Source organism: Haemaphysalis longicornis, unplaced genomic scaffold (assembly GCF_048455015.1).
Source record: "Haemaphysalis longicornis isolate Haplotype H1 unplaced genomic scaffold, Haemaphysalis longicornis Haplotype H1 scaffold_8, whole genome shotgun sequence".
Taxonomy (NCBI): domain Eukaryota; kingdom Metazoa; phylum Arthropoda; class Arachnida; order Ixodida; family Ixodidae; genus Haemaphysalis; species Haemaphysalis longicornis.
In genome coordinates this window covers 188632115-188704203 of record NW_027526445.1, presented here as the reverse complement: position 1 = coordinate 188704203, position 72089 = coordinate 188632115, and the positions used below count along the sequence as shown (strand labels likewise).

Below are 72089 nucleotides of genomic sequence, written 5' to 3'. Positions count from 1 at the left end.
ACTTTCGGATTGGTGCTACTCTGGACTTCGAAAACAAGAACGTAGTCTCTGCTGATGTGGTGTTGCTAAAAAAATGAAGGAACGCCACGGCGCCATAGGCTTCAAGACTCGCATCAGAAAATACCTGTACCTCCAAGTTTCCAGGTGGTTTCTCATGCCCATAAAACAGGTAGCGGGGAATTCTGATGTCTTCTGTTTGCAGACATTGTTCGACCAATTCGACCATTCTTCCTGCATGGGCGGAGGAAGAGGCAAATCCCAACTGATCTTTTCTGTCCAGAGTCGCTGAAACAGCATTTTGCCCTTGACGACGGGTGGGCATATCACTCTGAGTGGGTCGAAAATTCCTGCGATTGCTTGTAGCACAATCCGCTTTGTTGCTGGGGTTTTGTTCAACAGAGGTATTGTTGACTTCATGCTGACATGAAGTGCATCGTCGTCATCCCAAGCAATGCCGAAAACCTTTCTATCCTTCGATGGTAGGACTGGTTCCTCTTTTCTCAGTGCGGCCATTTGTTTCTTGTTGCTGTCAAATAAAATTTGTATTGGACAGGAATTAGTTGACCACTTCTTAAGTAGCATCCCTCTATCTGCCATGATCTCGTTACTCTGTTTATAGATGCGTACAACCTCCTCTTCGCTTTCGGCTGCGGTCAACAAATCATCAACACAGAACGATTATTTTAAGAGTTCCGCTGTTTCTTTCTTGTCGTTTGAAACTTGGCTAAGGTTCCGAGGTGTCGAATCGTTGCGGACAGCATAAAGAGCCTCGATGTTGCTCCAAACGAAACACGAGTCATGCGCAACTGTTCTAGGCGATTTAAATTAGTTCCAGTCGGTACGCTCGAATACCAAAAGAATCGAAAAGCATCCCGGTACTTTTCTTGTATTCTGATTTGCAGGAAGGCTTTCTGAACATCGGCGCTAAGTCCGAATCTGTGTCGTCTGAACCTCAGTAAAAGTTCCACAATGACCGGATTCAAATTCGCGCCCTTGTCTAAGCAGTCATTCAGGGAAAGGCTGGGTGGTCAGGACGAAGAGGCATCAAAGACCACTAGAAGTTTTGTGGTGACGCGGTCTTCTTTGAGAACCTCACAATGGAACATGTAGTATTGCGGCCTGTCTTCGCACGTGTCACGCTTTGGCACTACTTCAGCATGCCCGTCGACGAGATACGTCCGTATAGCCTAGTCATATCTTGCTAGCAAATCTTTTTCCTTCAAGAGTCGCCTAACTAGAAAATTCAAGCGTCGCAGGGCTTCGGATCTGTTGTCTTCAAGGGATTCCTTCGGATCAAACTTCCACGGTAAGGCCACTTCATATCGCCTATCGACTTTGGACATAGTAAGCTGAAAATCCTCCAATAGTGTGCTTGCGTGGCGTTCTTGGTCGTCTCCAAGTATTCCCATGGCGTCAAGTTTGCAGAACTTACGTCCAAGCTTGTCTTCAGGGACTTCATGGTCTGCCGTTGTCGCATAGCTGTGCAAAATGCTAACCAAGCATGCGGGCGTGTAAGGCATGTGGTGTTGCGTCGGACCTTGAAATGTCCATCCAAACATTGTGTTGATGGCAACAAGGCTGGAGTTGGCATCTCTGGTCACCTCTGGAGTAATCATTAGCCACATCTGATCAGCGCCAATAAGCAGTCCGATACTGTTGTCTCCAACACTCCACCCAAATTTTTCCCTGTCCGCAATGTCTTTGCCTGTATTTTCAAATTTCTTGACTAATGGGATATCAGCTACATGCGAGTAGATGTCTTGGCATATTTCTGAATTTTCTAAGGCGTCCAAAGACACATTTGCCGCTGTCGAATAGGCTTTGTAGCTTGAGTCGAACTATCCGATATTTTCGACTTTTGGTTCTCCGAGTGTTGCCCAACGTGTTGATGGCCAAGTTTACCTCTTCGACAAGCGGAAGTTTCAGCTTCTTGGATATATCTTCCCAAGAAAGCTTCTCTGACTGCCCCGTCAACGACAGCACGCAAAAAGATTCTGATTTGGTCGGAAACAGCCCATACACGTATTGTCTGAAGAAGTACAGTGGGACCCTCTTTCATGTTTTGGCTTGTCTCCGCAGATATGTGTAATACGCATTTTCGGCGTTAGTCTTCGGCTGTCCAGAGTTATTACCTTGCTGCATGCAGAAAGACGTCGCGTGTCTTCGTTTTCAGTGTGAGCACTCGATACGTCTCGGGCACTCGCTTGAGCGATGCCCTTTGGCTGTGCAGCGAAAACAGCGTGCGTCCATGCGGAGAATCTCTTTTTTGTCAGTACTCGTCAGCTTGGCCGTACATTCCTCGCTCGCATGTCTGTTCTTGCAGAAAACGCAAAGGCTTTCTATCGGTGGTGACTTTCCTGCGTTATGAAAGACAGCAAATGTCGGAGGACGTGGCTTGTGACGGTCCTGGTTGCGCCATCCATACGTCTTGTCGAATTTTATTGACGGTTTGTCAAGTACTGGTTGTGATTTCTCACGGCTTTCAACCTCGATGCGAATGAATTCCATGAGATCTTGCAGTCTCGTATCAGCTGTTTGAGCACGCTCCCCAGAAGTCGATGTTGAAGTTTCAGCACAACGTCGATGGTACTGAACAACAATGCCGGGAGGAAGACTCCGAAGCGATATGTCCATAAGCATTGAGACATATGATGAAGTGGGCACTTTCAATGCCGTCAAACCTCGAACGTGGCTCTGGAGGGTATCGTAGAGGCGGCGTTATTACCCAGGCACGTCGGAGGAAAACCGAACAGCAGTTAGAGATCGTAGACGGTAGAGATGTTCCTGTTCTATACGGAACTGATCTCCAAACCTAGAGCGAAGCATCTAGATGGCATCCTTATAACATGCTTCGGTTGTCTCTAAATTGGCAAGTGCTGATGCGGCCTCTCCGCAAAGGTAATTCCTGAGGTAGGGAAATTTCTCCGTTACGCTCAATATCGTGTTCTTGTCCATAGTTGCGTCAAACTGCTCCCAAAACGGCAGCCACTTGCTGATGTCACCGCGAAATGGCGTTATTTCCAATTGCGGAAGCCGGGGTCCTGTTGAACGGCAAAATGAGTGAAGCGTCTCCCGTAACAAGCCGTCAATCAGTCGCAGATGCTGCAGCTGACGCAGTCGGGCTCTTTAGAGATTCTGTGATTGTACGAGGCTTGATATCGCGTTAAGCGCCTCATATTCGTACTGTAGCAAAGCCTCTAGCTCAGCTTCCAGTAATTAAGTAAGTATCAAAGGTTCCATCTCGGTATTGATCACGCGGAGTTCCGCCTCGCAAGTTGTCAAGCGCTGGAGCACAGACTGCAACCTCACCAAGTCTGGAGACGTAGATTGGAGCGCAGCCTTGGCTTCGTTCACCAGTTTCGTCAGATGGGCCCGCCGTGCCGTTCGCTTGGGCTTCAAACGGTCCATCGTCGTCTTTCAGGCGCAATGGCTCGTCCGGACAATGCCGGGTGGTTGAAGACGGGTGATTTCGGCACCAAAGTTGTTGTGAACCGCAATAAACCAGGACGCCATGGTAGGGCAGAGCTGCAAACGCACTTCCACCTCCTTTTAATTACTAATGCTGATAGTGTGCACGCCCCCTTCTTCATCCTCTACTTCCACAAAAGATGTGTTCGGTGAGTGCACCGTTCTTTTTCCCAGTCACCTCGCGTGCTCGTAGCGGGATTGGTAAGACAACGGGCTCTCGCTCCAGTTCTCTATTCGTTCCAGGTTCGATTCCTGGCGGCGCTAGTAGCGTGGTTAATTTGTTCGTGTGAGTTTTCTGTTGACACCAATGGTCGCGACAGAACGCTTGTGTGGTAGAAGTAAAAAACCTCGCTTTGAAATGTGAAACTCCCCTGCTGATTGCATTCAGTGAAGTTTAAACGAGCCCTGAGATCAACGTAAATTCGCAATAGCCGTAAAGTGCAAACCACAAAGCCCACGTTCAGCTTCAGCGGACTGAGAATCGTGTGTGAAAATAAGAATTATTATTGCGTGAGCAATGAACGAGAAATGTATGCAAAATGTTCGGCGTCGATGCTACGGAGAGGAAACGACAGAGTGCATGGATTCGGTGGCGCTCCGTTCGCTCTGGTTCCGGTGTTGCTACGGGCACCGCCGCCTGGATGGCTTGTATTGGCTGGCGAAGTACGCATGCAGGCAACCATATGAGTGCGCCATTTCTGGTTACGTCGGGCTACGCGGGATGGCGGTACTTGTCCGTGCTAATCCCGAGAGTTGTGTTTGACGTTTAAACTCTAGCCCACCCAACGCAAAGTAAGGCCACTAACACCTCAAGTACAATGTGAGTCGATTATAAACATCTCTGTTAACTCTACCGTTGATAATCGGGATGAACGATGCAGACGACGCACGCCAATGTTTGTTTTTTCTTCGGCGTGCGGGCGCAATGGCACGGTACGCCATGGCCGTCACGCATCGGCCATGCCCGTGGCCGTTTCTAGTGTTGCCAAGCCAGGAAATCGGCAGCTAAACTTCTCAATGAATAGCACCTATAACATTGGATATCGCGTCTACTGATAATAGCGACACAGACTCTTTCCTGTTGCTCTCTCCTGCCCTTGATAGCTGCGCACTGGTGCTCTCTCCTACCGTCTTGATAGCCTAACGACATGATGAAACCTGAGTACCGTCCGCGGGCCGGTGCCGCTTGACCAAAACCATACGAAACAAGTCACAGGCTCTGCACACCTATCGCAAGGTGGCCATCATGCGTATCTAGGGTGTTGGCACCTAGCATGCTTAGTTTCATACGTGGTTCGTTGTGTGGCGCGCTCCAGCGTCCAGCAGACATGCCTAAAGCGTCTCCCTTCTGCTCTCATTGGAAAAGGGCTGACGCGGCTGACGACCCGAAGTCTAAGTGTGGCTACCACCTACCTTTACCGATTCGCCCTTCGCACTGAGCCTCGACAGGTCCCGTAACTTTTGTCTCCGATTGTACGCGTTGTAAATGTGAGAGGGAAGCTAGAGGAGGGCGGCGAAAACAAAGGAGTCTGTATGGCGGCAATCATATGTCGGCACTGGTGGACATGGTTGCTATGGTGTACTACGTGTGGCAGATATAAAGCAGGAGACAGCGTGCGCACCACATCCATCTGAAGTTCGGGAGGTGTAGATAAATATCCGAATAATTCCAATGTCCTGCATTCTCCCGCAAAACTCATTGCAAAATAGGATGCCTTTAACTTCGATCTGGACGAGCCTTTACATTTGATAGCAAACTCCATTTAGAACCAACTGAACGTCACCAGAAAAAGCTTTCCTCCCCGATAAAAACAGGGATAGAAAACCAGCCGCGTGGTTGAGGGAGCAGACTAAGATGCAAGTCATCATCATCATCACCAGCCTATCTACGCCCACTGCAGGGCAAAGGCCTCTCCCATTATTCTCCAATAACCTCGGTCCTGTGCCAACTGTGACCAATTTATCCCCGCAAACTTCTTGATCTCATCTGCCCATCTAACTTTCTGCCGCCCCCTGCAACGCTTGCATTCTCTAGGGATCCACTCCGTTACCCTTAATGACCAGCGGTTATCTTGCCTTCGCCTTACATGCCCTGCCCACGTCCATTTCTTCTTCTTAATTTCTACTAATATGTCTTTAACACCAGTTTGCTCCCTGACCCACTCCGCTCTCTTCTTGTCCCTTAATGTTACATCTATCATTTTCCGCTCCATTGCCCGCTGAGTCGTTCTCAATTTAAGTTGAACCCTCTTAGTGAGCCTCCAAGTTTCTGCCCCGTAGGTGAGTACCGGTAAGATGCAGCTGTCATACACTTTCTTCTTCAGCGACAATGGTAGGCTGCTATTCATTATCTGAGAATGTCTGCCATATGCACCCCACCCCATTCTGATCCTTCTAATTATCTCTGCCTCATGGTTGGGATCTGGGGTCACAACTTGGCCTAAGTAGATATATTCGCTTACCACTTCCACTGCCTCGCCACCTATCTCAAACTGCTGTGTTGTCCCAAGGTTATTCATCATTACTTTAGTTTTCTGCATATTAATTTTCAGGCCCACAGTTCTACTCTGTTCGCCCAGTGCGGAAAGCATGCTTTGCAATTCGTCCCCCGCGTTACTTAGCAAGGCAACGTCATCAGCAAATCTCAGGTTACTGAGGTATTCTCCATTAACCCTTACTCCCACTTGTTCCTAATCCAAAGTTCTGAATACTTCTTGTAAGCATGCTGTGAATAACATTGGAGAGATTGTGTCTCCTTGTCTGACACCCTTCCTTATAGGTATTTTACTGCTCTCCCTATGGAGGATGATAGTACCTGTAGACCCATCGTAGACATCCTCTAGTATTCTTACATAATGCTCATCTACCCCCTGGTTCCGTAATGCCTGAATGACTGCTAGGGCTTCGACCGAGTCAAAAGCTTTCTCATAATCTATGAAGGCTATATAAAAGGGTTCAGTATACTCAGCGCACTTCTCTATCACCTGATTGATAGTGCGAATATGGTCCATTGTTGAATAACCTTTACGGAACCGTGCTTGTTCTTTAGGTTGACTGAAATTTAAGGTTGCAGAGATTCGGTTAACGATTACCTTGGTAAATACCTTGTATACGACTGACAGTAAGCTGATCGGCCTGTAATTTTTCAAGTCCTTCATGTCGCCTTTCTTATGGATTAGGATGATGTTCGCGTTCTTCCAAGATTCCGGTACCATTGCGGTCATTAGGCATTGCGTATACAGGTTTGCCAGTTTTTCAAGTACAATTTCTCCGCCATCCTTCAAGAGGTCTGCTGTTATCTGATCCTCACCAGGTGCTTTGCCCCCTTTCATTTCTTTCAAAGCCTTCCTTACTTCTTCGGTCGTTACTGGTGGGATGTCTATCTCCTCTGAACTACTGTCTCGTTCGGCATTATCCTGTATGTCCCGGCTACTGTACAGATCCCTATAGAACTCCTCGGCCACTGTGACTATTTCATCCCTATTTGTGATGACATTGCCTCGCTTATCCTTAAGTGCATGCATATGATTTTTCCCCACGCCAAGACGTCTCTTCTCTGCTTTCAGGCTACCTCCGTTCTTTACAGCGTATTCGATCCTGTCCATATTATACTTCGGTATGTCAGCTGTCTTACGCTTATTGATTAACTTCGAGAGCTCGGCTAGTTCTATTCTGTCAGCTGCGGTAGAAATTCTCATGGTTTGCCGCTTCCTGATTAGATCTTTCGTCTCCTGTGAAAGTTTACCAGTATCCTGTCTAGCCATAGTGCCCCCGACTTCTACTGCACACTCCGTGATAATGCGTGTAAGGTTGTCGCTGGCTTCCTGTGTCGTAAGCTCGGCTTCCTCGTTAAGGGCGGAATATCGGTTCTGCAGCGCGATCCTGAATTCTTCTACTTTACGTCTTACTGTTAGCTCATTTATCGGCTTCTTTCGTACTAGCTTGTTTGGGTCCCTCCTCAAATCTAGCCTAATTCGAGATCTTACCATACGGTGGTCACTACACCTTACCCTTCCGAGCACTTCCACATCCTGCACGACGCCAGGGTTATCGCATAATATGAAGTCTATTTCATTTTTGTGCTCCCCATTCGGGCTCCTCCAGGTCCACTTCCGACTCTCCCGTTTACAGAAGAAGGTATTCATTATGCGTAGGTTATTCCGTTCTGCAAACTCAACTAGTAGGTCTCCCCTGCTATTTTTTCAGCCCAGACCATAGTTCCCAACTGCCTTGTCTCCAGCCTGATTCTTGTCTACTTTAGCATTGAGGTCCCCCATAACTACGGTATACTGTGTTTTTACTTTAGCCATTGCCGATTCCACGTCTTCATAGAAGCGTTCCACTACTTGGTCGTCGTGGCTGGATGTGGGCGCGTAGCCCTGCACCACTTTGAGCTTGTACCTCTTATTGAGCCTAATTACAAGACCTGCTGTCCTGTCGTCAATGCTATAGTATTCTTCTATGTTGCCAGCTATGCTTCTATTGACTAGAAATCCCACTCCCAGTTCTCTTCTGTCCTCTAGACCACGGTAACATAGGACGTGTCCATTTTTCAGCACCGTAAAGGTTTCGCCTGCCCTCCTAACCTCGCTAAGCCCTATTACATCCCATTTAATGCTCTCTAATTCCTCGAACAACACCTCGAGACTTGCTTCGCTAGATAAGGTTCGCGCGTTAAACGTTGCCAGGTTCAGATTCCATTGGCGGCCTGTCCGGATCCAGGGATTCTTAGCACCCTCTGCTGCGTCACAGGTCTGACCGCCGCCGTGGTCAGTTGCTTCGCAGCCGCTGGGGACTGAGGGCTGAGGGTTAATTGGCGTATTCATGGGAGGTTGTGGCCGTTACTACACCAGGGTGGCCAATCCTGCTCTGGTGAGGGAGTGCATTACCGGCAATGGTCGCCGGGGTGAGGCCGCACCCCAAGCCCCTTTGTTCAATTCCATCAATACGCGGATTTTCTTTTTCTTTTTTTTTTGAATTTGTAATTCCCACCGGATTAAAAAAAAAGATGCAAGTTATTTTGTTTGAAATTTAACGAAGGAAATGGCCATGGGCGGGTCACTTAACGCATATGAGGTACAACGGACGGACCATCAGTTATACAGGGTGGCTCCCGATAGACGTGAAACGCAATAGGGGATCGGCCAAGGACTCGATGGAGGGATGAGTTGCGGAATGTCGGAGGAAAGCATGGACTCAGCTAGCACACGATGGACGTGGCTGGAGATGTTTGGGAGAGGCTTTCGTCCTTCAGTACACGCAACCAGATGATGATGATGGGGACAATGATGATGAAAACTATCTTTCCACCACTGAGACCAATAATGCGCCCGGCCGCCCCAGTGGTCAAACATTGGGTAATTCCTCATACATCATTATTGTGGCTTACCAATTTAAAATCGCTAAAAATCACGCCACCCCTTTATTTGAACAGAAGGTTGTTCTATGGTTATCGGGAAAACCAGTAGTCTTTATCAAGACGGTATGTCCACCATCCTGGACATTATATCACTAGAAGAGACTCCTTTTGGTGTACACCTCATGTCCTTCTCCTCACACCCAGGAAGGAAACACAGTAACACAATCTTGAAGAAACTGAAGCGCTATTCACTCGAAAGAAAGGACCTTAACTGCCTCATCATAGAGCTATATATTCGTTTAAAAGGGGCCTGCCTACCTTATTCTTTTGTTCACGTCGACTGCCCCTCTGTACGAGCCAGTCACGAACTGATTCAGTAGTATACGCCTCTCAATAGAGCTTATTTTCTAATACTCTCATAAAGTTTTTACTATTTTAGCGTTTTGTTCGGATGGAACGCACCACGGCTATCAACGCCCTACTCAATAACACTCCTTGCTTTTGAAGTGAGCCTGCTGACTCCTTGAGCACCGAGTCACATGGAAGTGTGAATGCTTGGCTCTAATGGTTGGCATAGTCAACGACACAAGTGGCCATAAAAGAGGGTTGTTGCTTTATATGGGGTTCACATGCCGAGTTCTTGCGGCACTGGGGAGCAATAGTGGTTGGAGCAGTATCATCTTTAGTTTTTCACTCGGTACAAACAAGATTTCTCTTTGTTGGAGGGTGGCCGGCTTTGCGGGATCTCGTCGTGAGTATATGCATTGCTTTTGCTTCGAATAATTACTTTCTCTCATAACAGGAGGTATATTTCTGGAACGGAGATAGGCAATATTGATAATGTTACATGTATAATTGTAGCCGTTTTTTCTCCGAGCACATATCTGGCAAAAGTGAGAAGCACCTTTTTTTGAACAGCGCAAGTAGACGAGGACGAGAAGTGGACAGGACACAGCGCAGGACAACTGCGCTGTGTCCTGTCCACTTCTCGTCCTCGTCTACTTGCGCTGTTCAAAAGAATGTCGTACCAACACGCCCAAGCTTATACCTTAGTGAGAAGCACCGTAGAAAAGTTGGCCCCAGCTATGACGCCACGAATATAGTACTCCACAACTGAATTTTCCGACATGGATAACTGGTGCGGTAGACTAAGATCTATGGTTTTAAGGGTCAGGGAGAAGAATGCTTATTTCAGCCAGGGGTAGATTGCTCTACTCAAGATGCAAGTGAAAAAATACGCGTCAGTCCACCCTATGAAGGTGGTTGAAAAGCGAAGCTGTATACGACACCTACAACGATTACCCATGCGATATGTCTCCAATTAACGCAAGCGTGAAACCAGACAAGTGGAATGCACTTAACCACACCCACCCATTATTACTTCAAAGACCTGTTCTTTGCTCAAGTTAAATCAATGCATGATTCATGGACTGTAGTTGGTTGAGTTGTATTGGTGAAGCAAATGAGTGGAAACTCATATTTTATACAAATAAAGGAAGGCGCAACCCGGCGTTAGACGACCACACTTCTCCGTTTTTGTCGCCGCTGACGGAGGCGACGACATCGTAGGCAGAGACGGAGAAGTGGGATGACAAGCGTAGTTAGCCTCCTTTGTTTTTTACAACTCCTTGCGCATGCACAAGGCGCAGACACAGCCGGTACACGAGCCGTTGGCGGAGCGCACAGCAATGGGATAGGTCGCGTGGTGCTATCACGTGGAATCGGCGAGAACTCAGGGGGTAAACTCCCAAATGTGTTCGGTAAGTGCACCGTTTCTCTTCCCCGTCACCTGGTGTGCTCGCAGCTCAATCGGTAAGACAATGGGCTCTCGCTCCAATTCTCTATTCGTCCCAGGCTCGATTACTGGCGGCGCGAGTGGCTTCGTTTATTTGTTCGCGTGAGTCTTCTGTCGACACTAATCGTCGCGACAGAATCCTTAGCGGGTTGAGGTAAAAAACTTTGCTTTGAAATTGGAAACTCCCCTGGTGATTGGATTCAGTGAAGTTTAAACGAGCCCTGAAATCAACGTAAATTCGCAATAGCCGAAGAGTGCAAATCGCAAAGCCCACGTCCATCTTCGGTGAACTGAGAATCGTGTGTGAACCTCAGAATCATTATTGCTTGAGCAATGAACGAGGAATGCATGCAAAAATGTTCGGCGTCGATGATATGGAGAACAAACGAAAGAGCGCATGGATTCGGTGGCGCTCCGTTCGCTCCGGTGCCGGTGTTGCTGCGGGCAACGTCGCCTGTATGGTACGCATGCAGGCAACCATATGAGTGCGCCGTAACTAATTACGTCGGGCTGCGCGGGATGGCGGTACTTGTCCAGCTTTCTCCCGCAAAACTCATTGCAAAATGGGTTGCCTTAAACTTCGATATGAACGAGTCCCGACATTTGATAGCAGACTCCCTTTAAAACCAACTGAACGTCGTCACAAAAAGCTTTCGTCCCCGATAAAAATACGACCTAAAGAAGTACCAAGCAGCTGCAAAAGCATCCGGTTTATCATCATCACTATCAACCTATTGTAAATCCACACAAAACCCTCACATATTTACCTCAACCAGCTCTGGTTCTGCGCTACTATGGTCCCGAGATAGATTTGCTAGTCTGCCGTCCGGCGGCCGCGAAGGGGGCTCCTCCGTGATGCATGCAGCGGCGGCGCTGCAGGCATTCGGAGCGCGGCCGGTCACGCGGGGAGCAGTGCGGCGGCCGGCGCTCCGCCATGCTGCCTTCCTAGGTCTGGGCGGCTTCAGCCGATTATAACTGGGCGTTTTCGTCCTCTCTACACAACAGATTAGCCAAATGAATTGGTGCCTACGAATACGAAGAGTTTTTTTTACCGAAGCATGAATTGATGGGAGTATACGTTTTCGCGTATTATGAACAATCGAACCAAACCACAAAATCGTGTCGCTGCGCTGTATCCTCCATATCCTCTTCCGGGCAAAAGGTTTCCACACATACTCAGGGACATCGGAAACACTGTCGGCACTGCACCTTTCACTAAATGGGGCACATCCCGCGGAATTTCGACTACGTTAGCTAACAAAGAAGCGTTTTTGTGAATACCCCCGCCGCAAACTCCCATGGAGAGAGAGAGAGAGAGAATTGCTTTATTGAGGTAAGCAGGCCAGACGCCCTGGGGAGAGAGAGGTAAAAAGGTAGGGGAAAAAAGCAGTTCAGCGGTGCTCCCTGTTCACACAGTTCTCTTTCTCTGCATATTAATGCAAATTCTCGCTGTTCATAGGCGGTTCACAGTTCACTAGCTTTTCTTCTAACTTTTCTTCTAACATAAACCGGGCAGATGGAGCGTGCTTGGAGCACTCTAGGGGAGTCGGACAAGCTGCTACACCATTTTAAAGAGACCATTCTCAAGAGCGCATTCAGTAATCATTTCAAGGGTTGGTGGATCTTCCCGCACCCGGCGTATGGGTTCGGATTCGGATGTAGGTACCGGGCCAATGGCTAAAAGCTGCGCGTGAAACACACCACACACGCGTGTGTGGTGTGTGGGTGCTCCGCAAATTCTTCTGTGGCCCTTTGGAACCATCCTGATATTTTCTGTTTGCGAGTCAAATATATGCTTGAACGGGATCTGACCAATTCACATTCTTCCTTAATTAGCCGCATCGCACGTCTTCCTCCTCAGTTGGGAACATCTTTTAAATATAAATGCCGAATTAAAATATTACGTGTGTACGCATGCATACCATGTTATTTGGCCATTTCATTCAACAGGCAGAAACTGGGGTACTATGAAACTTTTTTTTTTGTGCGCCTGTAATTTTTGTGAATTCTAGGATTTCGGAAATTCGCTAACTTGAGGGGCACGCAAAACTTATGTTTAATATAATCAGGATGCCAAACAGTAACGGCGCTTGCATTCTTCATTGCAGAGGGGCTTTTTTATTATTTGATCACCCGCATATTCGGAGTGAATCGCGAGACGCACGCGGGGAAATCAACAAGGGAGAATACGCGTTATGGCCAATCAATTTCTTTTGCGGATGTTTGAAATAACGAAGAAAAGTTCTTGAGCGTTACTTAGCCCGATGACCATATGCCTAGCTTTACGCCCCCCCCCCCCCCACACCCTTCCCGGAGTATTTAGGAAGTCTTTTTTTTTTTTTTTTGGTAAAGCATTTCACTACAGCTTTTCCCCCCTTTTTTCTCGAGCTTACCTGGGTGGATACCGTAATTACCCGATTCTAACGCGCCCCCGGTTTTAACGCGCACCCGATTTTCCTGGCAAAAAAAACGAAAAACTTTCACTTCCGATTGTAACGCGCACGGAACTTTGTGAGCAAGAAAAACGAATGCGAGGTAAACGGGCGATTTATTTCTCGAAGTAATCTCACCAATCTCCCTCCTCGTCGCTCTCCGCTGACCACAACATCTCGTCCTTGGTGCCGTCAAGCGCGTTCGCGATGCCACACTTCATAACGGACGTTCAACCATGGTCGATGGGATCGTGGCCCACGCCTCGCACGCCCATCCTGGGAGCTTCTCCAGAGGCGCACGCTTCAGCCGGCCGCTCGTTTTGAACGCGTGAGAGCCGCTGCTGCCATTGCTGTTATCAAGTGCGCAAGTGGAACGATTTGACGATGTGTGTGAACACCGATAGAAAAGCCTGGGCGTCTATGCTTCCTGCGTCCGAAAAATTGTTGCTAAAAGCTTTGGCGCCATCTTGAGATGGTGATGGGCGAGACGAAATTTCCGTTGTTTCGGCAGTTTCGGTTTCGTATCCGATTCTAACGCGCATGCGATTTTTCGACCTATTTTTCCGGAAAAAAAGTGCGCGTTAGAATCGGGTAATTGCGGTACATGCCGACTTCCATCAATGCATAACGTTAGGGGATCACTCAGTAGTTTTCATATTAATTGGAACAAATACTCAGTCTGGCGGCGCTGGGCTCTCTTTGAACGTGATCTCACGGTCTCAACATTGCGCGAAATAATGGATCCAGCGGCCGTGGCGAAACGTCTACTCTCGTTGCAGCAGCTTCATTCTTCGGTCTCACTCGCGAAGGTCAGCGGCCGGAAATAGGCTCTGCAGCCAGATTCGCGAAAAATTTGGGCAACGAAGTTAAAGGGACACTGAAGTGCTTTGTAAACATTGCGGCATTACTAGCGCAAATTGTAGTCCGGAGTCCATAGGCCATGTTTCGACCACTCTGAGCGCGTTTACGCGAATTTATTTAGTAGAAAAAGAAATTCGAAAATGCTGTCCTCCTCTCTGCACCCTCGCCCATTTTTTGTGGCGTTTTCGTGTGACGTCACGAGGAGACGAGCTGGCAATTGGCTGCGCTACTGCACGGTTCGCCGACCTTCCGATCGAGTCAGTCGGCACAGCGTTTAGACCGCCGGCCCCCGACGGGTCGTCGCAATTGGTTCGCTCAATTGAAACTAAGCCACCACACGTTTGTGAATAAAAGAATGTGCCTTTCTTAACTTTGTTAGTTTGTACACTGTATCTAGCTCCAAGTCGAGTCAAGGTCGCCTCACACAAGCGCTGCACAAGGGCACATGCGACTCTTCGCTGACTTTACGCTAGTAGGAAAATCTAATGCCACTTGAAGGCGGGAGAAAAGTCAACAAAGTCGATATTGGTACTAAGAAAATAAAATCAACTGAAACTTTTACTGTACAGCACAAAATTAGGGAGCAGGAAGCACTTTTTTGCGCTGGGTGAACAAGCACAGCGGTCAGCAGCGCGACCGCACATCTGCGAACGCTTTTCCGTCCAAGAAATGCAATTGCTAGACGTGAGATATTCTGGAAGTTTTGGGGACGCTTACACTGCACGGGCTCTATACGACAAATAGTCACCAAAAGTACTTCAAAAGATAAGGCTAAGTAAAACTGTAAACTGGTTATACATTATATACCTTATTTATCCAGCCTCGGCAGAGCTGTAAATTTGAATAAATGCATAGGGACGTGGCACGGCGAATGGCAAAATACGCCCAGCGTGTTCGAAGAGGTCGAGTGGACAATCACGCCCACTAAGTATCTGGGAGTACCGCTCGATAGGTACCGCGAGAACACGCTTTATTGACAAGGGAGAGCGCGTGAAATGAAGGCGCAAGTGGAAGTGTGGACCGGCCGGCATGCATCGATCTTCGCCCGAGCGACAATTTGCAACACGTTTCTGATAGGAAAGTTATGGTATGTAATGCAAGCGCTGTATTGTACACGGGCTAACATCCAAAAGTTTCATAGGTTGCTTGCCATGTTCGCCTGGCAATCATGCTTCGAGCGAACGAAACGCAGTAACTTGTTTCGCAGGTTAAAAGGGGGCGGGCTGGGGTTGTCGAACCTGTTTGTTAGACAATTGGTGGCGAGATTTTTATATTTGCGCGATGAGCCAAACCCATTTCTTCGAACGTACATGCAGATCAGATTGTGTTCTGCGATGCCAAATTTTATAGTAACTACGACAGATATGAAGAGATACGCAGTGAGTGGTTTTTTGCGTGAGGTGGTAATGTCCTTCAGGTTTTTAAGCGAGCGATTTTCAATTGAGTACTTGTCAAACGGTACGCGTAAACGGTTATCCTGTGATGTGGTAGAACTCCTGTGTCCCGAACCAGTGTATAGAATGAAATACCTCTGAGGACATAAGCATGACGTACTCAGACGCGTCAAGAAAATGATCATACCCGCAGTAGTAAAAACATTCTTTTTTAAATTGTACACTGAGACCTTACCAGTTTTAACGTGGCTTGACGAAAGGGGGTTGTTTTTGCCTTGGGGCAAAGATTGTCGACTGTGTAAAAAGCCAGAAAACGTGGAACATGTTTTTGTCGATTGCTGGGACGCCGTCTTCTTCTGGGACGTCCTCCAGAGGACTCTAAAAAGGACCTCCCGCTTACACCGAAAGGCATACGTTTTCTTGGAGTTGAATGTGATGAGGCTCCTTAGGATGTATTCTACCTCCTCGGCCTACATGCTACATGGCGTAGCAGAATGGCTGTCAGAAACAGTGATGAGAATGCCAGGCCAGTGGATTCTTACTTTGCAGAAAATGTTAGCAAACTGAAGGAAGTGTACGCCAAACAAGAATATGGTGACGAGTTTTTGTTGCTTATGAGTGCATTAAGCGTAATTAAAGGGACACTGAAGTGATTTGTAAACAATGCGGGATTACGAGCCCAAACTGTAGTCCGGAGTCCCTGGGCCCTGTTTCGACCACTCTGTGCGCGTTTACGCGAATTTATTTAGTAGAAAAATCAATTCGAAAATGCTGTCCTCCTCTCTTTACGCTCGCCCATTTTCTGTGGCGTTTTCGTGTGACGTCAGCAGGAGAGGAGCTGACAATTGGCTGCGCTACTGCACGGCTCGCCGACCTTCCGCGACCGAGTCAGTCGGCCCACCGTTTAGTCCGCCGGCCGCCAACGGGTCGTCGCAATTCGCTCGATCAGTTGAAACTAAAGCCACAACACGTTTGGGAATGGAAGAATGCGCCTTTATTTACTTCGTTAGTTTGTACACTGTATCTAGCTCCAAGTCAAGGTCGCTTCACACAAGCGCTGCACAAAGCGCACATGCGACGCTTCGCTGACTGGTACGCCAGTAGGAAAATATAAGGCCTCTTGAAGGGGGAGAAGAGTGATCGAAGCCAATATAGGTACTAAGGAAATAAAATCAACTGATATTTTTACCGTACAGCGTAAAACTAGGGTGCGGGAAGCACATTTTTGCGCTGGGCGAACACGCAGAGCGGTCAGCAGCACGACTACGCATCTGCGAACGCTTTCCCGTCTACGAAATGCAATTGCTAGACGTGAGCTATTGTGGAAACTCGGTGGACGTTTACTGCACGAGCGCAATACAACAAATAGTCACCTAAGCTGCTTGAAATACTAAAAACTATATAAAAGTGTAAACTGGTTATACATTATATACCTTATCTTTTCCATCATCGCCAGCGGCCATCATAGGTACCCTGAACGTGCGCGGGCTAGGTGCCAGGCGGAAACAATGCCAATTGAAGCGCCTTATGATTGAGAAGGAACTTGACGTTCTGTGCATACAAGAAACTAAAATAGAGGCAGAGGACAAGACTAACAGCATGGTCAATACATTCGGTAACAGCTTTTACGCGTGCGTAAGTCACGCTATTGGAAAATCGGGAGGGTGTTGTATACTTATAAGATCAGCAAGCGGTGTGTTGGTTAAAAATGTTCGTTCCGGCGAGTCTGGTAGATTAGTTGTATGTGACTTTCTGTTTGACGGAGATAAATTTCGGGTGCTCTGTATTTATGCTCCAAACAAAATACAAGAACGAGAAGAGTTTTTTCAGGACATTGAAACCTATCTAAATTGCGAAAAACATGTAATGCTTTTGGGAGACTTCAACTGCGTATGTGCGAGAGAAGACCGAATAGGCGGGTTTGGACAGAAGGATCGAAGCGCCGAATTCCTTTATGAAATGTTAGAAGGCCATGAAATGGAAGACGTTGCTCACATTGCGTCAAAAGAAAACTGTTTAAGATTTGCGCATTTCCAAGGCGCTAGCCACACTCGCCTAGACAGAGCTTACGTGAGCCTGAACCTGGTGTCAATGTGTTCGAACTACAGCGTAAAGGATGTATCTTTCAGTGATCATTGTCTCGTGTCCTTCGTGGTAGGCGGCAGAAAAGAGGATAACAAGTTTTTTTGGGAACTGTGGAAATTAAACTGTAGATTATTGAAAGATACAGGGTTAAAAGAAAAAGTAGAGAAAATTTTCGTCGAACACGAGAGCGCAGTGGGTCCTTCCTGGGCAGAAAAATGGGAATTAATAAAGCAGGACGTAAAGTTGTGTGCAATATCCAGGTCAACCGCATTAAGACGGATAGAAAGAGCAGCGGAAAAAAAATTGCCCAACAATCTACACCAGTTACTTGTACTAGAGAGCGAAATGCCTGGTTTATTTGGCGAAGATATAGCAGCTATAAAAGGCAAACTAGAGGCAATAGATAAAGTTCTCTATCAGGTTCTCTATCAGTTCTCTATCAGTTCTCTATCTCTCTATTATTAGCTGGGGAAACACCCACTAAAAGGGCGTTAGGCGATGAAAGAAAATATGCACAAAAATGAAATTAAGGAAATAGTTTTTCACGGAACACTTACAAGGTAAGGAAAAAACATAGAAAAGGCATTTGTGGAGCATTATGAGAAACTGTTTGGTCATAGTGCTCCGCCAATGGAAGATTTCAAAAGAGAATTTCTTCCGTTGATACCACAGTTAGAAGATGACGTGAAGGAAGGCTTAGAACAGCCGCTTACACTCGGCGAAGTGAAAACAGCAATTGACGAATTGCAGGGGGCTAAAACGCCAGGACCGGATGGCATAAATGCGGAGTTTTACAAGGCGTTCAACGATAGAGTTTCAGTTATTTTGCTGAACGTTTTTAAAGAAGCATATGTGAATAATAGTTTCCCGGTGTCATTTTCCCGGACATATACGGTTCTATTGCCCAAATGTGATGATCCGGTTAAACTGCAGTCGGTTAATGGCTACCGCCCGATCACGTTAGCGAACGTTGATTATAAAATACTGATGAAAATTTTAGCGAAAAGGTTGCAAACAGTCATAACGTCCTTAGTTGGGCCACATCTGACGTGCGGCATTAGGGGACGAAGTATCGTCACCAATATCCATGTTGCTCGGAGTGTGTTGGAATGCTGTGATTTGATGTGCCGCCACGTTGCGATGATGCAGATTGACCTTGAAAAAGCCTTCGACAGAGTGTGTCACGAAGTGTTATTCTGTATTATGAAACAAGCAAATGTGGCGGAAGTGCTATACAATGGAGTGCCTATGGCTTACCAGGGGTGTACCACGCAGTTAGTTATAAACAAAAAGGTCAGCAAATGCGTACCTGTGTTATCGTCAGTTAGGCAAGGTTGTCCCATGTCGCCACTCCTTTTTAGCATGTTTTTAGAGCCTTTTTGTTTAAAAATAATCCAAATTAATGATGTTAGGGGATTTAGTTTGAACTCAAGTGAAGTGCGGTTGTTGACTTATGCCGACGACGTGGCAGTGTTTGTTACAGATAAAGAGAGCGTGCAAAAAGTGACAAAGATTACAAAAGATTTCTGCGCACAAACCTGTAGTGCTGTAAACTGGGAAAAATGTTCGGGTCTGTGGCACGGAGTATGGCCCACCAAACCAGAGTTTTTTGAAAACATCCAGTGGTTTTAGGTACCGAAAAGATATCTTGGCGCTCCGCTGGAGTGCTACCAAGATAGTAGCAAGCATTGGCAGGAAGAAGCAGTAAGATTCCGTGAAAAAGCAACGAGGTGGGGAGGCCGGAACCTATCGATGTTCGCTCGTGCCACTGTCTGCAACATGTTCTTCCTGGCAAAGCTACGGTATGTGATGCAAGTAATACACTGTTCGCGAGTAAATGTGCAGAAAATGCACCGTATTTTTGCTGTATTCATCTGGGGTTCCCAATGGGAAAGAACCAGCCGTACGAATCTCTTTCGTAAAGTTCGAACGGGAGGGGTGGGCTTATCACACCTGTTTTTGCGACAACTTGTTAGCAGATTTATGTTTCTTCGCAATGCGAGTGATGCCTTTCTGCGCACATTTCTACAAAGTGTCTTGGTGGGTTCACTCCCGCAGTTTGTTGTTTCCAGTGTTGATGAACGTTACACATTGAAAGGTTACCTGAAGGAAACCGTTGAATTCCTCTGTGTAAGGTTTTCCCTTGAATACCTTTCAAGTGTTTCAAGAAAACGTCTGTCAGAGGATCTTAGGGATGTTCTTTTTCCAGTACCGCTGTACAGAACTATGTACCGCATTGGACCAGGGCAAGATGTACTGTGTCGCGTCAAAAAGATGGCAGTACCAGCATGTATGAAAACATTCTTTTTTAAGCTTCATTCGGGAACTCTTCTAGTCAAAACATGGATGGCTGAAAAAGGGTTGTTTGTGCCATGGACAATAGTTTGTCTTTTGTGTAAAAAACCCAAAACAATAGACCACGTTTTCCTAGACTGCTGGGATGCCGTCTTTTTTTGGGACGTTCTTCAGCGTACCCTGAAAAAAGACTTGCCTGTGGCAACACATGGAATCCGTTTCATCCCCGTAGACAAACATGACAGTTTGCCGTATGACCTGATAATGCTTTTGGGCCTACACGCCATCTGGCTGAGTCGTATGGCGGTGCGCCACTCTGATGCTGACACGAAGACTGTCAGCAAGTACTTTGCTCAGAATATCAGTATGCTGAAGGAAGTAATTAATATGCAGTGCCCGGGCCCCGGAGCTTACGTGGCTACCCATTTTGGAGGAATTGTCTTCCTTCGATGTTTATAATAGTTTTCGCCAACCGACGTTCGGTGAGTTGGTTTTAAACCGACACTGATGCGTTTTAGAACAGCATGGTAGATATTGTAGGGACTGTTTGTTCAATGTGCAATAAAGAAAAAAAAAAGCCCCCTGTGGCCTAGTCGTCTGGGGTGCTAGGTATGTCATCGCAAGTGTTTTGACAGTCACAAGTTCGAATCGGCGCGGGTACATGCTTTTTTTTATGAGTTAACTCTTTTGTTTTTCGCCGATGTTTTCTATACTGAGTTCACCTTTTTTTGGGCCGCAACGTTAATTGCTCCACGAACTAGTCCACAGAACTCGCGCAGGCTGGCACTGCCGCGCTAGCGAGTTCTCGTTGGCGTGCTGTTGCCATAAGCACCGACTGCTTGCGGGCAGTGGGCACAGGCCAGAATCAACAGACCCTTGGCCTGGTGCGAAGACGCTTTTTACGATACAGGCATGAGCGAGGCAAGCTCCAAATATGGGGGAAAAGCGCATGCATTTGAGCGTCTGCGGGGACGCGGAGGGCGTTCATGCACTGCGTAGGCCTCAGATAGTGAATGCTACGATTCCAAGCCGTCCTGGGAGGCTTATCTTATGCATTTTAGAGCCGACAACATGGCAGAAGCGCGGTACTACGATAACTGGGATATTGAGAATGCCCATCCAACGACGCCATCGAATGTCAAACATGTTGTTTTACAGACCGAAACCGAAACCGAAACTTGTTTGATTGCTAACCTTGGGCATCGTCCAATCACGGCGCCCCCTCCTCCCAACGTCACAGCTTAGTTTGTGCGGCCGCCTCAAACCGCGCATGGTAGTTTTTCTTCTTTCGCGCTTTGTAAAATAATTACCGATTTGTCAACCGGATAAACGATGAAAAGTGTGGTAATTTGAGCCAGTCTACACAGTGCAAGCAAAAACGGGAGCTTGACAAATCCACTTCAGTGTCCCTTTAAAGGGTCTTATACTAGTTCTATCGCAGCTTCAATTGTGTGCTGGCGTACCTCGAGCCGTTGGATTTCACCGCCCTAACTGGTCGACAAACCCCGACGCGCGCCCGCTCTCCGCGGCAGTAGGGCGCGGCACAGGCCGGTTGATAAGTGGATAAATATTTTATAAAGCCCGAAAGAAGAAGAACTTGCCTCACACATGCCTGTATCGTAAAAAGCGTGTTCGCACCAGGCCAAGGGTCTGCTGATTCTGGCCTGTGCCCTCCGCCCAAAAACAGTCGGTGCTTATGGAAACAGCACGCCAACGAGAACTTGCTAGCGCGTCAGTGTCAGTCGGCGCGCATTCGGCGAACTCGCTCTTGGAGCAGCGAACGTTACGCCACAAAAATGGTGAACACAGTGTAGAAAACATCGGCTGAAAATGACAAATAAACTTACAAAAGAAAATAATTTACCACCGGGGACTCGAACTTGTAACTTGCAAAATATCACGCCTAGCGGTCCAGACCGCTCGGCCACGAGCAAGAGCTGTCGGTGGGTGAAATATGATGTATATAGTGTATAAAACCAGTTTACACTTCTTTTTAGTTTTAGCATTTAAAGCAGCTTAGGTGACTATTTTTTGTACAGAGCCCGTGCAGTAAGCGTAAAAAATTTCCACAATATCTGACGTCTAGCAATTACATTTCTTAGACGGAGAAGCGTTCGCAGATGTGTAGTAGTGCTACTGAGAGCTGTGCTTGTTCACCCAGCGGGAAAAAAAAATGTGCTTCCTGCTCGCTAGTTTTACGCCGTACGGTAAAAGTTTCAGTTCATTGTATTTCCTTAGTACCTATATTGACTTCGCTCACTTTTCTCCCGCCTTCAAGTGGTCTTAGATTTTTCTACTAGCGTACCAGTCAGCGAAGCGTCGCATGTGCGCTTGTGCAGCGCTTGTGTGGAGCGACGTTGACATGGAGCTTGATACAGTGTACAAACTAACAAAGTAAAGAAAGGCCCATTCTTCCATTCACAAAAGTGTCGTGGCTCAGTTTCAACTGAGCGAACCAACTGCGACAACCCGTCGGCAGCCGGCGGACTAAACGCTGGGCCGACTGACCCTGTCGGAAGGCCGGCGAGCCGAGCAGTAGTGCAGTCAAGCCAAGTCATTTCCTCCTGACGTCACACGAAAACGCCAAAGAAAATGGGCGAGAATACAGATAGGGGGATAGCATTTTCTAATAGATTTTCATACTAAATAAACTCGCGTAGACGCACTCAGAGTGGTCGAAACATGGTCTATGGACTCCGGACTACAATTTGCGCTAGTAATACCGCAATGTTTACAAAACACTTCATTGTCCTTTTAAAAGTAGAAATCTCGCAGCTCAGTTCGAATGGCCAGCCGTCCTCACTGGTCGAGTGGTTGGGGTTTTGGTTGGTGTGTTACACAGGCAGTCAGATGCCTACGACGGAGGGGGGGAGGACAGCCACGTGTTTTCCCACCAGAACAAAGCTCGAGTCTTTCCAGGTTTCGAGTCTTTCCAAGTTTTAACTCCTCATGAACAGATGCATGTCGTTCGCTCGGACAAGGAGCAGCGGAAACCGAAGGAGGTTCGGCCGGTACAGAAGCGCGAATGTTGGCGAAAACAACAGAAATGCGCTGCCGCTGCCGTTTACGCGGAACGTTGAAGCTCGCGTAGTTGCTGGAAATCTTTCCCGCATTAACGGGAGCGTCGATGTGAGCCATATATACATAAGGAACTTTATTTGCCCCAGTCGAAAGCACAGAGTAACCTCCTTGCCCCCCCCCCCTCCTCCCCCCATCAGTCGGCCGGGATCCCTTGAGACACGGCGGCTTCTAAGGTGGGACCGATGTCTTTGCGCTGCGTGCTTGAGGTCAGGCTGAGTAGCAGGACGTCCCAGGATGCAGTATTTCTAAGAGGTTTGCTGTGAGAGGGACACGTCCACGCCATGTGGACGAGGTCAGCGACGCTGTTACAGTTCTTGCATCTAGAGTCGTATACTTTGGGGTGCCATTTGCTGTATAATAAAGGGTTTGCGAAGACCCCGGTTTGTAATCTCCTCCACTAGACCTCTTCTTTCCTGCTAAGCTGTGGACTAGCCGGGGGAAGCACCTTACGCGCTAGTCTGTAATGTTGGGTAATTTCGCGAAAATTTTTAAGTTCCTCCACCCTCGGGGATAGTTGTAGAAACGGGTCTTACTTTCCGGACGATCCTCGGTGATCGTCCGGAAAGTAAGACCTCGGGCGGCCGCATGCGCCTTTTCGTTCCCGATGAGACCCCGATGAGCTGGAGTCCAAATAAGCGTTACCTGTTCGGCTGTCACTTCCGCATTCGCGAGAATTTTCCAGGCAGCGTTGGAAATCCTGCCTCGGTCGTAACTTCTAATGGCTGACTTAGAGTCGCTAACTATCACCCTCGTCCCTGGTTTAGTAAACGCCAGGGCGATGGCAGCCTCCTCAGCTTCTTGCATGTCGCAACTAAGTATTGTGCAGCACGACTGCGGGACGCCGTCTTCCGTTACTGCCATTGCCGTGTAAGCTTTCTTTCGTATGTGTTCTGCGGCGTCAGTGTATAGGACGTTCGGTCTGCCTCCGTATCTGATTTTCATGGGGGCGATGGACCTGCTCCTACGCCTGCCCTCGTGATATGCCGGATTCATGTTCCTGGGCAGGGGCAATATTGTTAGCTTTTCTCTAACATTCCTAGGAAGGTCCTTGATGTCCTTAGCAATCTCTCTGGATTTGTAGCCCAGTCGTTCTAGTATCCTCCGACCTGTTCTACTGCCTAGCAGTCGTTGTTGCTGTGACGCCTTGGTCGCCTCGATGAGCTCGTCTAGGGTGTTCGAGACGCCTAGGCTGTCGAGGTGTTCGTCGAGGCCGTCCAGGTGTTCGGGGGAAGACCCGATGCACTTTTGCTTCCTTTTATTATAATACTGTCTAACTTACTTTTCTCTGCCTTGGTGAGTTTCAGGAACGGGGCAACAAACAGAATCCGGCTAACGCCAAAGGTCTGAAATAGCCTGGGGAGGTTTGCTTCCTTCATCCCACCGTGTTTGTTAGATATGCGTTTTAACATTCTACAGGTTTTCTCTATACTGTTTTCTAGTTTCCTGGTTGTCTCTGTGTTCTTGCCATTTGCCTGGACGTGAAGTCCGAGTACCCTGATGCGTTCTACCGCGGGTATCGGGCTTCCGGCGGCTCTCAGCATTATGTCATAATCATTTCGAGATGCCTTCCTAAAATTGTTTGGAACAATGAACAGTGCCTCCAATTTTTCTGCAGAGCATTTTAGCACTATTGGCTCTAGATATTTTTCGACCTCGCATATGGCCTTTTGGAGTACTTACTCAATGTGCTCATCGCTGCCACGGTTGATCCATAAAGTGAGGTCGTCTGCGCATATGGTGTAATGTAGGTCCTCTATCTTATTTAGTGACTCGGGGAGCCCTATCATGGCGATGTTGAAAAGGGTAGGGGATAAGACCGACCCCTGCGGCGTTCCCCGATTTCCTAGTTGTATGTTTTCGAGGGATGCTCCCCCTAGCTTTATGGTCGCTGTCCGGTTAGAGAGAAAATCCCTCACGTAGTTGTATGGTTTTACACCTACGTTTAGTGAGCTCAGTTTGTTCAGGACTGCTTTTGATTATCAAAAGCCTTAGCGACGTCTAGGCCAACAAAAACGCTGGTGTCTTGGGTAACGTTTTCTATGATTTCCTCTTTAATCTGGAGCATCACGCCGCAGACGGACAGTTTGGCCCTGAAGCCGATCATGGTGTCCGGATACAGCTCGTTGTCATCAAGGTACCTGCTGAGTCTATTTGGGATGACGTGTTCCATCAGTTTTCCTACACATGACGTGATGGAGATTGGCCTGAGGTTTTCGAGTCCGAGCTTCTTTGCTGGTTTTGGAATGAGGGCTAAATTAGCCTCTTTCCATTGCGGATGTATCTCTCCTCTATCCCAGCACCTCTGCATATAATTAGTTAAGTTGCGGATGGACACGTCGTTTAGGTTTCTTAGCATTTTGTTACTGACTCGGTCCGGGGGTGCAGCCGTTTTGGTCCTGAGACGGTTAATTTCGGCTCTAACCTCCACTACCGTTAGGGGGGCATCCAGGGCCTCATTCGCGGAACCTGTGTAGCCGGGCAGAGTTTTGCGAGTGGGTGGACTTAGGTAGCGATTGCGGACCTGGTCTAGTAGCTCTTTCTAGGAGCCGTCCAATTTGTAAACGAGTCTCTGAAGTTGCTGTTGCGCTTCTGATCTAGTCTTATCCGGGTCAAGCAGGTGCCGGAGTAATTTCCACGTTTTCGCGCTGCTGAGTTCTCTGTTCATTTGGTCGCATATGTTCCCCCAATTTTGTTTGGTCAGCTCCAGCGAGTATTCCTCGATCTGTTTGTTAAGGATGGCGATCCTCTTACGGCGGTTCCTATCCCACCTCTTGTTTTGAATTTTCTCCTCTATGTCTCTCTTTTTCCTCCAGAGGCCGATGAGGTGGCTGTCGACTACCCCAAGCACCTCGTCCACCTCCAGCTCGTCTGTGGCCGTTTGGGTGGCATCGATTATCTTCTTACTCCATGACCCAATATCTTCCATCGGTTCGTTATCTGTACCTATATTCCTGAAGGCCTCCCAGTTAGTTACTCCGTGCTTGCGCTTCTTCGGAACTGGGGGTCCGTTGCTAACCACAATCTCTATGATCTTGTGATCACTGCCTAGGTATTCCCCGGTATTACACCACGTGGCATCGATACCGCCGTGCGTGAGGCTCAGATCTGGCGTCGTGTCTGCTGACACGCTGTTTCCGTGCCTCGTCGATCGCACGGGGTCTGTGACCAGCACCAGGTTGTGACACTGAACTTTCTCCCATAGGGCCCTAGCTTTAGCTAGAATGTGTTTGTAACGCCAGGCTGGGTGTGGAGCATGGAAGTCCCCCACTACCAGCAGAGTGTCGCCATGGGCTAGGCTTTTTACTTTGAGAAACAGGTACCCGAAATCACATTTGCTTTGCTTGGGTGAACTAGATATTTAGTACGTATAGATTCATTTCCGCACGTTTGCGCGGTATGAGCTCCACCAGCGAGTTGTCAATTTCGGTGTTCCCCGTCTCATGCTGCATTGCCGTTACATTTATCTTGACAAAAGTGACTACCTGGGTATCGTTTCCGATGCCCGGGTAGGATTTATATCCTGCCAATTTTGAATTTTTCCCGCATTCCTGGACCGCAATGACCTCCGGGCGATCGCTTCCATCGAGAAATGCCTGTAAAACCGCACGTTAAACAGGCACGTTTGTTGATGAAGCCCCTACAATTCCATTGCCAGATCGTGTTATTGCTGCATTTTGGTGTCATCCTGAGGTTGTTTCGTTTGCTTTGACTGAGCTTCCCCATATAGCTATTGAATTTGTTTGTCCCTGAATTGGATTTCACCTTTCATCTGTTCCATAGAGCTGCCCAGCGATTTTACTTGCTCAAGTATCGACTATAGCATGCCCTTTACCGAGTTGCATTCCGCTTCAGGGTTCGTTATCCTAGTCTCGTATGTGACGTCTTCTTCATTCTCCCTGGATTTAACTTTCTTGAAGGGTGAAGGACTGACTGCCAGAGCCGGTGTAACCTCCTGCTCTGTTTTTTTAGTCAAAGCTGACTTACGTTTGTCTAACTGCTTTTTAGTTCTGCATTTTGTTCCATCAGGATTTTGTTCCATCTTTAGTTCTGCTCCTTAAGGGCATTTAAGATTTCCGCATTACCATCCTGGGCGGCCCTACCCACCCAACCTACCTTTGGGGCGATTGTTGTCGGGTATCCCGAGGTTGCACGAACACTGCCACTGTCACGTGAGTCCTTGGTGGTTGATGTTTCAGTTCTCAACGCCGGCGGGCGAGGGAAGGATTCCGATCGGTTCCTCGACCTACTGCATTGCCTGGACTTGCTCCTCGAGCGGTCCTGGTTTTGGTCCTTTCTGGTTGGGCGTGGCGTGCCGCGTGTACAGAGTTTCTTCTTTTTCTCCTCTTCTTCTTGCTTCCGCGCTTCCACTTCGAGCTTGCGCTCCCACTGTCTTTTCTTTACGATGTAGGGAGTTCGGAAAAGGGCTTTGCACCTCTTGTCCCCCGTCATGTGCTCTTTGCCACACAAATTGCATTTAGGTTCGCATCGATGTTCGTTTGTCGGCGATGGTTCACCGCATCCGTAGGGTTGTTGCAGACGTCCGACCGGTGGCCGATGTCGCCGCACTTGAAGCACACCTCGCACTTCTTTCTCTAGAGGTAGCATTTCATGGCCGCCCCGAAGCAGAGCATCCACCTGGGGATTGGGGGCCGGCGAAGGTGATGATCACCAAGGCGGAGTTTCCAATCCTTCGCACCCCAATGATGGGGGGGTTGCGCGGTGGGAAAAGGCAGTCTCCAGCTCTTCTTCGGCCAGCCTAGGGTCTAGTCTATGTACCACTCCGCTGCCACAGTTGTCGGGTGCAGCCATGTAGGTCAGAACTTCAAACTCTTTGCCTTCGATTTGCAGTCGTCTCAACGCAACCATTTTGACGGCGTCTTCCTCTTTAGGTGTGCTGTAGGTTATCCCCTGCTTGTCGTTCACCACGACCCGATCTTCTTCTTGTCCTTTTTTCCACTCTATGGCGGCTGATAGTATCAGTAGCCCCCGATAACGGGTAGCGAGATCTTGGTGAGTGCGAGCCCTTCCTTGGGTAGTATAATCACTTTGTAATCCGCGTGCGGCAGTTTCGGATGGTTCGACGCGATCGATTTTTCTGCCAGCTGCTTGCCGGTTAGCTTCGTCTTATGCTCTTGTTTTGCGGTCACGTTCCTCCACGTCACTTCCGGAGAGTAGTATTCGTCACTTCCGGAGAGTACTCACCCCACTTTCAGGCCGAAAGTTGTATAGTTCACTAGAGAAATTGATCATTTTACGGAGTCGACGTGACACACGCCGCACCCGCTGGCCCCCTAGCGGCCACCTCTCGATGTGAGCCAATATTTCTTGTTAAGCTTTAAAGGCTTTCACAGTGACTATTTTGGCGGTGCCTTTCACTTCTAAACACGCGCACATAATTGGTTGCCGGTTTGTCACGCACGAGTTGGAAGTGGACGGTAAGGGGGCGGGGGCGCGCATGCGCAGATATAGTTTTCATACCCTCACTGATGACATGACCGTTGTGCTTGCGGAAGGTTTAAACGTGTGCGTCCACTACCCCAACGCGAACTTTCCTGTTTCCTCAGTGGGAGAGTAAGATGCATGCCTGCGACGTGGGAGGGAAACGGATAGCTCCATGTTTGTCCAGCAGAATAAATCTCTAGTCCTTCAAAGTTTTATTGGGCTAATTACTAATTGCCCGATCGCAGATTACAAACAAACGTTTTTTATTGTGTCCATTTCGTGTACTGCGTCCAGGTTCGCAAGTCGTCCTTCTTCATGGAGTAGAAGTTCATTAATTTTTATTCTTTGCCGGTTGTTCCGTAAATCGCCAAGATTTCCCTCCATACGTCATCACCGGCAGCACGGACTGGTAGTATATTAATGATTTCTTGAGCCACACTATCACTTTTCTGACCGCTTCACACGCTTAATACTAAGGAGAGACGTGTATACTATGATCGTCAATACAATAAATAGCTCCCTCTCTGAATAGGTGTCAGGAACACACAATATCTCTAAGATTACTTAGAGCCCACTTATGAGTTGCATTAAGAAAGCTTATCTGCGAACATCACGAATAATAATCACTGGGAAATTCTTTGGTCATTTGAAATTTTCTGATGACATTTGTCCTCTTTGGCCAGTTGCGCCGGGACTCATGCAAAATTATTCGGGAACGTTTGTAAACCTTATCGGAGGGACAATGGTAACGCTCCGCAAAACAATATCATCTAAAACAAATATGCAGACCGGTGCTGATGGAAGATAATGAGATACTGCAGCAAGTAGATAGTTATACCTATCTTGTTGCTTGTTCATACTTAATCAAAGCGCGAAGGACGGGACAGATCAGAAGAACAACCACAGGTCATGCGCTAACTCTCAAATGAATTTATTGAAAACCCCACCATAAACATATATACAGAAGGCAAAACAAGGCCGGACGTGTCAAAGTAGCATACAAAAACTAACAAAACCAGATAAAAGGAGAAAGGGAACATGACTCATTTGTCCTTATCCGTGAACTGTGCCTCTTTATGAATACGCACCACTGAAGGGTGGCTCACGCACTTTTCGCCCCTCTTGCTAAAGTGATAGGCTTCAATTATATCACGGTGTAACTGTTCGGGTGCTTGGTAACAATATCAGTTTCTTGAAACACCTGGTGGCAGCCGCATGTGCGGCAGTGTGAGGGCAAAGGCGGCTGCGGACGTTTGGCAAAGGAGAGCGCATGCTCTCGCAATCTAACATTAGCGCACCTACCACTCTGCCCTATGCATGACGCACCACACGAAAGAGGGACTTGGTACACGGCGCCAGTTTGGCAGTCCACATACCTTTGCTCATACATACCTGTCTACATAGCTCTGCCACACCCTGATTTCGCTGCCCTTCCTGCCAGCGAAGCCTTTGTTTGTACGGCAGCGCACGTTCCCTCCAATTAACGTAGGGCGGAAAAAACCACCGTGACACCATACCGACTGGCAAGATTCTTCAAACCGTGTTACGTACGGTGCACATAGGGTATCACGGCCAGTTTACTTCCATCCGGTTTTTTCCTTTCCTTATCGGGGTCTCCGCGAGACTTGACGTGCCTGATGAACTTGTTACCACAACTCCAGAGTGCTTCCCTAAGGTAACCTGCCGCCTCTAGCCTCTTTAACTGACCTTCGAAGCTCTCATTCACAGTATGGTGGCAGGAATGGGTTAAGGCTGAGCGCAACACAGAAAAACACGCTCCATTCTTCACTTATTTAGGAGGTCCTGAGCCATACCTTAGGGGGGGTTTCTCATAGCGAGGGAAGTACATCCAACAGACATGGCCTACCTTAAATCTTAAACGGAGTTCACGTAACTGCAGCGTTATGGAAATACCACGCATGGCCATTGGTGTTTTGAAAGTGTTCCGAGAACGTGGTTTCGGGTTAAAGGTTACTCTCGAGCTTCCACAACACCAAGAGCTGCAGTTGCTTGACGTCCGTTTAAGATTTGAGGTAGGCCATGTCTGTTGGATTGCGATGACGACATAGTCCGACCTCGCCCGAGGCGAAGCACTCATTTCATGGTTGGCCGCCGGAATGTCCGCGATTTTTGACGGCGGCGGTCGTTGGTTTACAGCGTCGTCGTTACCATGGTTACTTCAGCGAGTGGCTCGCACATGAGACGACGACGCCATTTTTTTTTAAGCTGCCTGTTCAGTCGTTACGGACTTTGAGCAGGAGGTACTGGTGATTGCGGAAGTCAACCTTGCATGCGCGAGAGTTTCCGTGAACGGTAACTTATTTTTACCGTCGCTACATAACGATATAGCGGTTAGAATTTCTAGCGACTGTAAAAGCGAGCTCCCTGCGCCTGCGAAATGTACGCTCGCGTCTCGATTAGATTACCATAAAGTTTCCAGAGAACGCCCTACCCCGAAATATCGCCCACCTCCTTTTACGGGTGAAATATTCAATTTACTGAAAGACGCGCCCACCCCGTAAAATCGATGGCTTTAGCGCCGATGAGTGAACAAAACAAATCCGAATCATCTCTTCATGTGTAAATGCGGCCACTTATTCGTCCTTTCCGTTCTTGACCCGGAAGTACGCCCGTCTCGAATTTTTTCTTGACATCTCCGCAGTTTTGGTTGGTGGTGCGGCCACCTTTTTGTAGTTTTTCGCACCTGACCCGAAAGTTCGCCCATCTCGTATTTTTCACTTGATAATTTGGGTGGGCGTTCTTCCGGAACTTTACGGCACAGCAGATGCGCTGCGCTCGGCACTTCATGCAAGCAATCGTAGTTGATGTTGTTTACTACATTCTTGCTAAATGGTGATCAGGAGCACGATAAATGACAATTTTTTTTTTCAGAATGAGCAAGCAAAATCTCCGCCCCTACTCCAGCCTCCCACGCTTCCAATGGTTCAGATGCCTAAAATTTATGAACTAGCATAGCTCTTTTACGCTTTTAAAAACGTGTTGCGCAAGGTAATATAGGTAACTGCGGAATCATTACAATATATCTTACTCATTTTATATCGAACTATTTCGCGAAGGCGTGAATTCTGGTTAATGCAATACTTGGTCCTAATTGTTCACACTAGATGGCGGCGTCAACTTCATGTTTTCTCTTTTTTAAGCTCTACAGCAGAAGTATACGGCTCTTTTAAAAGAAAATAATTGTATTGGGAGAGTTCAATCTAAAACGTCCAAGATTCAAGCTATTTCAAGCGTAAGCGAACAGTTCTGGGCAACAAACTTTTGTGTCATTTGCTTTGAGACAGATTCGCCAGATGTCGTTACTTGGCAGAGCCGGTAAGCCGGAATGCCGAAACCGCAGAGTGCAATCCTTTCGCTTTCAGCGGCAAACGGCTACTCTTGCTTCATTTAACACGGTAAACGGTAAAGCGCGCTAAGGACACTAGGCAACAGGCTCATTCAGAAGGCCGGTGCAGCAAACCACACTTTCCTGCGATCATGACTTGATGGGAAGCGATGAAATGAAACTCTTTGGCAGGAGTTGTCGTTACGGGATGCGCATGCTCTTCGTCCTTGTCGCGACAGGTGCAGAGAATCAGCTGCGACAGCGTTTGGGCTTGAACTGATTTATTCAGCCCGCGTGAGCGCACTTGAGCGTGCGCCTCGTGATCACGAGCACTGCCCGGCGTCGTCCAAGCGCTGCGTGCCGAGCTCGTCGTCTGCGCGGCGCTCCCTTGGCGCGCCGTTCGTTACCACCTCATAACTGATACAACGTCGAGGCTACGCTCGAAACACAGATGGTGCAAAGAGTCCTTTCGGGTACAGCGTCCAAGAAAGTAAATGCAAAGAAAACTGATGACACTAGACACGGAGCGCTGAGCGATCACGCTGCAAGCGTCGTTGCTCCTGCGCTCACTGTATCCTTCCGCCGAGAACGGAGGAGCGTCAAGCTCGGTTTGGCCCGGTGTGTTAGTGCTTTACACCCCGGTATAAAAGAAATATGTGCGACTGTGTAAACGCGCACACACACAAAAGATGTTTTTTGTAGCTTTCTGGTGTTTTTACGCTCGTAAAAAATTGATTAAATCAAGAGCGGACTTACACGTCACGATTAGTTCAAGAAATAGCCGTTGCGCTCCGATACCATCGACCCCCCAGAAACCCCATCTCAGGGGCCCTTTAAGCTCTTGTTTGCTTTTCTTGTTTTTCCTTTGGTATAAATGTTTATGGCGGGTTTTCAATAAATTGTCAGTGCCTGTCCTGAGGTTATTCGTCTGTCTGTCCCGTCCTTCGCGCTATGATTAAGAATGAACACATACCATTTCGCCCAACTTGCAACTGTCCTACTCGTTACTTGTGCAGATTCAAATAGAAGGAAAAATTTAGGCAAAGAATTATTTTGGTCTGGGTCCCATTCCAGAGGTACACAAACATTTTGGGCGGTAACCTTCGTTTTTGCTCCCAAAAACTGCAAAATAACCATTCTTTTCCTCTGTTTATGACGTACTGTGTACAAAAATATTCACCTTGAAAAGCAACTGAGATCATAAGCGCCGATCGAGTAACGGAACGTACTGCGATAGAACAGATATTTGACCAAATTAAGCGAAAGAATTTGGCTTCTTCGGATGCTGATTTGGCTTCCTCGGATGCTGATGAAGTACAACCATCCCTGTTACGGAGTGCCTAAAGGGCTGGTGAGCAAAGTAGAAGAGGAGTTGTCCAGTGGAACTAAGAACCTGAATAAGACGAGGAATTGACACTCCAAACACACGACAGAAGTAACTAATTGGAAGTCGTTTGGGATACTTTCCTACTTAATTACGCGCAATCAGGTTGATGATGACAGTGGCGAAAACGATGATGGTGATCAAAATGGTGATACGCTGCACTTTTTAGTTCCGCTGTATTAAGGCGTTGATTGACAAGAGTGTTTCTTTTATTACTTTTCTCCCTACTTCTTACCGTTTCATTTTTCCAGCGGTACATATCACGGTGTTTTTGGCTTCCTTTTGCAGGGATCTACAAGAATGGCGGTCTTCGTGCTGTTCCTTCTTGCCCTTTCTGCCAGCTTCGCAGCGCACAACGCTCAAACGGGACTGGTGCACGAAGCGAGTGACATTCTGGGTCATCGCCTGTTACCCGTGATGTCGCGCAAGGAGGAGCCCAACGTCCTGTACTCACCGTATAGTCTGTCCTCGCTCATGGGCATGGTGTACGCAGGAGCCCGAGGCGACACGAAGAAAGAGCTTTTCAGAACTCTGGGCTACAAGGAGGCCCGCGTTGCTAATTATAAGGTGCTCCAGTTGCACAAGGTGCACAACGAACGCCTTCGACAGATGACCAATTCCACCGTAAGCAGCGCCAACGCCGCTGCGCTCCGGAAGGGCTTCCGAATTCTCCCCGCTTATCGCACCAGTTTGAGAGAGTCATTTGGTGCCGAGTTGTTTGCCGTTGAGTCTGCGAAGGAAGGTAAGACGGCAGTCCGTACCATCAACGACTGGGTCGGTAGACACACCAAAGGCCTAATACCGAAACTGTTTGACAAGCCCCTTCCAGCTGGCACACAAATGGTTGTCTTAAACGCTGTGTACTTCAAGGGCCTTTGGGCGACCGAGTTCAAAAAGTCAGATACCAAACGGCTCCCCTTTTACAACTACGGAAGGAAGGCGACTCAAGTGGACACTATGACGGGCACATTTGAGGTTTCTTACGGACGCTTCAATGATTTGCACTGCGATATTGTGGACTTACCTTACAAAATCGCCGATTACAGTATGACAATAATGCTGCCCCGCCGTCGAGATGGCATCGCAAGCCTACGAAGTCTGCCCATGCATTCTTTCTGACAGGCGCTGAAGAGGCTCAAGAAGAAGGAAGTTAAGATCCGCCTTCCCAAGTAATGTATCCTATTTTGTATTTTGCCTTTCATACCCACACGTACTCGCGCTACTTTCCATAGATACTCTATTCCGTTGTTCATAATGCTTGGGCAAATGAGGGCTAACGTATTTAATTATGGTTCTGGGCTGCCTCTTTTAACAATGAAGACGACGAGGCAGTACGTAGTTAGGAAAGAATGCTGGAAGTTGGTTAGAAGTAGCTAGAAAGTTAAACATATATATATATATATATATATATATATATATATATATATATATATATATATATATCTATATATATATATATATAGTCGTGAAGTGGAGTCCTTAGTTGCTGCAGGAATACGCACAAAGTAGAAGTACCCTCTTCGGAGACTTTATTTCCAGCGTTTCAACCTGAGACGAAGACCTGTCTCAGTCAGGTCGAAACGTACATATATATATATATATATATAAATATATATATATATATATATATATATATATATATATATATATATATATATATATATATATATATATATATATATATATATAAGGTTAGTAGAGACAGAGACAAACGAGAAAGACTTAGAAAATAAAAATAAGTTTACTGACGTTTCAGGGAGAGGACTCCCTTTCTTCAGAGTACAAAATAAGTTCGTTTCAGAGCTATATATACAGAAAATGTAGCAAGCTCGAGGGCAAGGTAAGAGGAGGGAGAGTTTGTACAAATGGATTCATGGTTGGTGGGTAGCAAAAGAATGAAGGGAGAGCGGGAAAATTAATTACAACAAGGATAATAAGAACACACAGTCACGCGGTACGAACTTGGAAAAAAAGAGAGAGAAGAACCAAACACAGAGAAAAAAATAATACACAATTAAAAAATAAAAATAATAATAAATAACAAGGTAATTTTCCTCCCCCGTGGCAACGGGGGTGAAAGAGGGGTCAAAACTTTGGCTAAACTGAACAATACATTGGCCAGACTGAAACACCCTTTCGTTTGAGGTTTAACAATCACCGCTCCCATGCAAAAACCTGCCCTTCTTTGCCTCTATCAAAGCATGTTAACACTCCTGGTCATTCTTTTGAACAACTGAAGGCCACAATTCTTGAATCTAGTTTTAAAACGCATCACGATCGCGAGATTCGTGAGTCTTACCTTATCTATAAGTTTAAATCAGCGTCGTTTGGCATAAATGAAAGTTATGCGAAATTAACCTGTCTTTCCTCCGATTAAAATTTCGGCTGCATTTCTCAGGCTAGTGTTATGCCTGTTCATTTCTTTCCGTCAATAATATTCTCCCATTAGTGGGCGAGCTCTCGTAGTTGGGTATAGTTTCGTGCTAGCACGACGTTTTTTAGCACAATGGCTTCACTGAAGCAAATTCGATGAACAAGTCTGGACATTTTGTTCTGGGTAGAAGGCTGCAGTACCATTTTTAGCTTTGATATTCTCACCTTGCAATTAATTTGTGAACGCGAGCGTGTGTGATTGTTTTCGTGTCCTCTTTCTTTTTTGTATTGTTGTTTTCTAATATTCGTTGCTGACCGCCTCGGCATTCCCTGAACTGGCACCATGCGCCGGGCAGATGAATACCACTTGCTGCCGCGTCATACGCGTGCACCTGCCTGTTTTTTTTTTTCATGACTTGTTTGACCTTGTCTTTTTTCCCCTATCAATGTAAACTCATTTCGAGACGAAACTACCTATCCTACTGCTTTTGGGCGCGACCCCCGCCTCCCACCAACAGAAGCCACGTGTCTCACGTTTCAATTACCTTACCAGGATTCTTAGAACGGGTGTGTATGGGCAGATGTTCATCCTTTGTGTGCATTTGCATATCTTCGTTTCCTTGTTCCGCGTGACTAATCTTTTTGCCCATGTCAAACACGTGCATGGGCATATCTTGTTTTGACCCCTCTTTCACCCCCGTTGCCACAAGGGAGGGGAAAATTACCTGGTTATTTTTTATTTATTTATTTTTTTCGCTCTTTGTATACCAATGTACACTCTTTCCTGTCGAAACTGCCTGTCCTACTGCTTTTGGGCGCGACCCCCGCCTCCCACCAACAGAAGCCACGTGTCTCTTGTTTCAATGACCTTACTTGGATTCCTAGAACGGGTGTGAATGGGCAGATGTTCGCCCTTTGTGTGCATATCTTCTTTGGAACGTCTTCCGCGTGACTAATCTTTTTGCCCATGTCAAACACGGGCATGGGCCTATCTTGTTTTGACCCCTCTTTCACCCCCGTTGCCACGGGGGAGGAAAATTACCTTGTTATTTATTATTATTTTTATTTTTTAATTATGTAGTATTTTTTTCTCTGTGTTTGGTTCTTCTCTCTCTCTTTTTTTCCAAGTTCGTACCGCGTGACTGTGTGTTCTTATTATCCTTGTTGTAATTAATTTTCCCGCTCTCCCTTCATTCTTTTGCTACCCACCAACCATGAATCCATTTGTACAAACTCTCCCTCCTCTTACCTTGCCCTCGCGCTTGCTACATTTTCTGTATATATAGCTCTGAAACGAACTTATTTTGTACTCTGAAGAAATGGAGTCCTCTCCCTGAAACGTCAGTAAACTTATTTTTATTTTCTAAGTCTTTCTCGTTTGTCTCTGTCTCTACTAACCTTATTTTTTTCGCGCTCTGTGTGAGTTTTTATCTTTTCAGTCTATATATATATATATGTATACAGAAACATAGGTCGGCAGTCTACAACGCCAAAGGAGGCATAGGGGTGTGGTTAGGCTCTATTTTTTGCTACGGGTAATGAAGTTAAGATTTTTTTTAAATGTAATGAAGAAAGAAAGAAAGAAAAACACGCGAGGGCTTCCCGCCAGTTACCCTCTCATGACAGGCTGTAGACGTTTGAGTCACGCCCCGGGGGTTGAAAAGAAGGTCCCCTTCTCCCCGTGTAGTCAGAGTGGCGCTGGCTACCACCCTCAAGCGTCAGATACACTTCTAGTAAATATAAATAGCCCAGAAAGTGAAGGAGTACACAGTCGCCCAGATAGCCGAATTGGTAAGGCATTCGAGATCTAATCGAAAGGCGTGGGTTCGGTCCCCACTCTGGGCGCGTGTTTTTCTTTCTTTCTTCATTATATTTAAAAAAATCTTAACTTCATTAACCGTAGTAAAAAATAGAGCCTAACCACACCCCATGCCTTCTTTGGCGTTGTAGACTGCCGACCTATGTTTCTGTAAGGGTATGCTGACGGGCCAGTTGGTACATTGTTTAAACTAAGAAAAACAGCGCAAACGACGGGACGAAGAAAGGTAAGACTGAACACAGGCGCTGTGTTCAGCGCCTGTGTTCAGTCTTACCTTTCTTCGTCCCGTCGTTTGCGCTGTTTTTCTTAGTTCAAACTATGTTTCTGTATTTCCTCAACGAGCCCCTGATTTCCTTACTCTATATATATATATATATATATATATATATAGCGAATCAGAATAGGAAATGAGGGGCTCGTTGAAATAAGACAGAAACAAAGGTTGGCAGTCCAGAAAACCTCGGAAAGCATGGGGAGGATGTGGTGGGTCATTGAAACACATAAAGAATTTCGAAAGAAAGAAAGTGGAGAAACAATGCCCGCCGGGTGGGAACCGAACCCACGACCTCCTTAAGAGGGTTAAACAGTGGTCGACCACTCTCGACATGTCGTAGACACTCGAGTCACGGCCCGGGGGTTAAAAACAACGTCCCCTTCACCCCGAGTAGTCCGAGCGGCGCTGGCTACCACCCCCAAGCGCAGGAAACAAAAATACCTGAACATAAATACCCAAGAAAGTGCAGGCTAAAGTAGCCCCGCCGGTAGCGTAGTGGTCATCGCACCAGACCGATATTCTGGAGGTCGTGTGTTCGGTTCCCACCCGGCGGGCATTTTTTCTCCACTTTCTTTCTTTCCAAATTCTTTGTGTGTTTCAATGACCCACCACATCCTCCCCTTTGCTTTCCGATGTTTTCTCGACTGCCAACCTTTCTTTCTGTCTTTTCTTATGTGTATATATATATATATATATATATATATATATATATATATATATATATATATATATATATATATATATATATATATATATATATATATATATATATACAGGGTGTCCCAGCTATCATGCACCAAGATTTTAAAAAAGAGAAATTGCGTAACTCGAAGAAAACCTAGTGCATAACGTTTGCAGTACTGTGAAGAAGCGGAGAGTATTTTTTTCGTTAATGAGACTTAATTAATTAATTGTAATTAATTATCTAACTCGAGAAATACTGTCTTAATCACTAAAGTGTCAATGAGGCACTTGTAGGTAATTACGAGGGGCATCTAACTGCGCTATTTTCAGCGACGAAATAACTGCGTACTCATTTATTATGACTGATAAAGGAAACCCGCGAAATATGAAAAAATACCACGTGACGACGCTTACGCGCGCATTGTAAAGTAGCGTCCCCAAACAAAGCTGATAGAAAGCAACTGTTTCGCGTGTTACCCGCCCGAAGAGACAGCGCATCACCTTGATAATAGCATGCATGGAAGGAGCAGCAGCAGCAAGATTCGCGCGACGCGTGTGCAGATAAGGAACAAACTCGGTCGCGATTTCTTCTTTCTTTCTTTTGTCTATTTGATTCTGGCTAACTCAGAGGCAGCCTGTTTGAGGGCGTTGCTTTACGGTGCGCGCGGAGGCGCCGTCACGTGGTATTTTTCATATTTCGCGGGTTTCCTTTATCAGTCATAATAAATGTGTACGCAATTAGTTCATCTCTGAAAATACCGCAGGTAGATGCCCCTCGTGGTTACCTACAAGTGCCTCATTGACACTTTAGTGATTAGGACAGTATTTCTCGAGTTAGATAATTAATTACAATTAGTTAATTAAGTCTCATTAAAGAAAAAAATACTGTCCGCTTCTTCACAGTACTGCAAACATTATGCACCTGGTTTCTTTCGAGTTACGCCTTTACTCTTTTTTTAAATCTTGGTGCATGATAGCTGGGACACCCTGTATATATATATATATATATATATATATATATATATATATATATATATATGTATATATATATATATATATATATATATATTTATGATTTCTTGCTACACGGAAATGTTATAACTTTAAGAAAAACGCTGGGATAGGTTACTTGCTAGTTGCCCAACTGCGCGGATAACCTATGTGCAGTTCCTGCTCACATGTCTACGCGTCTATAGTCGGCAAGGCGATAGGCCTCTCCCAGGAGGATAAAGCCATGGCTACAGCTTTCCCACATCTCTTGGCAGCAGCAGTTGTGGCGGAAGGTTCAAGCGCTAAGCTTCTGTTTCGCTTTTGCAGGTTACTATAATGCCGTTTTAGCACCTTAGGACATTTCCGCGACTGTTTCTGTGAATTCTTAAGCAGGTATATTTTATGCTGTTTCTTAGAGCTAGCATACAAGATGCCTACTTAAGCATAGCTCGCTAAACGGATTGAACAGCTACAGGAAGCATCCACGCCGTATCGTGATGATTTTATTGAAAATCAGTTTGAGAAACCAAAATAAAGCTGCCGTCCTTGGAACTGGCAGTAGGATCTGTACACGCTGAGCTGGCTGAGCTGCTCTCCAGCTTGGAAATTCTCAATGAATGAGCAGAGGAAACAACGATAGGAAACGCCTGTCTTCTTGAAGCTAGCAAGACGCTGGAGGCACAAAACGAGGGCTTGAAAAAATGCGTCTTCGAGCTTGAGGAGTATTCTCGACATAATCATGTTGAGCTGCGGGGAATCCTTCTACAAAGGGTTAACAGTGCGACGAGATCGCGAAGAAACTGAACTCTTTTATCGGCTGCTCAGTTGCTACCAGCGATATTGACCTAGCTCACTGGGTTCTACAGAGTCCCCACAGAACTACATCATCAGCGTTACCCGCCGCGGTGGCTCAATGGCTAAGGCGTTGCGCTGCTGAGCACGAGGTCGCGGGTTCGATTCCCGGCCGCGGCGGCCGCTTTTCTGATGGAGGCGAAAAGCAAAAACGCCCGTGTGTACGAGATTTCGGCGCACGATAAAGATCCCCAGGTGGTCAAAATTAATCCGGAGCCCTCCACTACGGCGCGCCTCATCGCCTGCGTTGCGTCGGCGCGTTAAACCCCTCAATCAATCATCCGCGTTCGTTTCTGCTGTTGGGCAAAGAAACAAGATTTTATTGCGCAGGCACGAAAGGTTGTGCTTAGCACAAATTATCTCTGGTGCCCTGGATCACAAAGCTACCCAGTTTTTCCAAATGAACACTTCACGCCTGAAAACAAAAGACTGTTTGCCATAGCCCTCGCCCTGAAAAAAAAGAAAGTATGGCAATTCCTCTGGACCAGCAACTGCCATATTTAGTCTATGCAACGTGCTGTACAAGGACGGCAAGGTGGTCCGCATTGCAAGTGACTGAGATCTAGCCGTGTTTAGATAGACAGGGCATGCTTTGTCATGTCGCTTCTGGATTGCTCCCAAAATGACTAGGTACCTGTCACCTGAACACAATCATCATAATCATCACCAGCCTACCTACGCCTACTGCAGGACAAAGGCCTCTCCCATTATTCTCAAATTACCCGGTCTTGGGCCAACAGTGACCAATTTATCCCCGCAAACTTCTTGATCTCATTTCTCCATCTAACTTTCTGACGCCCCCTGCAGCGCTTGCCTTCTCTAGGGATCCACTCTGTTACCCTTATTGACCAACGGTTATCTTGCCTTCGCATTACATGCTCTGCCCACGTCCCTTTCTTCTTCTTAATTTCTACTAATATGTCCTTAACACCAGTTTGCTCCCTGACCCACTCCGCTCTCTTCTTGTCCCTTAATGGTACACCTAACATTTTCCGCTCCATTGCCCGCTGAGTCGTTCTCAATTTAAGTTGAACCCTCTTAGTGAGCCTCCAAGCTTCTGCCCCGTAGATGAGTACCGGTAAGATGCAGCTGTCATACACTTTCTTCTTCAGGGACAATGTTAGGCTGCTATATGCACTCCACCCCATTCTGATCGTTCTAATTATCTCTGCCTCATCGTTGGGATTCGGGGTCACAACTTGGTCTACCTAGATATATTGGCTTACGACTTGCACTGCCTCGCCCCCTATCCCAAACTGCTGTGCTGTCCCCAGGTCATTGATCATTACTTTGGTTTTCTGCATATTAATTTTCAGTCCCACGGTTCTACTCTGTTTGTCCAGTTCGGAAAGCATGCTTTGCAATTCGTCCCCCGTGTTACTTAGCAAGGCCACATCATCAGCAAATCTGAGGTTACTGAGGTATTCTCCATTAACCTTTACTCCCACCTGTTCCCAATCCAACATTCTGAATACTTCTTGTAAACATGCTGTGAATAACATTGGAGAGATTGTGTCTCATTGTCTGACACCCTTCCTTACAGGTATTTTACTGCTCTCCTTATGGAGGATAATGGTAGCTGTGGACCCATTGTAGATATCCTCTAGTATTCTTACATAATGCTCATCTACCCCCTGGTTCAGTAATGCCTGAATGACTGCTAGGGTTTCGACCGAGTCAAACGCTTTCTCATAATCTATAAATGCTATATATAGTGGTTCAGTATACTCTGCGCACTTCTCTATCACCTGATTGATTATGTGAATATGGTCCATTGTTGAACACCCTTTACGGAACCGTGCTTGTTCTTTAGGTTGACTGAAATCTAAGGTTGCAGAAATTCTGTTAGCGACTACCTTGGTAAGTACCTTGTAGACGACTGACAGTAAGCTGATCGGCCTGTAATTTTTCAAGTCCTTCATGTCACCTTTCTTATGGATTAGGATGACGTTCGCGTTCTTCCAAGATTCCGGTACGCTTGTGGTGATTAGGCATTGCGTATACAGGTTTGTCAGTTTTTCAAGTACAATTTCTCCGCCATCCTTCAAGAGGTCTGCTGTAATCTGATCCTCACCAGGTGCTTTGCCCCCTTTCATTTCTTTCAAGGCCTTCCTTACTTCGTCGGTCGTTACTGGTGGAGTGTCTATCTCCTCTGAACTACTTTCTCGTTCGGCATTATCCTGGATGTCCCGGCTACTGTACAGAACCCTATAAAACTCCTCGGCTACTGTGACTTTTTTGTCCCTATTTGAGATAACATTGCCTTGCTTCTTTAAAGGGGTCCTGAAATACCTTCCGCCGATGCATGGATGTACATGTACCCAGATAAAGCAATGTATTTGCAATCTCCTCCCGCAAGAATTTTGTTAAAGCGATGAGTATTAGCTGAGAAATCGTAAATCACAAACCGCGCATTATCGTCACTCCGAGTTTCCTCCTCCTTTCGACTTACTCTCCGCTGTTGACGGCGCGGGAGCCTTGCCTCCCATGATGCTGCGCTCCGCAGCGGTGACGTACTTCCGCTATTGCTCTTCTCAGACTGTCGTCTGCTACGGGCAAGCTTTGTTGAAACCATGAATCCCGCGCTCCGCTCAAGGCTGGAAAAGCGAACGAAAAATGTGGCCGCATGTATGCGGCGGCTTGGCCTTGCCCTTTCGCGGTGTACGTTGCTGGCGGCACATGACTTTTTATCGGCGGCGAACTCGCAGCCGCACGGGGAGGGTCGTGCGCTCGTTCCCTTGATGCACCGCGCACTGTTTATCCAAAAAGCGCCGTATCAGATGTGGCCCCGCTGGTGCCGGGTCCTATTTTGCGGCGGTGGTAATTCCTGCCGGCGGCATGTGAAAAAGTCATATTAAAACGATACAGAACCCGCGCACAAAACGCTTCAATCATGTGACCAGTTCAGCTTGGGGCGACGCGTGGTGGAGAGCGGCAACGTTGGCAAAACATGCTCTTGCGGGGCTCTGAGCTTTCTAGCGCTGGAGCGAGCGCCATTTCTTTGACAATCTCAAACATCGGTTGCCTTGGCAACAAGGCACAAACCACTCCAGAAGTCAGTTACGGTTGCGTGATCCCGGTTCAGCTTGGGGCCCCACTTCGCGACATGTGGGCACTGCAGGCGTACCACTCGCTCCAATTGGGAAGTGCGAGTTGCGTTTGGCATTACAGGAGGCGATGGTGTGTGTGTTATGGACGCCTTTGTTTCGCGATGAAATGCGACGTTGTGCTTCTGCGGGTGGATAGTGCTTCCCATGGTCTGGATAATCTTTCTCGAGCGACGTACGACTCAACCTCGCATGGGGTATGTGCAGTGTGCGTGGCTAAAAGCCATCGGCTTGTGCGCCAGAGTTAAGTGACTTGCTGTTCGTCCCCGCAAACCGCGCGCGAGGTGAGTACCGAATTTACGACGGGCAGAAGGCAACCCATCCTCTGTCAATCGTGGTTCAGACTTTCAACGCATGTTGTGACGTTGTGTTCGTTAGAAACGCATCTCTGGATTGTTTTGAAGTTGAATAAAATGTATGCGTCAAACCCGGGCATTCGGCTCAGGGCGTTCTCTGCGATTGCACGAAAGAAGTGCCACGGGGCTTCAACGCTTTCTTTATGGAACGTACTCAGGTAAGAGAATATCCATGTCGTGTTATCGCCGTGTTGCATTCAATACAAACGGTTAAGCGTTTGTTTTACACTTGTTTCGTTTGTCGTAAAATGCCCAAGCACTCCGGCACTCCGCTGGCAGATCAGCCGGTGAGCCGACGCTGAGCAGACGACCCATCTCTTTGCCGGAAGTGCGTGAAAAAGCCGCCCAATAGCAGGATGTCTAGCTCATGACGAACATCTGGGAATCGATGATGTAGACATGTGAAGATGGCGGCGTCCAAAAACACGAAGGGAAGGGTGAGAAAAAAACGACAAACTTTGCAACAAAAGTGTGAACTTTCCGCTGCGCGTAAAAGAGTAATACTTGGCACAGAGGACGTTGACGACCCAATCTAACGGTTGCGCTAGTTCATTTAGTGTGCTCAAAATGCCTTTCAGGGCCCCTTTAAGGGCATACATCTGATTTTTCCCCACGACAAGACGCCTGTTCACTGCTTTCAGGCTACCTCCGTTCTTTACAGCGTATTCGATTCTCTCGATATTACACTTCCGTATGTCGGCTGTCTTGCGCTTATTGATTAACTTAGAAAGCTCCCCTAGTTCTATTATCTCAGCTGGGGTGGAGATTGTCATGGTTTGCCGTTTCCTAATTAGATCTTTCGCCTCCTGGGAAAGTTTACCAGTATACTGTCTAGCCATCGAGCCCCCGACTTCTACTGCACCCTCCGTGATAATGCGTGTAAGTTTGTCGCTGGCTTCCTGTGTCGGAAGCTCGGTTTCCTCGGTATGAGCTGAATATCTGTTATGCAGCCCGATCCTGAATTCTTCTACTTTACGTCTTACTGTTAGCTCATTTATCGGCTTCTTCGTACTAGCTTGTTTCGGTCCCTCTCAAATCTAGCCTAATTCGAGATCTTACCATACGGTGGTCACTGCACTTTACCCTTCCCAGCACTTCCACATCCTTCACTACGCCAGGAGTATCGCATAATATAAAGTCTATTTCATTTTTATGGTCCCCATTCGGGGTCCTCCGCGTCCATTTCCGGCTCTCCCGTTTACATAAGAAGGTATTCCTGATGTGTAGATTATTTCGTTCTACAAACTCAATTAGTAGGTCCCCCCTGCTATTTCTATAACCCAGACAATAGTTCGCAACTGCCTTGTCTCCAGCCTGATTCCTGCCTACTTTAGCATTGACATACCCCATAACTACGGTATACTGTGTTTTCACTTTAGCCATTGCCGATTCCACATCTTTATAGAAGCGTTCCACTACTTGGTCGTCGTGGCTGGATGTGGGCGCGTAGCCCTGCACCACCTTGAGCTTGTACCTCTTATTGAGCCTAATTACAAGACCTGCTGCCCTTTCGTTAATGCTATAGTATTCTTCTATGTTGCCAGCTATGCTTTTATTGACTAGAAATCCCACTCCCAGTTGTCTTCTGTCCACTAGACCACGGTAACATAGGACGTGTCCATTTTTCAGCACCGTAAAGGTTTCATCTGTCCTCCTAACCTCACTAAGCCCTATCAAATCCCATTTAATGCCCTTGAATTCCTCGAACAACTCCTCTAGACTCGCTTAACTAGTTTAGGTTCTCGTGTTAAATGTTGCCAGGTTCAGATTCCAATGGCGGCCTGTCCGGGTGCAGGTATTCTTAGCACCCTCTGCTACGTCACAGGTCTGGCCGCCGCCGTGGTCAGTTGCTTCGCAGCCACTGGACACTTAGGGCCGTGGGTTAATTGGCGTATCCATGGGAGGTTGTGGCCGTTACTGCACCAGGGTGGCCAATCCTGCTCTGGTGAGGGAGTGCATTACCAGCAATGGTGGCCAAGTTCAGGCCGCACCCCAAGCCCCCATCTGCAATTCCATCAATACGCGGATTCTTTTTTTCTTAATGCGGTGGGAATTGTCCGGTACCGGGATTCAAACCACGGTCCTTCTGCACGCTAGGCGGATGCTCCATCTCCACGCCACGGCTGCACCCTCTACGCCACCGCCGCACCCGCGTCACCTGATAAACAAGGCCAACTCCTCAAAAAGTTGTCTTCATCGGGCATGCATTTTAATGCGCGCAGTCTCAGAAAACATCAACCGGATAGAATTTCCCCCTTATCGAGGAAACACTTTAGGTTTGGATTCATCTGCTGTGACACAAGGCTATGAAATAAGGATAAAAACTTGCGCGACACTCCGTTGGATGCACCTGAGTACTGTAAGAGATGCGGAGAAAACCATGGCGGTGCCGCTTATTTTCATCTACGGGTATTAGGTACAAGCGAAGCATGGGTCTCAATCTTTGAATAGCAACTTGTGAATCAGTATGGATTGAAATCGATACGAAATTCATTCGGTCCCTTAGAAATAAAACGGCCCTAGGCGCGTCTAGCGGTCACCATCATCATCAGTATTGGAATTCTGCATAAAGCGTAATGAACTACTAGCCAGTGCATTGACTAAAAATAAAAAAGGTGGTTATAAAGTGCGAAATCAACATCAACCTTTTAGGCAATGACAACCCCACCGCTATCGAAGGCGCTAATTCCTTTGTTGGGTAGGGTTTTGGACCCTGAACTTTTTCTCTTGCAGGGTTTTCATCAGGCAACAAAAACACACTTATTGACCATATATTATCTAATTCAATTCAGTCCCTGGAGTCTCCAAACCTCAAGATTGAAATAACTTGTCATTATCCAATCTTCTTTTGTGTACTCTGTGATGCTCCTAGTAGTACCCGAGTGTTTAATAGCGCTGTATTCTACAAAGACAAGTTTATCCGACTCCTCACCAATGCTGTCTGGTCCTGTCCGCCGCTAATGGCCGACGCATACGCCGCGTATTTTGAATTCATTTATTTTATACAAGAGTGTGAAACCCTCCTACAACGAAAGTTAATAGCCATAAGAAATTGGCAGCTCTGCAGAATCTCTAGCTCACAGATTGGTTACTGTTATGTATGCGCAAAGGAGAGCCCTATTAGAATAAAACAGCGTCTTTCCAACACACCTCCAAAAAAAGATACAAAGCCTACAGTAAGACCCTCAACAAGCTACTTAAAGAATCCCGGCGTCGGTATTAGCAGATTAAGATTAACTCAGTGAAGGAAAGTTTGACATCCACCTAAATGCAGCCATACGGCTACAAAGGAAAGCTATACAGCTTTCTCAGAAACTTTGCAGTTGCAGTTGTCAAACTTTCCTTCACAGAAACTTACTCCACCTTGGGGATTTCCCCTAAATCTGGTCGATTAACACCTGTCCTTCACTTCGAGTTGTTGATCAATTCGCTTTCGCTCTACTAACGACAAGCCTCCTGGTTAGCTCGAGTTGCTAGAGCGACTGCTCCGGTTAAGCAGTGGTCCCGAGTTCGAATCCTGGACCAGGACGAATTTTTCTTCAACTGCGAAGTTTCTGAGAAAGCTGTGTAGCTTTCCTTTGTAGCCGTATGGCTGCATTTAGGTGGATGTCAAACTTTCCTTCACAGAAACTTACTCCACCTTGGGGATTCCCCATAAATCTGGTCGATTAAGATTAACTCAGCAGGCTGCGATGCTAAACAATAGTGGAAAAAAACTCATTTCTGAACGGAGACTGCCAAGCCATATCGAGGAACGAAGTTAACTCCTCTAGAAAGCTATACCTTCTCCCCTAAGAAATCTCCAACATGCTTGACCATAATTTTTCCTCTGATATTCCTCTGATTTTTCATCCCGTTCTGACAGATGTATATTCACTCCAACGCCTTCGACGTTTTTTTTTCCAGCAAGCCCTGAAGAAGTAATTTCTATAATCAAATATATCAAAGTAACTAGTGCTGGCCTCGACAACACATCTCGGGGTCCTGTTAAGTGGGCTTGTGATATAATTGCGCAACTATTTTATGTCATTTCAAATAAGGTATTGAAATACGGTGTGCTTTCATCACAACTCCATCAATAAAAATCGTGATGATTTACAGAAATTGAGACCAAAGACCAACTAGTAATTACACAGATATTGCTAAATTGTCACTGTTCAGCAAAATATTAGAAAAATGTTTTACAACGACTCTGACTAAATATGCAACAAAACTTTGCGGATTTATCGCCTAACCAGTGTGGTTTCGGCGCTGGATGTGACGTTAATCTCGCCCTCGTCTCCTTTACAGGCAAAATTAAAAAGCACGATCGATACCGGAAGATACACTGGATCCTTTTTATAGAACTAACCAAAGCATTTGATACTATTAATCATAGTATCTTACTCGCTAAACAGGAATGAATAGGCGGCTGAGGCCGCGCCCTGGCATTCATAAAAAGATACGTGCTTAATCGATCACAAGCCACATCTTTATGTAACAAACTGTCTAACATTATGAAAGTTAACAAAGGCGTACCACAGGGATCTAATCTTGGACGCATTTTATTTTAGTTGTAAATCAATGACTAACCTAAAAGCCTTCACTTTTGCGAACCCTTTCTTTAGCCGGCGTACAACTCTACTACCTAACGACACCTGCATTCACTTAACCGAGACACTGGCATGCCATCTCGAAAATGTATGGCAATTGTGCGAACCTAACCGTCTGCAAATATACCCCCACTAAAACACACTTGATGAGTTCAATTTAAATTCCTAGGAGTCCTACTCGACTTACACCTCAAATACACCATGTGTTGCATATCAAACAAAACTGTCCTACGGTATCCGCGTGCTAATCAAAGCTGCTGCATGATTTAATCAATCTTTGTACGCCTAATTTGCCTTCATTCACACTCACCTCACTTACTGTATTCCATCATGAGGTAATACCTACCTTAGTCATACCGCTCAAATCCAGCACATTCAAAATCAAGTGATCCGAATAATAACACATTGTCTCTTCAATAGCAACGCCAATGAGCTACTCAAGGGTAATAGGTTACTAACAATACGCAGCCTTTTAAAATACAGCCTCATTACTCTTATGTGGCAATCAGTCAATAAACTGGCACCTACGATCATATTCCGCACCGAAACGTTGAATAAAACAACTGTACCCGGTTGACCTCAAAAATGAACTTTTTACTGTCAACAGTAAACACTAAATATGGCAAACAGAGTGCTTATTTGCGGCATTTTCTAACTGGAATAGTCTTCCTAGTGAAATAAAAACGCGATCGTTTATAAATTCGTCTAACACCGCGCTTTCTTCATTTCTTCATTACGCTTAGCATTGTAGAAGCACTTTTGACTACTTTGCTCATTTTATATTCCCCTTTCTTTTGTTGGTTGGCCCACTGTTCTGCTCGTATTTTCTTATTGTCGTACCAGGCGCTCAGATCTTTCTGAAATCTCTGGATTCTCGCGTGCTATAAACACGCAGTTGTTGAGCCGGCGTCCTTGAAGGTGACGACCAGATGAGTAGACCCAGCCGGAGCCTTTTCGGGAGAACTCGAGCACAGTTGTTGTTGTTACACGTCTTATGACGCATACCCATGCGGGGGATTGGCCGCGAATCGATCCAGAAGGGGGCTAATTCGCCCGCTCACAGCTTAAAAGTAGATACCTATCCGTTGGCATCCAGTAGCAGCGCTAGATTGGAAGGAAGAATTGAGCGCAAATCGAAAGTGGTGGTTGCATTTCAAAAAAGATACCCGTGATAATACAGGCTAACAGGGCAGACGCCTGGTCTCGGTCACATATGCGTGAATGGCTGCAGCCACCCCTCTGTGACAATAACCCAGTGATGTGGCCCCGAGCGACAGCACTAGAGGCATGGAGATAGGAAGTCCGATTCATTGTAATGGCCTGATAAGGTGACGTTGTCTGATCATTGAGAAACCACGGCAATGTAATAATAACTGATCTAGTGTCTCATGTTCACCGCAAATGGCACAAAGGGCGGCGGAGGCGAGACAAGACCTGTGCATATAGAAGTTCAGCTGGGGGACCCTACATCTTACGTTGGTTAATGTGACCTCGCATTGACGAGAATAACACAAACGGGGATTGCAATTATGTTTTTAATGGGCATACTCTTCAAAATTAATGATGAACCCTTCCTGCGTCTTCATTAGGCTCTGATACCTACGGAACCTTGCTCCTGCTATACTAGCCGGAACAGGGCGAAGATCAACCGAAGGGCCATCCAAAGACGATCGCGCCAAAGAATCAGCCTTTTCATTAAGGAGTAAACCTTTGTGCCCGGGAACCCACATGAGGCAGGTGTCCTGCAAATGGGAAGGCACCAGAAAATTGAATGCACAGATCAGGGGTGAATTTACAGATGATGCCAAAGCGGAACAGACCGATAGAGAGTCTGTAATTATAACTATATTCAAGTGCTGCGGAGGAACTTTTTTTAAAACCAGTACTACCGCTAGGAATTCGGCTTGAAATATTGGAGTGAAGGCTGGTAACCGCAGCGAGACTGCCCAGTTAAGCTGTGGACTAAAAATGCCCACGCCTGCCCTCTCCTCACGTTGCGACGCATCAGTTGCCGCAACTACGTAACCATTAAATCGTGCCAAATGAGCGTTCAGGATTCCTGTGAATGGTCTTGACGATAGCATTTTGGCGTTATCGGTAAAAATATTATGAAAAGTTAAAGGCACTGGAGGGACCTCACAGGGCATTTGCATTTTTGTCGGAATGATTGGTTTTTAATAGAGAAAGTAACGCCTGGGCGTAAACACACTGAGGCCGAATGTGCCGAGGCCACCAAGAGTTGAAAAACAGTGCAGGCTGAGCTACCAGCAACGAAAGAAATCGGCTTTGGGGCCATTAAAAAATCCTCATAATAGTCAGCACTGTTAAGAGTCGAACCCGCGGCTCTAGGCACGGCATGCCTGCCTCCAGATACAAGTGTTAAATGCCGCGCACCTTGGGAGGCAGAGGCACAACATTAGGGCACGTCGCTCCAATATACTAAGCTTGTTGCGTTTCTAAACGGCTGAGCCAGAAAAGAGCACACACCCAAACTCTAATATGGGACGCATGTACCCCTTGTAAATGAAAAGTAGTGTCTCTTCTCATTCCAAGGCTCCTGCTGCTGATCCTCCGCAACAATCCAAGTGCCCGTTCTCCTTTGGTCACGATATGATTGATATGGGGGCGCCAATCCAGTGCACTATTATAAATGACACCCAAGTACTTCAAGGAAGCCACCTGAGGGATGGTCTCTTCCCGAAACGTAAGGCATAGGCTCACCGGAGCGGATACCGGGAACACAAAGACAGCACACTTGTTCGCATTGATGCTCAATTTGGTGTTTGCCAAACACCTTTCGATTGAACTCAAATATAGGCTTGTAACGTTAGACACAGGACATGAATGGCTTGAACCGCAGAAAAAAAGGCTATATCGTCCGCGTAAACGTAGGTACAAATGTCGTGATTTATTGGAATGGAACTCAGTAATACATTAAATAGAATGGGGCAGAGGACCCATCCTTGAGGGACGCCCCTTGTCTGAGATGGAGTCGATGACTTAAAACCATTTTGGGAGCAAAAGAACTTACGATCAGTTAAAATTGCTGAATCCATGCACGGATGTACTGCGGTAACCCACATTCCGTAAGTTTGGCTATCAGGACACTATATTGCACGCTGTCGTACGCTTTCGCAACATCCAAGGTGACAAGGGCGCCTGCGCCTACTTGTTTATTTCTGCGCGCAAACTGTATACGGCTTTCCAAGTTAACATATTCTGACCAAATGGAGCACCCCCGACGGAAACCAATTTGGTGTGAGCTAATTATATTATTACTAGACAGAAACCGGATTAAGCGTCCGTGCAAAATTATCTCTATCAATTTCCCCATGTTGCTTGTTAGCCAGATTGGGCGAATATTGTACGGATCAGTACCTAGGCTGGGGTTTTTTAGAAGGGGGATAACTTTCGCAATTCTCCAATATGCCGGAATCCTTACTTTTGCCAAAGAAGTATTTACGATATTTAACAAATCGTTGGGGGACTCTTCAAACAGTATCTTTATTGCGGGAGTAGACACACCATCGGTCCCTGGGGAGGCTTCCGGCAGCCGCATAACCACATTCCCCAGCTCTTCCATCGTGACATAGGAGAAGTCTAAACCTTGGACGTTTTCTACGGCCATAGGTGGTACGGCAGAGAAGAATGTCATTTGTAATTCCTGGGCGACCTTTTTGAGCGCATTCAAAATTTCATTCGCCGTTTCCACGATTGAAACATCATTAGTTTTACGAATGAATCTCTTGCGGTTGCGCAGAAAAGCAAAGGGAGCACGCCGGTTCTTTGGTTCTGACAGCACGTAGAAGCGTTGCGTATAATACAGTTGCTTGGCTGTCGAGATAGTTCGACGAAGCACCGCGGAGTAGTATTTAAAATATGTCCAGTTATCAGGGGCATGATTGTGAATAAACGTCCTCCACGCCGCTTTCCTACGCCGGTTCCACCAAGGGCTTGTAAGCCCTGGTTCCACCAAAGGCTTATACCATCTTTCTTGGCTGAAGCTACAATGAATTCCGATTTCTTTAGTGAGATATTCCGCATGGCTGCTACCTTCATAGCCCTATTTTCCTCTGATTCATTTGGCATACATGTGAGGGCCATACGCAAATTCGTTTTCGTAAGTCGTAATTAACCATCGTCCGCATAACACGTTCGCTGTACTAGGGTAGACGGCTATTTCGAAAAGTACCGGTATATGGTCGCTAGTCGTAGGGCAATCCACTGTACACCACGAAGAGACTGATACACCCTTGGCGACGAACGTTAAGTCCAAAAATGAGCGCGTTTGGCTTCGAACAAATGTCGCCCTGCCCGTGTTGAAACAAAAAACGTTATTGCCGGATGTCCAATCTAACAACCTCCCGCCACAGGTGTCTGTTTTAAAGCCCCATGAGACGTGATGAGAGTTGAAGTCACCGGCAATCACCATGTTATGCTTACTGGAGGAAAGCGCTAGATCGAGGGGAACTGTGGAAGTAACTCCATTCGGAAAATACCCATTAAGTGGGACAAAGGAAGGCTCCCAAGAAGGCACAAATAAACCGCCATCAGTTCACAGTCAGGTGGCATGTACTGGAAATACAATTTGGCATTATGGAAAAATTTGGTTGACACCAGAATCAATAGTCCACCACCTCGTGCCGCTCGGTCTAACCGAAACACACGAAAATCCGGAATATTTATTGACTTATCATTTGACAGCCAAGATTCTTGGAGTAGTATAATATCTGGACATTGAATGTTAATAAGAAACTTTAGATCTGTGAGAGCCGCAGTTACCGAGCGACAATTCCATTGAAGAATTATGACGGACATTACGTGGAATGAATAGCCACCATGGCTGCCTCCAAAATACTCTAAGGTTAATATCTGCTTGGCCCTTTTTAGCTTTTTTGGATTTTGTCTCCATGGGGGAAGTTGTTAGTTGTGAAGGGGATGAAGTTGCTCTTTTACTCTCGGGGCACCTTGTTGACGTAGTCGGCATCTCTAGTTCCATTTGAAATTCTGAATCTGAACCACGAACTGGGGACTACGCCTGACCCTCGCAAACCACAGGAGCCGAAAGGGCCGAATTTTGGGGTGGCGAGGCTGTCACCGGAGGCGGGATTACAGCCGGGGCTGAGCTCAACAATGAAGTGTTCTTCGTGAGGTTTGTCCCTTGAACCGCTGGAGCATGGGAAACTTGATCCTTGTAAGGCATGGATAGAGTTTGGGAGGACGACTGCTCCTGGGGAGACAATGGCAAGGAAAGGACTCGCGCAATTTGTTGAGTCTGCGCTGACAGAAGGTTTGAACCTGTTCCGTCACAGACAAAACTAGTTGTGCAGAAACATCAGGCATCCGTTCTTTCAAAGCAAACCCTATAGCCTTGGCAAGAGAAGCCTCATTGGTTGGAGTGTGGCGGGCGGTAGCACTTGCGTACCCATGAGTCCTTTCTTTAACTATATTTACCGCTTCAGAGCGGGAACAACGGCGCTTCTCCAGCACCTTCAAAGACACTGGTTTCCGTTGCGCGGGCTGGGCAGTTGGAGTAGTTCGCTGGATGCGCAGCTCGGCAGAGACAGCAAATAATGTCATCCGCAGTACACTGGCTAGCGGGATGATCAGTCCCGCAATTGCGACAGCGAGTGGAGGGTTTGCAGGTCCCTGCACTGTGACCAAAGGGCTAGCAGTTCTGGCATTGGCGAGGCCGGGGGGACAATGGTTCTACTCTGCAAATCAGGGGCCAGACCTTAATTTCCCAAGGGCAACGAGAACCCGCAAATGTTGCGATAACTGACTCGGTTGGAGTGCGGACATTGTCCACCACATGAGAGCAGCGGTAAACCGCGATACCCCTGCATCCAGAAACTGCTCAAGGAGTTCAACTGGGGAAATGTCCACGTAAACTCCGCGCAAAATTCCTTTGGTACACGCAAGATGAGAAGGGACGAAAGGCCTTACCAGGAACGAGGCAAATGACGAGAGCTTCTGCAGATCAACGAAGACGGCCTTATCTTATGACTTGCAGATAATTCCGCCCTTACCGTAAGGTCTCACCCCCTTGATACTTCTGAAGTGCTCACGTGTGACTTGCAGGTCTTTTTGAATGGTGTTGAAATTTTTCCGCCTGATTACCCCACCATCGCCACCGGGACGGCCGTCACACCATTCCGCAGGAAAGAATCCAGAGGCAGGTCCTGCGCCAAAAGATTAGCCGATCAGGGAGAGAACCCCTGGCCGGGAGATGAAGTAGACATGGGAAGTGCCTAATTGCGAACACAGGCACGAAACAAAAACCAAGAACTCGAAAGCAACGACGCGATTCTTGGACAAATCCGACGCGAAAAGCAGCAGAGCGAAAGCAGCTGGAGCTCTCGTGGGTGCAAAAAACAATGTTCAAAGCGCGAGTGCCAGAGCTCTCAATGACGATGATAACAGAGAACGCGCACTCTACCACTCCTTCGTCCTCACAGTAGCCTCTTGGCGCCGGTGTTAAGAAACACGTGACAGTATATACTCACTTACAGGGAGTCCCCTTACACCATCGTGCTGTGGGAACTCCTTCTGTATATTCACCTATGTTTTTCGTTTATGAACAAACAACAAACATTATTCTTCTTATTCTTGTTCTAAGGAGAGAAAGATTTCGAAAACGTGGGTGCATGTACAAAATTGGGATACAAACAAGAGACAAACAAGAGAGCGAGGAGGGAAAAAAACGAGGGTGCACGCATCGGTCACTCAAAAATGAAGGTACCTGATTGCACGAAACGAAGCCAACCAAACACGATGTACGTGGCCGAACACATAACGTACTAGCAGCACGTGCAGGCACAACCGACGTGCGCGTCTATCTCTGAACAATGCGGAATCAAAAAAGAGAAAATCCAGGCGCAAAAAAGGGAAGTAAACGGGAGGCAGGTGTCGGCTGCTACGTCCAGGTACGTCCAGCAGGCAAGGGCTTCTACGTGGGAAATTTGAAAGAAAGAGAAAATAGATAATTGTGCACAAAATACCTTGACAGGAAAGGTATGGTCTAAATCACTGTGATGATGCTGCAACACAGTTCAACAAATGCGAGTCAGGGAAACTGACATCTGTCAGGACATATGTTTACACCGAGAAGATAAGGAAACAAACCACAGGAACAGAACAAAGCACACAAAAACATCCACACGCACGAACAGATGGTCCATAAATGGACCGATTGGGTGAACTTTTTCCCGTTGAATAGAGTTTGTGCGAGCCGCTTGATTGATTTCATTGATTGTTGGTGTTTTTGCTTTTCTCTTCCACCAGAAAATCGGCCGCCGGCGCCATAAATCGAACCCGTGTCATTAGACTTAGCAGCACAACGCCTTAGCCACTGAGCCACCGCGGCGGGTTCTGCGAGTGGGTAATTAAGGGTTCCTTAAATAAATTATGTAAAAAATTTAAACTTAGAAGAGTAAAGTCAGAGATATCTATCCAGAGTAAACACGTTAGCCTCCCGTAGCTTTCATTGATTCCAAGCGAAGTTGGCTTATGCTTAAAACAGAGAGGTGTTGTTCTTTGTGCTTTGCCATGGGCATGTTGGTGGAACCTATGCATGTATTTGGCAAATTACTGCAATTCTTTGACACCGCCAGACCTGTTTCTGCGTTTTCTGACGAGCTATTTACGTACTTCACTGCTAATTACACCAGGACACCTCATGGATTTGGCCTGTTCACGCCATTAAACGCTCTTCAAAAATGTAGCTATATTAACTAGCTTGCTATGCCTACTGCCTAGCCTTACTAGGTTTTCCTGCTGGAGGAAGGTAAGCGTGCCAGGAAAGCCGTATAAATCTTAGCTGTCTTTCCCGCCTTTCTGCTCCTTGAAATATCCATTATTTATGCTAAAAACACTCATTATCTCAGTTTTATTCGCCTATAACCTATATATGATGTTTAAGAAGCCCACATTCTGTAGTTGCTTGTAACTACATCAAGTGAACAAGGGGAGGTCCAACATAACAACTGGAAATTACGCGGCATATAAAAAATACAAGACAAAACATCTTGAGCGTATGCCGCCAATCGACATTTTCCAATTTCACAGCCTTTCAACAGCGCAAGAAGTGTATGTTCGAGATGTATGCTCTCCAACTGGGGCATGGACATCACCTATCTCCTCCCGCAGGTTCAAGCTCGAGACGAAGTACTATCTGAAGGACACGTTCAAAAGGGTCGGCATACGCAGCGTCTTCAACCCGCACAAAGCCGATCTCTCGGGCGTCACCGGACACAAGGAGCTGCATTTGGACGACGTCATTCACAAAGCGGTCATCGAAGTGGACGAAAAAGGAACCAAAGCGGCCGCGGCCAGCGCCGCAATCATGGATGGAGCCTCTCTAGGTGGTCATAATGATGAGTTCTACGCGGACCACCCGTTCATGTTTTGGATCCGCAGCAAAAATACCGGAGTGCTTTTCATGGGCGAGGTGAATAGTCTGTGAAAGTTTCTAGCAATGGAGCAGCAATAAAGCTACATTTACCTTCTGGTACACTCACTATCTCAATGGTATACCTTTGCCTCAGAGCAAAGCTGGACCCCGCCACACGTGGGGAATCTTTAGTATTCATGGTCCCCGCTCCTATTCAAGCGCTGTGACCAAGAGATAAGATGTGTTGGAAGGTGGAGGGAAAAAGCCTCAAGCGATGGACGTCGAGCCCGGGTCAAGCTCCCGCCGATGGGCTCCTTGTCTGTTTACAAGGCAGGCAGCTGCAAGACCTCGCAGATTACCGAGTAGACCCTGCATTACCCATTCTCTGCTTTTTCAATGCCACATAGGCAATTAAAAATCCCCAAAGCGGCGGGTTTCTGCAAAGGAAGGGCTGCACAAACTCTTCAGGGAGGGTAGCCATCATAGCCGGAAAGCCTTTGGCACGTCACGCCTTCAAACTACAAACCGTCCTTGAGGCTGTTGCAATTAGAACAATAATTTAATACTATGTGGAAAGGCATTTTCCCACTACACCCCACCATCGACTAATAAGTTCTGATTTTTACAGTTTGATGAAAGAGCTATATGAACCGTCCACATACGGGCTACTTCAGGCGAAAAGCGGCTAGCAACCGCTTCAAAGTGCCTAAGGACCCTCGTACATGTCAGCAGCATTGGATCTAAGGCAGAAACGTATTCGGCGGTTCAACAACTAGCAGTGCTACGCGACGAAATCCAACACACTTTAATTTAAACAGAGCCATCTCACAAAATCATGTCAGCGAAATGGGAAAAGAAACATGTTCACCCTCATTTGACAGGCAAGAAGTGTATAAGACACGCCGTTACCACTGCACTATAGTGTCAAGAGTACAAGCAAACAAAGGTGTGGGCACATCAACAGCCACCATACGATTTTATGCGAAGTAAATGGAAGTCGCAGATTATATGGATTATAAAGGCAAATAGCATGATGAACTGAAACAAATTAACCCTGGTCTACTTGATATTTCCAATATATCCGCGCCCTGCTTTGCGCGTAACACATTGCTGTTCAGCTGTTTATTTTGGGATCTGTAACATAAACACCCGTTGCGTTTAATGGACTGCAGCATACATCTTGTGCGCCGGCTTGAAACCAGCCACCTATCGCGGTCATGTGTGCGATTGTCGCTTCTTTGAATTTCTGAACCTTAGGCCAGTTTCATGAAGGTTTTTATTTTTCATTTGAGAAGAAAACAGAACAAAGACGGAGACAGTCATAAATATAGTTTGCACTGTTTTTGCTATAACGAGGGAATAATACCTGTGTTGTGTGCGTTTAAGGCCCAGTCGCAATATACCACGGGTCTTATTTTCGTGCCGTCAAAGCTGTGTGAATATTTGTATAACACTTGTGGCCCTGTTATACGTACAGTAGGTAATGCGTCAATACAGAGGCGACAACCAAAAACTCCCGTGTGTATGACATCAATCCGGACCCCTCCACTACGGCGCGCCTCATCGCCTGCGTTTCGTCGGCGCGTTAAGCCCTAAAATCAATCAATAATGCGCGAATACAACACAGCACGTTTAAATCTGTAAATTCGCCGTTGCAGAAAGGGAATAGGGACACCGTGATAGTGCCCCTGCGACTACCGATAACTCTGGAGTTCTTACCCACGGATGCTCTTTTTTGGCTCCTTAAAAAGTTCGTAACATCATCACGAGGAGGCTTTTCCAAAAAGGACCGTCCTATATTCCATAATGGAGCACACAGCACCTACACAACCACTTACTTATTGGCTCTGCTGTTCGCTCTCCACCTGAATAATGGTAGGCCGCGAAAAAACTTTTACGGTAGTGACCACTTCCCAACCACACCACGATACATAGGTAAAGGCTCCAAAAAGTACGCGCTATGACAAAAAGTTCACAGAAGCCAGAGCGAACTGGAATACACTCACAGAAACGTCTACACTTCAATACGCATTCATAAAACACATACCCGTGGAGGAGACGACTACCCTCATTACGTGGCACATCTTCGAATATGCCCAAAAGTTCCTTCCACAGGCCTCAGGTGCCGCACGCATCCCAAGGAGGCCCTGGTCGAACGAGGACTAGACTTGAACGATAGGCCCAGAGCGAGGCATTCTTCGCCGATACCCCGCAAACACAAACTCGCATCATTCAAAAGGGAAAAGCTCTTGGAAAGCGGGTACGCCTGTTGAGACACCTGAGTTTCTTCGCAGGCAGTTACGTAACGGGGTCGGGTTTGCAATAGACTGGTTTGGCCTATGGGAAAGTTTGTAATAGGTGCAACAAAATAAATCTCCACCTTTCTTGTTTTGTTTTTACGTGAATATGGTTCTCAGTGAATTGATTGATTGATTGTAGGGTTTAACTCGCCGACGCAACGCAGGCGATGAGGCGCGCCGTAGTGGAGGGCTCCGGATTAATTTTGACCACCTGGGGATCTTTAACGTGCGCCGAAATCTCGCACACAAGGGCGTTTTTGCTTTTCGCCTCCATCAGAAAAGCGGCCGCCGCGGCCGGGAATCGAACCCGCGACCTCGTGCTCAGCAGCGCAACGCCTTAGCCACTGAGCCACCGCGGCGGGTTCTCAGTGAATTCGATAAAATTGTCAATGACACAAAAACGGTAAGTGAGGCAGGCAGGTAGGGCAACAAAAAAACAGTGGATGGGTCATAAATAAGAATCTGCGCCCTTCTGTTGAGTGTCGCTGTGGACTTGCACGTCCTCGAGCCCAAAACGAGGGCTATAAAGTTATTACAAGACTTTTCAACCCTTGATGCTACTGTAACGAAAGAAGACCAGCGTCTGGCTTCCGATGTGGCGATCGAGTCGGTTAGCGAGACAGTGAGCGAGCCCGATCCCCTTCTCCCTCCCCTTCTACTTCCCCTTCTGTCGGCCACTGCCTGCGCATCTTTATTTCTTAACATACTCCCGCCACAGCCAAGTTGGTTAGGAGCTAGCTGGCAGCGGCACGGTCAGTGGCAAAGTCCGGGCCAAACTACGGCCAGTTTTGCGACTCCCATAGCGCCGCATGATTTCATAGCAGCGATGCTTGTAGGCTGGCTGGCGGATCCCGTGGAGTATTTGGCTAGGTGTCTCGGTGCCATCGACCTTTGTAGACAGCATTGTCACTCGAGGGCGGCAGTACAAGTACATAGGCAGCGTCACGGGCAACGACCGCTTCCGGAGTTGGAGTTCCAGGATTAAAGTGACTTAGGGGATAAAGCGAAGATCGTGAACGTTCATATGGTCATCCGGAAAGAGAGACCATGATCCTGGTTTTCGGTCGCAAGGTAGCCGCCCGGATCAAATGGGAACAGCTGACCCGGGCGGTCAAATTTCCAGAGAGCGTCACCGGATCGTGATTGCAGTGCCATCGCATCCACGTCTGATACTGCTTCCATGAAGAAATATGTGTGTTCCATCGGTGTGTCCGTTTTCTTTGCGAACCATAGGACTTCGCTCTCGCCGGCCTCAACACGGTACAAATGCTCGTTCAGAATCGAGTTGCGCTTGCTAAAGTAGGGGTCGTCACCATAGAAGCATTTCTTCTGCTTCTTCACCAGGATGCCTCCCCACGGGGCCTAGACGAGCGCGGACGAAGCTCGCTTCCAGCGTCGAAGCTCAATCACGCAGCATCGGAGGAGCAGGCACTTAGTTATCCCCTGAAGCGAGTCCACCTTCTGCATGAATCGTGTTTTTGTTGCTGGACCCAGTGAAAATGTCTTCGACAGGAAATCGGGTTGCTGAACTGCTTGCGAAACGAGAGATGCCTCGCCGACGTAAGGGTCGCAACAGGGAAGCTCGGAGGTCTTCAAAAGAAGAGTTGCATCATCTACTCTAGGGCTGCGGCAGAACGGGTTACACGTCTCCAGAGCGGTAGTGAATTCGTCGAAGCGAGGGCTGCGGAAAGGGTGTAGTCACGTCTCCGAAGTGAGAATCGTGTCTGTGATACCAGCGTCCGTCTGGTGCCACTTAGACACCTCCAAAGCAGAAGTCTCTTTGGCTACGCTAGATTCACGGCAGGGCCAATCGGCTCTCTCAGAAACGATAGCCGCGTCAGCGACACCTAGGTCTCGGGTTTGCCCTTAAGGATTCCCGAAACTGAAGCCACGAAAGCAGCAGGACTGCGCAGTTGCTGGAGCCTCTCTCCCTGGCTGAGCACCTCGGTGTCCTTCTCGGCGTCCTGAAAGGCCGAACCGCCTCCGTCGCCGTTTCCCTGTTCTACCCACGCGCCAGTCATTTCCCGTACGGGCGGCACATGACCCGGGACCATTGTCCGCCGGGCCTCCTCTGGACGCCAGCGAATAGTCGAGGTTACGGTGCGGGTAGCAAACAGAGCCGCCTGAGGTTGAAGAACGGGGCTTGCCTGAACTTGAGCATCGAGTTTGTGAAGGCCACCTGGTCATGCAAGATGAGGTCAAAGACATTTTGTCTCTCAAGGGCCGTTGCTGCCTGGCTCCGCAGCAAGGCGTCAAGGACTGTCATGGTCCAGGAGATGGTCGCTAGCAGGACATCTCGCAAATACGAGGATCGTCCATGGCACCAGTCGATGAAGCAAGAAGCTGGGGTTTCGAATACTAGGGGTCAAGGGCCGGCTTGGGCACGAGCCGAAAGAGGCGGTGGCCGAGGACAAGGCTTCCAGGATAAAGCAGTACGAAGGTATACAAACCTCGCGTCCCTCCGAGCCGCTGCGCCGTCGAACGTAGATCCGCTCGTGCGCCGGTTCCCGGGTTTCGGCACAAGAAAATGTGTAACGAAAGAAGACCAGCGTCTGGCTTCCGATGTGGTGATCGAGTCGGTTAGCGAGACAGTGAGCGACCCCGGTCCTCTTCTTCCTCCCCTTCTACTCCCCCTACTGTCGCCCCCTGCCTGCGCATCTTTATTTCTTAACAGCTACCCAGAACCGGTTGTGAGAGTCACCTGATTCGACTGTGAAATGTTCTTTTTTTTCCTTTGGACTTACATCCTGCTTCCTTCAGAGTGAACGTTAGAAAGACAAAGATGGTAACGTGGTTCGAGCCTAAAATTCTTTCTCTTTTCTGCACTGTTTGCTTCATTACGGTAGGTTCTTGTGCGGTTTAAAAGAGATGTCCTTTCTTCCCGTTATTTATTTTCATATGTAAGTAGTAACCACCTTGAATATGGGTGCGCCATTGTTCCATGATGCGTGTACGTACACTGGGGTCAATCACATGAACCTATGCTGTAGGACCTACCGCAAAAGATAACCTTGTTTAGCGAAAGTTCGGCTAATCTCGCCTCAGGTCAGATGCTAGCATTGTCCGGAGAACATATACAGGCGACCGACCAAAGCGAATTGAACGCCCTGCGAGTTCGTCAAGAGACGAACGTGGAGACAGGTTAGCACCCCTCAGGAATATTTTGTATATCACATTCTTCTACAATGACGCCTAATGTCCACGTGTTCTTTCCTATTGCAGCAAGATGCCACTTATACCCGCCTCAAATAATTCTAGATGCCGTCACCTGTGTCACTGACACCTCATTCCAGATATCGGCTGCTTCTCAATCTTCGGTGCACAATACGGAGGCATAGACACATCGCAAGTTTTGTCTACGGCGTGCAGTCTTGCAGGGCTGACACTTGCGTGCTTTCAGTAGTGTAGAAGTTCGCTATCTGCAGTGGCGGCTACCAACAGGAATCTTTAAAGCAAAGCTTTCTCGCTGTACCAGCCTAAGGTTCCTTCGTGGCGTGGGCGACAAAAGCTCCCAACGCTTTTGGAAAGGTGTAGGGTGGTTTTCACTCACAGAGCATAGTAGATGGCTCGGGGAATGGTTACAGAGCGTTCCCCAGCCGCAGTTGTTTGCTCACATCGGCAGGCGAGTCGGCGCGTCGGTTTGTCTACTGCTTTAGCGATGGTTGTTTTGGGCCTATTTTGGGGCAGCTTCGCGTCAATTGCGGGCTTCCTTCGCACGGCTTCATTACTTGCTCGGCAGCACCTCCTGGGTCATCCTAACTAGAGGGAATCAAGTCGTTGTACGGCAAAGATACGTTAAGGATTGGTTTGCAGCATGGGTAAACAAAATGTGCGGACCACATACAGACATCTGGCAAATAGAGAAACGCTACCTTTTGCGCACTGCTTGCCACGAATGGGACTCCGTTTTCTAAAGTGATGAATAGCAATTATGTTGTGTTTTAAGAGGTATTAGAAGAGGCGAAAGGAGCAATTGGTTCTGATAAGTAGAGATTATAAACGTTACCTCAGCTTTCTTGCAATTCTCAGACCTACTAACCTAACTAGTTTAAAAAGGTATAGATGAGAATCACTGAGCTCACATGATGAATCGTTTTGGTGCCCGCGATTGTGTCGCGCGGTGGTGAAGCCCCGAGCTAGCACATCAGGATGGCTAGGTTCCGCTGTTTCATCCCTTCGAGATGCTCCTCTCCGTTTCCTTTCTGCCGACGCACGGCCGGGCTACAGGGGCGGCGTCCGCACTCTAGCCTCACCGTGGCCGACGCTGCCCAAAACTCCCAACGCGGCTGGAAAGGTGGAAGATGGTTGTCACTCACGGAGCGCATGCGATTAATGGTTGCCGAGCGTTCCCCGCGCGCAGCTGGTTGCTCATGCTGGCGGGTGGGTCGCGGGACGGCTTTGTCGTCTGCTTTAGCGACGGTTGTTTTAGGCCTGTTTTGGTGCACCCTCGCGTCTACTGGGCGCTTCGTTCGCACGGTGTGATTAACTTGTTCTACAGCACCGGCTGGGTAACCTGAACCGGACGTAATTAAGTGGCCCTACAGCCAAGATACAATAAAGGGCTACCGAAGCGCTTTTAAAACCGGGTAAAATTCTACTTTTTACAAATACTAGATTGCTCAGTTTATGGCGGTACTTTTTTCGGCATTTTTAGCTTGGGGACAACGGTATTTGTAGATAAAAATGGGCCTACGCCCCGCCCACTGCTACGAGGGACAGCGTCCGGAAGTAACATCATATTCGGTAGACGGCCAGCGACGTGCGCCGCTGCTTCGCTGTGTCGCAGTTTTCTGGGCAAAATTCCGAGTTAAGCAGCAGTGTAATCTGCACTTTATTATACTTTATTGCCTAGATTTGCTTCAGCATTGATTTTTAACCGTAATGCTACTGTGCTTTTAGAGATTCCTGAAAACGACTTTTAGATACCTGAGATTTCCCGCCCGAGCACCCGCGGCTACTATATTCCCATACAAAAATATTGTATGGTCGGCTATAGAAAATCCTTTTTATGGTCGTCTTTAGCTAGTTGGCCCAATAATCTTTAGACTTTTCTATGGCTGTCTGTAGCGATTCGTATCGCCATTCCTATGGGTGTCTTTAGCTTCTTCTATAACCGGTTCTACGGCTGTCTTTAGCTATTCTTATCGACATTCCTATGGGTGCCTTTAGGTTCTTCTATAGCCGGTTATATGGTTGTCTTTAGCCATTCGTATCGACATTCCTATGAGTGTCTTTAGCTTCTTCAATAGCCGGTTCTATGGTTGTCTTTAGCTATTCGTATTGAAATCCGTATGGGTGTCTTTAGCTTCTTCTATAGCCGGTTCTATGGCTGTCTTTAGCTCTTCTTTCGATATCGCTATGGCTATAGAAGAATCTAAAGACACCCATAGGAATGTCGATAGAAATGGCTAAAGATAATTGGGCCAAATAGCTAAAGACAACCATTAGAAGGTTTTTCAATAGCCGACCATACAATATTTTTGCATGAGCTGCTGCCACAAGAGAATCACCACTACTTGAAACACAGCGACAGCAGCAGCCACTGAGAAATTATTAGCACGGTGCCATGCCGGCATAGAGCCCTGCAGATCTCTAGAACTTGTCCTGTGGCACTTAGGTGCATCTGTAATATATGCTCTGTGAACACTTCAGCGATATAGGGGGAGTGCGAGGTTGCGATTGCAAACACTTCACCAGTTTTCATTCACAAAAGGCTTAAACACAGGCATTCAATGAAAGCAAAATCAAGGGGTTTATTTATTCCATTCATCACATAAATGGCTACTATCTACGCTACTTCACCACCAGTAAACAGTTGTTCACATACACCGATCGAAAACACAGCATACGCATACCAACACTCTGGCTCACTCTTAAGTGACTCGCTCGACAGCCACACTACGCGGCACATTCCCCGCGAACGTCCGCCGAGACACAAATACCTACAGGTGCTGGGTAGTCCACAGAAAAGAAAGCACTCAGAAGTCGTTCCTTACTCAGTACTCAAAGCACACAGCTGCAAGCTCGGTGGCTAAAATGGAAATTCACTCTCAATAAAACAATGAAGATGGTCGCACACAATGCAATGATAAAAAAAACGTTTTTCCAAGTTCACTCAATTATTTCCTTGTAAGTTTTCTCAGTTCGCGAAAAAATTATTTTTGTCACATCACCACGGCCAAATCTTCACTTCTGTCTACGTTGCAGTGCCCATGTGGTGCAGGGTAGTTTAGAAAAGTATTCGTGAACACCAAAAAAAGTCCTGCATTTCTCGCACTATAGAGTCTCTTCAGTTCGTAAGATCACTCACCCTAGAGTTTTGCGTACGATGAAATTCCTCTCACAGTATCGAAGGTATCCATTTTCGCATGACTTCAAGTTGATGTTGAATTAATCGTAACACTGTCACCGTAAACACCGAAATTCACGACACCAAAAAGCGACACATTTGCTTGGCGTCACACCATCTACACGAGCACATTGCCGTCGAGTCGAAATTCCCAGCACCTGGCAACACGGCAACACGTGCCATGCCCGCGCACATGAGCAAGGAGACGAAATGTGGCTGACTGAGTACATCCAGGAATAAGCAGGTCCATCGCGATAGCAAATAGTGCGGAGATACATGCCCATCTTTCGATCTTTTTCTAACTTGTTCGCTGGTAATTATTTTTTTTTGGTAAATACAAGATCGCTTAACGTTTTGTTTTCTTCATCCGAAAAAAGTTGTATCTGTTCTCAGTACTCAGGGAACATTGTCTGTCACTAGCATTGCTGCGCGCAGGAATACTAACACAGCGCGGGCCGCACGGCCGTGTCCTTCGGTACCCATCGCCGAAACCAGTATGCCAAACAAACAACAGAAAATAAAACAGGAAGCAGGGGTGTCCCCTCTACCCTTTCATCGCTTCCTCGAATTTCTTCACCGCGCCTCCTTCGGTCTGGCGTGGGTCGCTCTCCCCCTTTCTCAATGACTAATCTGAAAGTGGGGTCCGCGGGAGAAAGAATGGGGTTGTTAGCAGCTTCCACCATATTTCTGAGAGAGCGTACCGTGGGCCGCGAAAGTTATTTCCAATCTGCTTCGACGCTGTGAGGGCCGTTTTCAGAGAAGCCCGCTTTTTCACTTGACCGCGGCAGCTAAGGGCCACCGAGGAATAATTCTACGAAATATACGTCTTTTGGTAAACGTTCATTTGCAAGCTTTGCGGACGCGCAGTATCCAAAGTTGCAACCTGAATTTGAGCGTTAATCAGCAGCTTCTTTTAATTGTACTTTTCCCGTATTGTTGGTATTATAAGTACATAACCTTATTGAACAAGTACGTTCATATAACCGGCCGATCAACCTCATCATTGTTATCCAATCTGTGTTGTAGATGTAGCTAGGTAAATCATGAGTATATGAATTTCGCGTCATAAGTCATATTGAAACCAGCAGAATAGGATATAATCGTTGCTCGAATTATACCTTTATAGGCTAACACTTTTCGTTTAGCGGCTGGAAACTTGGAGCCTTATGTTACTATGTAGTTAGCTAAAGAAGCCTTTATGGATGCAGGCTTGTAAGTTCTGCGCCAAACGCTTTCTTAATGCCGGCAAAATGTTGCTTAATTATCACAAATCTAAAGGTTTACAGTTATATATTGTACTGTACCCAGCCGCAGAAGCTTTTATGGCTGCTTCACTTTAGCTTTAAAGCAAATTCTCTCCAATAGCTGGCAGAATTAAGACATCCGTATGGTTCCAAGTTTGTAGACTTAGAGCTAAACAACGGCCCATAGCCAGCCAAATGAGCTTTTATGACTTTCTCTCTATAGCTTTAGGACGAACTCTTTTCAATAGCTGGCAAAAGACAGCTGAATGGTTTGAAGTCTGTAGACTTGGAGCGCAACAACGGCCTATAGCCAGCCGAATGAGCTTTTATGGCATTCTCTCTATAGCTTTAGGACGAACTCTTTTCAATAGCTAGCAAAAGACAGCTGAATGGTTTTGAGTCTGTAGACTTCAAGCTAAAAAATGGTCTATCACCAGCCAAAAGAGCTTTGCCGCAGCTGGTCTATAAAACTAAAGCCATACATATTTCTTTAGCTGGCTACAGTTACCTGAATAGCTGTGACTCTATAGACTAAACACACTAGGATGTTCTATAATCGTCTAAAGAGAATTGTATGGTTTACAGTCTTTAGTGCAGGATCTATATAAACTTCAACAGCTGGCTATAGCCTAATTTATGACTTTTTATGGGTGACCATAGAGACCCATAGACGGCCATAGCTCACCATACATTTTTCAATAGACGCCCATAAGGCATTTTTGTATGGGTTGCCTTCACAAGTACTGAGGGCTCTGTGTCTCATAAGCGAAGCGGCGGGCTCCAGCTTATACAGAGGTGCCCCAAGTTCCTGATTCATATTATAAGGTGATTGCAAAATTTGTGGGACCGCAGCGTTCTGAGTTTCCAGAACTCCTTCCTCGTTTTCCCAATAAACGCTGCTGGCTATGGCGACAGCTTCGATAAGTAGGTAAATTTCGCTAGTCGTTAAGAAGAACTCAAGCAAGCTGGAAAGCATGAAGCGTTTGTGCGTGCGGAAGCGCTCCGTACACTTTCCTTTCACGCATGCCCGTACGGCACGCGAAGCGCTCGAACTACGCATGCCGCGGTAGCAACCGCTCTTCGCTGCTGCCCAGAACAAAGGCAGTCGGGAAAAGCAAGCGAAACAAGCGAGAGAGTGGATTGCAGTCTGGTGAAAAGTTGGGCAAGGGATTCTCATCCGAGGTAATTGTGAAAGAGGTGGTAGAATTTTCGCCGCGGTGCGAAGCGCCGACCAGCCGCCCAGGCTCGTCGACGGCCGCAAATGCACCTGCCAGAGCATGAGATGCGGCGAGAGGGCGACGGATGGCGCTACCTGCGCGCAAGAACGAACACAGCACCGATCGCTAGAATATCTGCCAACGTAAAAATAAAGTTCCACGTGCGAGAAAGGGGATGATAGCGTGGTGAAAAACTGTGTTAAAGATACTCATTCGCAATTGTAGAGCTAACAGCGACCGAATATCTGCCTCTATGCTAAGCCTAATGTTCCCAACATCCGAGGCGATTCCTGGAACCAAAGTAGGCTGGTCTGTTGGGTATGGCGTTCTTCTATAGCTCGTCGCGGACCAACGGGCTGCGTTGGGGTTCCCCTACTTTTTGTGGGACCACCAACATGCGGTTTCCCTATTCTAAAACTGCGAATGTGCACCAATGCCATGTTCCGCTCACCGGCCGCGGAGCAACCCGGCACCAGCAGCTCCACGCGACACAGCGACCGGCGGCGGCCGCATTGTTGGCTGCTGCTTGTGTGCATCGCAGGACGCTGCACACAGCTTGTTACCGTCGGCTTAAATGTAAAAACAAAGTTACGCCTGCAAGGAAGGATATGATGGTGTTTGTGAAAAAATTGGGCTAGGAATTGTTACTAGCGTAGTGAGAGCTCCAAACCAACATCTGCACAGCTTCCCTAGATCCGTGAAATAGAAGGTGGCCATGAGCCGTTGGGGGAGAGCACCTTTCTAAAGCTCGGCTCCAGGGAACTTATTGCGTTTATACTTCCCTCGGGCTCTCCTATTCTAAGAAAATATTGTGTGAGTCTCGCATTCGTCACGGGACCTTCTGACCCCTATCCGAACGAGAACAGAATGAGCTCTTTAGGCCAAGCGGTTAGCGCAGCGCTAGCTCTTCCGAATATGACTTTATCTGCAACCGGTCAATCGCGAAAGACAGCGGGCTCTGCCCGCGTCCCCGGGCAGAGGTCATTTGTTTTGGCTACAAAAGATGGCTTGGGTGTATTTGCACATAAAATAAACATGTGTTTCGAATTCAGCGTCAAGAAAACCATAAAGTAATAACCCCAACACATTTTTTTGAAAAGTTCTTCTCCAGGCCTTTAAAGGTTGTTTTGGAGGGCGGTAATAGAAAATGTAGATGCTGCATACAGACATCTAACGCCTAGAGAAACGCTACCTTTTGTGCACGGCTTGCCACGATTGGACTCCGTTTAAAATTGGTGAATACCAATTCAGCTGTGTTTGAAGGGCTTTTAAAAAAAGGGAAAGGAGCGACTGAATTTGATAAGTAGCGACTATAAAAGTTTTCTCAGCTTTCTCGCAATTGTCATATATACTAAGCTAACTAGTTTAAATTAGTATACATGGGAATCGCTAAGCTCACAGCGTGCACATGCCGTATTGTTTCGGTGCCTGCGCTTGTGTCGCGCGGTGGGGTAGCTCCGAGCTAGCACATCACGATGGCTAGGCTCCGCTGTCTCACCCTTCGAAAGACGTTCCTCTCCGTTTTCTTTCCGCCGACGCAAGGCCGGGCTACAGCGGCGGTATCCACTACTCTAGCCTCACTGTCGCCGACGCTGCTGCATTCGGGATGCCTCCCCCGCGAATTCCAGGTAGCGGCTGGCAGAACCTTTGGTTCCACTCTTTGTAGGGCCACGTGTGTGAATTCAAGTGACGTTGCATGGACAATTGCTCTTGGTGTCGTTTAAAGCTTTGCTTTCCAACCACCTTCACAGTGTGTATTGGAGCCAATTTTTTTCTGTGTTAAAATATTTTTGATGTTATTTTGATCAATTGTGTAGTTTGCTTCGAAGAGCATCGCATTTATTCTTATAACCCGTTTACAAGTGGTTTTGTGGTTGATTTCCAACCAAAAAAAAGTTATTTTCTAGTGGCGCAGCATCTGCATGCGCTAAACTTTAGCAGCGCGTTACCAGATCACGAAAAGGTTGACTACTTCACTTATTTTGGAAGTTAAAGCTACAATGGGGTTTAATATAACGTGCATTTACTGGGATTAGTACATTAATTCTCCGTTTATCTTTTCATTTACGTCACCGTAAAATAAAACCCATCTTTATGCACCGAAGCAGTGAAGGTGACAGCGACAGAAAGTTTATTTTCCCCACTCATCAGGTCTCATGACATAACCTCAGTTAATTTCTGCTACCCAGCTAGCCCGAGGCGACCTACACAAGGTAATTACCGATGTGCATCGCAGGAGCGGGCCTTTGTCTTTTCTGTCTGGTGAAGCAGTGATGGTGTTGTATTGCTCCGATAAGGTTTTTTGATATACTGCAGAATTTTATTGCTACGGATTGTGCACAAATTATCAGCATTGACTTCAAGATTGTGCCCATCAAGGCGATTGAAGGAACTGCCCCTTGAAGGTGCCACGCAGACAATACAAGTTTGATTCATTCGAAAGACAACCTCGCTGAAACTAGAGTGACACCACTTGTAACGTTGGCTTCACTCAAATGAGCTATATAATTTGTAAAAAATGGTATGGACATGCGACCCACTAGCTCATTTCCCGCAACAGAATTTATGGCCAACTGTTCCCAGATCCGCGATTGGCTGAGTCCGTCAAAAGCAAACACAAATTAGGCAGGGATATATAAGCTTCCCTAAGGAACTATTTGCGCTTTAATTTAGGGCAAAATCTTTTTATAGCAGTAATAATTGTTGGGTGAACAATTAAAGCTACGAGTGAACACGTAAATTCCCAGCACGTTAGCTTGGCACTTTGCCGGCTGACATTGACTGACACATCCATCGGACCCGTTACACATTTCTGACACAACACGGACAAACACACAAAAGGGGCACTCTAAATTAGAGGGCCACGTCTGTCAAGTCATGGCTTACGTTTCAGGAAACGATTTGTATGATCGTAAATAAAAATACAACAAGTATTGAATTCCGACCGGAAGAGAAGAGCGCACACTGGCACTTTAGTGGTATTGCTGTGCTGTCCATGAAAGTGGGCGATAAACAAGATAACGAAACGGCCGTCTGTTAGATGGTAGCAGCCCTGGTCAGCAGGCTATCTTACATTTTAAGGCCCTGCTCTGGATATGTGATTGTTTATTCGACGTCGCAAAAACACACAGTCTATCGGAAGAACAGACATTTTGCTTAAAATGTTTTATTTCTCACTGAATAAAGCATCGTTTGCTGCCTGACAAGCACTGAGGGCACTAGACAACAATAAATATTTCGAATAAAATGAACCGGCATTTTCTCTGCACAGCCCCTTTCAGAACAAATCCAAGGACGTTTCTTTAACTTGTCCCACGTTTAAGAGTGTGAAATCGGATGGAAAATAAGGAGTGGGGGGGAACGGGGAAAGAAATGCAGCTAAAAGTCGTCCTCAATGGCTGCTTCTCCGATAAGGAACATCAGAATCCTAGGCAGCTGCTTGCTGTGAGGTGGGTACTTTTTTCAAGAAACGCGCGTTCGTTCATTCCATTTGTTCGAGTGGGTATACCGGAAGCTTTGTGGGAAGGAAAATTTGACATCTAGCTCAACGTCGCCGTAAGGCTACGAAGGAAAGTTATGCCCTTGGGTCATAAACTCAGCAGTTGAAAAAAAAAACGTTTTTTCTTCAACTGCGAAGTTTCTGAAGAAGCTGTATATCTTTCCATTGTAGCCGAACGTCTCCATTGAGGTGGATGTCAAATTTTTCTTCGCAGCAACTAACTCCACCTTGGGTACATTTTCCTTAAACCTGGTTGATTATTACCGGAAGCTTTGCTCCAGCGGTCATCAAAGTCGGAACAACGGTGATGATGAGTTTCCTGTAGATGCACACGGCTTACTGAATTTCTTTTCTTTTCTATGATTGTGCGGCAATAGCCGACCTTTTCATGGAATAAATTTCACTTTTCCTCCTCAAATAATTTACTCCACCACTCTGCAGACCCAGGTGAAAATGCTGCGGCACTCGCGTTTTTGCCGATTGCCGATATTCTCGATACCCTCCAGGTCTCGCTGGAAGTTATTACTGGAGATGCTCCCTCGGTAGCCAGCTGCATTCAGGATGTGTACAGTGATAGACATGTGCACAGCCATGCTTCTACCCACCGTTTTGTAATGGGAGGACACTGGATACGCGCCGCGAACAGTAGAGTCAAGCCTTGGTACCGTAGACAGCAGGTAAATGTAGATTCATCTTCCAAGGTATTTGTTATTATTACAGCAACATACGCTTTTAATACTTTTACGTCGCGGCAAAGCGAACCTGAGGCGAATCATGATTATAGCGAGGGATCTATTTCTGCAATTTGCATGGTGGCCATAAAACCACTCGTTGCGGCTGCGTAAACGCGCATTTTAGTCCTCAATGGTTCAGAAGACAGCATTTCGTTCCGCTGCCCTTCTCTTTGTCTTCTTCTTGATTGATTGATTGATTGATTGATTGATTGATTGATTGATTGATTGATTGATTGATTGATTGATTGATTGATTGATTGATTGATTGATTGTAGGGTTTAACGCGCCGACGCAACGCAGGCGATGAGGCGCGCCGTAGTGGAGGGCTCCGGATTAATTTTGACCACCTGGGGATCTTAAAAGTG

The 72089-nt window shown here is 46.9% G+C and overlaps 1 protein-coding gene and 1 non-coding gene across 2 annotated transcripts; both read left to right on the top strand.

Annotated features, from left to right (window-relative positions):
• The first annotated feature begins 33359 nt into the window (after window positions 1–33359).
• LOC144148630 (leukocyte elastase inhibitor-like) lies at window positions 33360–56468 on the top strand. Its single transcript, XM_077680139.1, has 3 exons — window positions 33360–33566; window positions 34065–34111; window positions 56138–56468. Exons 1-3 carry the CDS (start codon window positions 33360–33362, stop codon window positions 56451–56453), a joined length of 570 nt encoding a protein of 189 aa, XP_077536265.1. The 3' UTR covers window positions 56454–56468.
• Window positions 37890–37962, top strand: Trnai-gau (transfer RNA isoleucine (anticodon GAU)). Its single transcript has one exon. It is a non-coding gene; the product is annotated as a tRNA-Ile (tRNA).
• Window positions 56469–72089: the final 15621 nt, after the last annotated feature.

Bases quoted from the DNA above. Each gene is read 5' to 3' on its own strand.
- LOC144148630 (XM_077680139.1), top strand. From the start codon at position 33,360: ATGTCGCGCAAGGAGGAGCCCAACGTCCTGTACTCACCGTATAGTCTG. The intron at 33,567-34,064 runs GTAAGCAGCGCC...TCTTTCTGACAG, and splicing joins GACAGATGACCAATTCCACC to GCGCTGAAGAGGCTCAAGAA. The intron at 34,112-56,137 runs GTAATGTATCCT...CTCCTCCCGCAG, and splicing joins GTTAAGATCCGCCTTCCCAA to GTTCAAGCTCGAGACGAAGT.